Genomic DNA, 72,089 nt, shown 5'->3' with positions numbered 1-72,089 from the left:
TTGGCCAGCAGTTAGCCACACAAAGGTGGAGTGAAGCTGAGGAAAAGGTCTATATGCTTGGTGTCTTTTTCCTTTGGCATACTTTTGATTTCAGCTTTTCTTGTAGAGCTGACTAAGGAGCCAGGGTTGAAGTGAATGCAGAGGTACTCAAGCCCCAAAGGTTATCTCAACTCATTACACTGTCGGTGGTATAGTGGCTGTTGTCTGCCACAGGGCTTTAGCTGGGTCTAGTATCCTCATTAATGGGGAAGGCAATCCTAGCAGGAATAGAAGCAGACAGGATGTTGAACAACTTGTGGGACTTCTCTGAGATGACTGAAGTCTCGATATCCAGTGTTGGCAATCCACATAAAGAGCTCCTGGAATGCTTTAAAATCTTCTGGTGCCAACACCAGTGCCAAGGTTACTACTTTATGTTGCTCAGCTAGTCTCTACCTCCTCTTGATATTCTGGCATCAATGATCTGGACAAGAATGCCACTGATGAGGGAGACCTCTTCCTCAGTAGTGGAGACAGCTCTTCGATGCCTGTGAAGGTGGGCTCCAATAGTGCTATGAATACGGGTGATGTTGTTGGCTGGATTAGTCCGGTAAAAGGAGAAGCCCATAAGTAAACTAATTGGGAATTTTTTGGCAAACTATTTTCCCATTGAAAAATATCAATTTTTCAAAACCAAAACTGTTTGTAGGAAAGGGCCTGTTTTGAATAATTTTTCAACTCAAAAAAACGTGGAAGAAGTTTAGAAATTGTCAAAACGCCCTGACATTTTCAAAATCAAAACTTCCAGGCAGCTTTGGTGCCAATGCCAATGTTTATGCTGGTGTCCATGTTAATGCTGGGTCTTTCCTTGCTGCTCTCTTCTCTGTGTTTTCTGAGGCCTTGCCTGTCTACATGATGGGGTGGTATATGACACTAGTTTCTCTATTAGTATAATTCTAGAGCTAGTTTCCTCTGGCACTCATGAAACTTTCATGGACTGTTCTAGAGGGTGGCGTTTCAGTCTTGCATCTTGTGACTTGTGAGTCCTTGCAGAGAAGGATAAGCATACTGAGCATCTGTTTGGAATGTGAAATTTCCCCAGGCTGAAGAGGATATTGTGCCTATTCTTCCGGAGGATTAGTGCATCACAGGATGGACAGGGCTTGAATATGCCATCTGAGAAACCCCGTGCCGGGGAATCTATATGGGAAGTCATACAGGCGTGTCTGACCAATGATGTTTGGGCCAGGCAGTTGGTGATCAGCTCATGATGATCATACATGAGATCAAAAGTGTTTCTGAAGATTTGCAGAAGACTTGAAAAGAGTTTCACCTGAGAAAAGAAGCAGAGAGAACTGAGGGAGGGTCATGGCCCTCTGCCTTTTATGCCCATAGGTGGGAGCATAAGGAGACACAGGGTGCATGCATGGCCCTGACAGACGCTGCTAGTCAAAAAAAATAATCTGGTCTTCAATGGGATCCACACTGACACATACCTGAAGACCACCTAACTTCACTCCTGAGTTCCAGATATAGGCTATGCTCCCTCTGCTTGGTGATGCCAATGTAGTATTTGCCAATTGTTCAAGTCACTTTCTGCAAATCTCTAATCTGATTTTAGGGCTAGTCTACATGCTGCTTGAGTCTGCCCCCAGAGGGGTATACATTTTAGTATGCCCTACAGTGTTGCACGCTAACTGGCGCATGTGGACATTACCACACACTGAAAGTGTGCACATTAATATAGTCCCATTTCAATATAAGTAAAAGGGGCTGCTGACAGGGGATTCTCTGTCATACCAATCAGCCAAAAGTGCTATAATGTGCTATTCAGATAATGAACAGATCGGAGGAACGTTAGCCTGTCAGTCGTCTCTTGCTCTGGTCCCAGTTACAGAGGTTGTTCAGGGAATCAAACAGTTGCTGCTCTGGCTAATGTTTAAGATCATCCCTGCCTCATGGGAAGGCAAGCAACTTCCTTAGAGGCTTCAACTTCCCCTCAAAGTCTGACACTTTAGCTCTTTGGAATAGCATTGCCTACTGCTTCTCCTTCCAGGTTGAGATGTTGTCAGCCCCAGCTACCTACAAAAACAAAATTTCCAATGTCACTCCCAAATCTGATCTCCTGCAAGTAAGAGTCTGCATCTATCCATTGAGCCTTTGGGCTGACCTAGAAACTGTAACATCTTCATTTCTTTTCATTTTAGGTACAGGAACTTTTATTCTATTTTTAAACCCTATTGCAAATATATATAAAATATATAAATAGAAAACCACCACCACCACCACCTTTTCTAGCCGTCTTTTTCTCTGTGCACTGACCTTTTGTAATCTACCTTGACTCTCTGCCAATACATGACTTTTTTTTTTTCTACTTAGTGTCTTTTAATCACCTAAGCAATCTGACTGTCCATCCCCCAGGATCACATGTGACTCCTCCTTCATCAATTGCTCCAGGGAGAAGAGCATCAAACCTTTTTTTCCTGGTTTGGCTTCTGCCCCAACAATACAACTTCCTCCACTCCCAGTTCTCTTTGGTGCCTTATCTTTGTTCTTGTGCATAATTTTCAATAGGTTTCTCTTGGGCAGCCAGGCACACATATAGTTGAGATGCTGCTGTCTTCATTTATATTTTAAAACTGAGGTTTTGGACAATGTGCATGATAACAGCTATTCACCACACCTCATTTATTTGGTCACTGGCCTTGCTTCCTCAGTAAATGCAGTGTGTGTCATGTACATTTCTTCCCTGGATAACAGTCCTATCTTCCCCATTCTATTCTGTATCCCTTCTCTCTTTAAAAAAATAAAATAAAATAACCCAGAACTGCCGAAATTATTGGAAATTAAATTAACAAGAATTAAAATGAGTATTCGAAGATGCCTGCTGTTTACATGAGGAGTTTAAACTACTCAAACTGTGACGATAGCTGTGTTACTTGTGGATACTGTGTTTTATTTGTGTCTACCCGCAAAAAGCACTCTTAGGCTGCAGTTACTGTAGGCCTGATCAAGGGCTTTTGCCAGGGAGCATCAGTGATATGCAGACTTCAGAGTTTCTCTGGCTGTCTATTGATCACTGAACATGCTTTGAGATTGTGCTTTTGGTACATAAAGGTTTAAGTCAAGCAGGATATAGATGAGAGAAGGACTGACTGTTACCTTGTCTGTCACAGCATCTGGGGTTGATGGGACTGGATCTGCTGAATGCACAGAGATAGATATGCCTTGGTAAAGACCTCATGGCTGTGAAATTCTCTCCCGCTCCATATATACCATCATTGATCTTCACGGGAAGGCTCAAGCACTTTCCAGTGTTGTTAATCCCAAGTGTTCAGAAAACATGAGTTATGCCCCCAAAATCATTACATCTGTCTGAAAATGATGAGATTTTAAAAATAATAACTATCAGGTCTTTTAATTTTGCCTTCTGGCTTTTGAGCATTTATAGTTCATATTTTCCAACTTTTCTCCACAGTCACAATGACTAGAAACATTCAAACAAAAACATGAAACACACACCCTGAAATTATCACAAAATCACAGGACTCCAGGAGCTGGAACTTTAAGAAAAAACACCAAATACCACAAGACTCTTAATAAAAAACACAAGTTGGCAACCGAGTTTTTATATAGTGGTATGTATGTCTAAGTGTCTATCTTAGACATTTGTAAGGTGCCCATCATTGTGATATCTAGAAGGACCTTGTGTTTCTTATTGTCTTCAGAGGAGATCTGCAAAGGGCTTTTTGTTTTTAGTTTCCTTTTTGCTTTGTTCTCTAGAAGATTTGGCCCATGTTGGAAAATACATTGGTAGTGATAACATATTAAGGCATCCAGAAGCCAACTGAAGTTCAGTAATTCACCACAGCTTTCACCTTACAAGAAAGGATTGCCTTAGGGGTTAGATCACAGGACTGGGAGTCTTTCTTCTCTTCCAAACTCTGCCACAAGACTTGTGTGACCTTGATCAAGTGACATCCTTTCTGAAGGTAGATTTGATACATACAAGTGCATTTTCCCCCATCAGTAAAACAGGGAATAATGACATTCCGTACTTCAGACTTAGTTCATTCACATTTGTGCAGTGATGAATGCCACAGAGAACCCTATAAATAAAATGCCTGTGGTCATTAATTAAAAATGCCACTCTGTCCTCTGTTATGATTGTGAAGCTGCTGAACAAAGCCCTACTTCTGCTGGGGTGGTGTCCCTGACTGCATCCGCACTGTTCAGTCAGGGGCACTGGAGCAGCTGCTGTCATGTGGATCCTTCATTTTAAAGAACCATTCTGTTAAACTAACAGAATTGTTGAGTAAAGCTGGGATGAAAACGCCTTTATTTTACTCTGATTTTCTCTTATTTTTGAGTGTGGCGGTGCCTCTCATGCCCCAGTGTCACAACCACCACTCTGGCTAATTGGCACTCCCCAACAACCTCTTTTCAACCAAATGAAAGCAAAACTCTGTCCTATGCCTGAACATCACTGACATTTGTAACATCTTTGCCAACCAGAACCATAAGGGATGTGCTCCTGTCAGCATATTTCCTTTGAAGCTAAAGTAAATCCTAAATACTTCATTTAGTTAGTGAAAAACTCTGCTAAAATGGTCTCCCTTGGTTAACCCCATAGGGAGTATTATCATTTCAATTTAGTTTGGGACACCAAATGCTGACTGTATATGAAAGTACTTGTCAAATTTTGGATTGGGTACTAATAATCAGGATGAAAAGCAGCTATTTGATCCAAAAGGAATTTCCCCATATCGCTGTATAGCATCAAGGTACAAGATCATATCATATTACCGCATTAAGCGCCATATACTGCAAGCAGAACTCTCACAGATAACAATGGGGAAGATGGAGAGAGAGGATATCTAGTCTTCATTGTGCAAAAAATCATTAAGAAAAAGAAAGGAAAACAGAAAATCATCTGTAACTCCTTTTCCCCCTGGGACAACTTTATCACTTTTACCACAAGACAACAACAGGGATTTTTTTCCCCCTGTGGCTGCTGCAGTTGGTCAAGTGAAAACCTATGTCAGGCAGCACGCAGAAGGACAAGAAGGGAATGGGCACTTGCACAAAGAATGCTACCTGGAAGAGTTCCCCCACACGTACTACTCTGTCTGAAAAGAGTGAGAGTCAGCTGGGCATTCTCAAATGCCAGTACAAAGTAATAATCTTAAATTTATGAGGAGATGGTAGGATGAGACTGCCTACAGTGGCATGTAGCCAGTATGCAACTGCTAGTAGCAAATATCTCCAACAGCCAGAAATGGAACACTAGATGGGGAGGGCTCCGAGATACAACACAATTCTTTCCCAGATATCTGACTGGTGGGTATTGCCCATATGCTCAGGGTCTAACTGATCACCATATTTGGGGTTGGGAAGGAATTTTCCCCTGGATCAGATTGGTAGAGACCCTGGCGGGTGCAGGGAGGTTTCACTTTTCGCTGCAGCACAGGGCACAGGTCACTTGTAGGTTTAAATTAGTGTAAGTAGTGGATTCTCAATAACTTGAAGTCTTTAAATCATGATTTGAGGTTTTCAGTAAGTCAGCCAGAGGTCCTGGGTCTATAACAGGAGGTGGATGGATGAGGTTCTGTAGTCTGCAATGTGTGGGTCAGACTAGAATGATCATGATGGTTCTTCTGGCCTTAAAGTCAATGAGTTTATAAATTAACATGATGCTGACAGGAATATTGTGTAAATAACTGAGAAGCCAGGCCAAAGCTGAGAGTCAAAGTTAAAAATGAAATCACAGAGGGAAGCAAAGATGAAAGTCACAGGGAAAACATCTGCAAGCAGTACAAGTGCTGATGGGCTAGAGAATGCTCCATTTCTCACTTCTATAAAAGAGCTGGTCTATCTGCTAGTTACAAATATTGGTTCTGATTTTCCACTATTTTGTGCCTTTTGTTATCATTTACACGTGTGCAAAATGGAGTAAAATGCTACCACAGTGGCAGAGAATGGAGCCTAGGAGTAATTCTCATAAATTCCCAATGCACCATTTTCCGGTTTGGGGGTACACTGGAGAAGCATCCCCACAACTCCTTTCCCATTCAGAAGTAAATATGGTATAGTATAAAGAACCCCAGTCCCTCATCCAGACCTGCCTGGGGCAGATGGAGGAGGGAGGGAGGAGCCTGAATTTAACCCAAGCATTCAAAGGCCCCTTATCAGCATGACACAATAAGTGATTTTTTTTGCTGTAATTTGCCCATCCATTGGGATGAGCCTATCATTGGCTCCAGTTTGAGAGACCCTTACCTCTCCAAAACACTGAGAAGGGGATGGGGATGGGGGACAGTCTACCATACATGGGCCCTTCTGGAGTTGGTAATAAATTCTGTAAACCTTGACCTAGAACTATGCGAGCAATTTATTGAATAAACAAACATCCACTCACCAAGAGAATGACAGGAGAGAGAACTGAACCCTTCACTGTCCATGAACGTTCATGGACAATACAAGGAAGAGGATGCGGTTTGTAATGGAATGTATACTATGCAGTAGATGGCAAGGCTTCAGACTGACAAACCAGGTAGGACCAAAGGAGTTTCCTCCCTCCCCCACACTTGAGAGCTCTGCTCAGGAACCCCAACCGAACAGAAAATAATGTGAGGTCTAACTAATCCAAACCTCTGATCCTCCAGGGGGCCCTTTCACCAACTGGCCATCCTGCCCATCCCCAGGAAGGGAATAACTACTCCTGAGAGGGGCAGCCTCACATACCTTTTTCCAGACTCAAAGGAAGAGAAGACTGTCCAGCCTCCGCACATGGGGAGGAGTTCTTACAGCACAGCTTCTAAATAATGGTTGCCGGGATTTTACAGTGGGCATAAAAACTATGTAAATCAAAGGAAGCATTCCTAGTCTTAGTGGTATGTTAATCTGTGTCAACAATTTCATACTTTATCACATACAACACATCAGTTATTGATGTGAAGTGGATATAATGGTCTACTTATAGGTCCTGCCTAGGGGAAGTTTAATACTACCTCCAAGCTGCTGCAAATTCAATTGACGCAGTATAAATTAATGGTCAATACTAATAATGTGAAGTTTATGAGATTTGGCTTTAAGACAAAGGCTATTGCAAACAATATTTCAACTATTAGTACACATATTTGTATGGCTCCTGGTTGTCTTTAATAAACATACATAAGATTGTAATGAGCAATTCTACATGCTGATAATTCCTTGCTTGTGAATAAAAAAGGTTTCTTGTAGTGTCATTTAGAAAAGGGTGTGAAAAGAACTTTTATTACAAACTCATATTTAAATTTAACATCCTGGTTATTTCAAATCACGTTGAGGTGAAATTAGTTGAACAAACAAAAATATTTATACATGGGCAGAATGTGTATTTTATAGTGTCCAATTCAAGCTGCTTTTTTCTCCTCAAGCTCTAGGGGGAAAGAAAAACCTTTTATTTTTAAGAGAGCTACTGAATATGCTCACATATTTCTTTCTTCATTGGGTTAATCTCCAAGTCCCTTGAACAGGGGACTCAGCACGATGAAAATGAGCTCAAAACAATTTTTGAGCACTTTGCATAGACCTCGTGCTGATCAAATTAACATCGGGACTTGGTGTCTCTTAAAGAAAGAGCTACAATCAGCTAGTGGAGAAGACGGATACTGAGTTAGCAGGAATTTCAAGTTTTCCTAAGTTTGCCATAGCTATGGGAAAATGGGTGTAATATTTCAAATGAGTTCACTGCATCATGAGATTAACTGGTTGCAATTTTCTTCACAAGAGCAGGAGTGGCAGTGACTGTGATAGCTGAGGTTACATAATAACGTCCATTCTAACTCCTGTTGTCATTTGCTCTGAACATTCTGATAATTTCATCTATTGGACTTAAATCTAAAAAAAGAAATTGAAATAAACCAACAAAAATGCCATCAATAAAATTCACTTCATGTAAGAAAATCGTGGAGGGAAATCAGTTCCCCAACTATATATATATATATTTTAAAGAACTCTAGTGATTAAATGACTGGAGGTAGAAAGTTGGAATTTGGCAGGGAATTAGTCCTTATTGCAGAGAAGTGGCTCTGAGTGTCCCAATGGAAATATGTTTGGATTTTACTAAGATTAAGTCTCTGAGAGTCAGATACTGTACAAGCACGGGATATGTTATACAGATTTTTCTGTTGCCCTGGTCCAAAAGTGCACAGCTCAGGAACGCTGTGCTGCACATGCATCTGGGCTAACTTAGCAGTGCACTCAACACTGTAGCACAGGTGTGCAGAAATGAGACAAGAACTCCACAGGGCAAAACCTTCTTGTGGGCCTCCTAAGGTGCCTGGGCGGGGCTGGGGGGAGGGATAGATGCTCCTCTCCTGGAGATATTAGGAGGTCCACAGGATGGAAGCTCTGCTAGTGTGCACCTCAGGGATGTGAAGTAGGATGCTGCTCTCCAGCAGATCTTGTAATGTCTTGAGGAGCTGGGACAGACACTGTGGAGGCTGGGTGAAACAGCCAATGAAACTGCATGAAACATATTTGCCTAGAGAACCTATAGACTTTCTTGCTTTCTTTGATAATAGTATATCCCACTTGAGAGCAATTCCTCACTGCTGACATTGTGAACAGGTCTTGGAGGACCAGTGGACCCTGGACAAGTGAAGAAGGGCCAAGTGAAACCTATCAGCTACTGCTGGAAGTTCTTCAACCCATTCAGCCACCTATGTGACAGAATCACTGGCTCAGACACTGAGGTTTCAGCTGGAATGTACAGCAAGGCCTAGCATTAATTATTTCTTTTGAGTTATGCAAGTATAATAAGGGACATTTGTCCAAAGCCCTAGGTTCCCCTGGCACAAGTTACAGGAACAAAAAGTATTAATTAGCAGCTAACCACACAATAGCCAAGTAAACACAGCTCCCTAAAGAATTTCCCTCCCTCTCAGAGACCAGATCCACAACAAAAAGCTTCCTTCTGGCATTATGCCCTGCTCATTGTGCCCTCTCCCCAACTTGTGCACCAGTGCTGGTGCAAAGCACAAGCTGCCCCAAAATGTAGTGACTCAGACATGTTGGAAAGAAGACCACAGTAAGTGCCAAGTTTGGGTCACTGATAGTACGTACCTTACTATCTCCGGCTAAGCAAGTTCTAGAACAGCAGCTGTACCTGAGTTAAACAGGCATGATATCCCCTTTGAGGTTGCTGCTTTGTGCTGTGTTTAGAAGTAGTGAGACTTCAAAGGAAAAGATGCATCATGCTCATGAGTCCCACATATTTCTCACTGCTCTGTGACATTCCACACAACTTTCTCACAAACACCAGCTGCCTTGGGCGAGAGTCACCGTATATAGGGGAATTTTTGACCCAAAGATCCCCTTTCCCCCACCCAGGGATCAGCATGGTGCTAATGCATGCATAATATATTTTGCACCTGATTTAATAGCATCTGACTGCAGAGTCAGCATCTAAAGTGAGAGAATTTATTCAATCCTCGAAAGAGTATATATGCTGCATTTACAATAACAAAATTGTATCACAGGCAGCTAAATGCTACTCAACCTGGTAGTATGGTTCATCTTGAGCTGTTATATTTCTGAACACTACTCTCCCTTCCCCACTGGATGAGCTGTTAAGACAGCAAGCCGGGTGACCGCAGAACTAATGGGGGGCTGAAGGAGGAGAGAAGAGATCTGCAACAAGGACTACACATGGTATTCCAGCAATAACAGGAGTCCTGTGACACTCCAGGTCCTGACTTTTCAGATCCTCTCTAGGCACTGAATTGATGACTGGAGTCTTTTCTTTCTTCAGTTGCTCAATGTGAAATAAATAGGGGATAACTATAACCATCCGGGGGAAAATATAAAAATATATTAACAAGTCTACTGCTCAGCCCTCCGAATGACCACATACTCAATAGCCATTCTGCTGTTATAGGAATAAAGCATTACCCTATTGGATCACACCAGTGGTCTATCCAGTATCCTGTTTCTGACAGTGCTAGATGCTGCTGACGAAGCCCCACTGAGGACCAACATTAAGTAAATCGTCTGACGGGGTAAATCCTTCCTAAGCCTGATCACTAAGTGTTTGGTTTATTCAGGAGGGTTTATAGACCTTTAAATTTTTTATCCTATCTAATGTAACTGTGGGAGTCCCTATTATCAACATAATAGTAACTTTTTTTAAAAACACCCTATAAAACTCTTGGACTTAATTACCTTTTGCGGCAATGAGTTCCATGGGTTAACTGTGCATTGTGTAAAAGAAAAGTATACCCTTTTATAATTTTTTTAACTGGTTGCATTTTAATTTCAATGAATGTCCCCTTATTTTTGTGTTACAAGAAGGGGTAAATAGAAGCATCCAATTTACCTATTCTGCATCAGTCATGTCATTACTGCATAAACATCTATCATGTCTCCACTCTTTTACCTTTCCAACCTAATGCCCATCTTCTCAATTCCTCCCCATCTGGAGGTCTTTCCATGCCGTTAGTTATTTTAGTTGTTTGTCTCTGAACCATATCTATTTCTGTGCCTTTCTCATCTCCCCCAAAACTTGCAATCTTGGGTGCATAAAATTAGGCCCTTAGGTCTGTATTTCGGCACCTCACGAAGTGGCTTGATTATCAGAGGTGCTGAGCACTCACAGTTCCCACTGACTTCTAAGTCAATAATGAAATACTATAGTGTTGATCAAGCTCCCTCCACCCTCTGACTCCAGTCCCCTGAACGAGCAACTTCACTTCAGTCTTTGCCAGAGCCCTTTCACACTAAATGTCATAGAAGTGAGGATCTAGGAACTGGTTTACCGGAGCTCACTCACTTGCAAAAATTGTAGAGCAAAACGCTTTGGATATCTGCCATGCCATGGTTGGAAAACATTTCCAAACAGCAGAAGTTTCATTTCAAAATGAGCTGCAGGTGCTCATTGCCTCTGATAATTCAAATAATTAACTTTGGAGCCTAAACATGAACTCAGGAGCCTAATTTTAGATATCAAGTTTGAAAATTTTGACATAAGATTTGTTGTTGGCCTAAGATATATTGCACTTCTCGCTGATGCATCCCTTCTGTCCTTTTAACAATGAAATACAGCAGCTCAGTTCAGTAAATTCTTGTCTCCAGGGACCGAAACGTATACCAAAAGAAATATGTGCATTTGAATTGGCAGAAGTTAACAGAGAAGGTCAGGCATGGATAATGTTTAATTTTCAGGCTAAGACATACCATTCATTGGCAAGTCAATTCTAGTAAATAGTGGTGTGTTGAGGTTTATGGAGTTGGTTCCATTAATACTGAAGTGTGGAGTTTTCACCTCCACCTTTGGTCATTTAAATTCTACTTCCAAATTCATACTTGGAAATACAATTACTCACAGAAACTATTTAGAATCAAGTACTTTACCTGCATGTACAACAAGAAGTAAAAAAACTGGCTAACACCCACATAGGCATGTTTTGATGAGTAGAACTTATTTCCAAGATATGATTTCATGAGACTATTTACAAAAGCTAGAGAGCAGGTTGTTAGGGTTGTATTAATAGGTATTTTAGAAAGACATAGCTTTAGATAATATGGCTCAATTTCTTTAAATGACACTAAGATAGGACATTTTGTAGAAACTACTCATTTCTCTTTTAAACATGCCCATTTGATTTTCACAATCCCTTTTTCATATCATATTGATTTTTATATCATTGCTTATTATTTCTAACTGATACCAAAATCCATAATACTGCAATCTACCCACAAGGACTGTAGAAATAAAATAAGAAACTCTACAGATTTATTTCTGGGTACTTGGATTGCAAAACAAAAGAAAGTGAAGAACACACAGTGACCCAATGCTTCCTAATTAAAGCCAGATGAACTACTCAAAGTAAATGCCTTATCTGTGAACAATTTTTTAAAAACGTTACATATTGCTTCATGATTCCAAATGGTTCAATTACCACTTTATGCAAACATATTTCAGTTTGGGAGTTGTTTGTGAATCATTCTCCTTTATCTTCCCATATTTGCTATTCATTAGTGAGGGTGTGTGGTCACCAAAGTCATGTGATATTATTTCTGCTCCCTGATTGGATTACTGAAATTTTATAAACAGAAGGAGGGAAGTTAAAAGTTATTTCAAATACTTCAAGGGCAAACTTTCATGCAAACATATTTACATTAATATTTATGAGACATTCATTCTGCCAACACTTCTGTGAGCAAAAAAGAAAAATTTCCCATAAATGTTCTTAGAAAATAAATTAAAAAGGGCTGTAAATAATTGATCAGCAGCAAAAGTTAATGCTGATATTTAAACTGCCATCATGAGATCTTAAACTTAGAAAACCCCTTACAATAAATGAGGCAATTCTCACCTCTCTCTCAGGCTATTGTTTTAGGCTTTCCGCAGACTCAGGCATTCAAGCCTGTGCCAGTTTACACTCAGTTCATGTTGTAAAGTTTTGTTCACAACCATAAACACCAGAAATTTCATTTTTCTAAAAATTAAACTTAGATTCTGGAGCACAATCTCTGGAGACAGGGAATGATTCTGCATCAAATTCTCTGGTCATGAATTGAAGAACACATGAGGTCTTGCACATTATATTCTCTACTCATATAAATACACATACTATATTCTGTTTACTGAGTATATGTACAGCTTATACATATGTATATATGTGTGTGCATGCATATATAAGATGTATTTATACATATGTAAATACATTTTTACATATTAATTTACATTTTATAAATTAGATAAATTCAGTGCCTCTTTGAAATTCTAAATTGTTCTCAGGAGTAGTTTGGGTGACACCTAACCCCCATGTACTACAATTTGGAATAAACCCTAAAAATGAGCATGAACACTTCATAATCATTCAAGAAAGATAAAGGAAAATGGCTGAAAAAATGCTCTATTTTCTATGTATATACAATGAAAGTATACTTATTTTGTGAACCACATAATGATTCCACAATTTGCAGCTCCAGGTATTACTGTCAGGAAATGCCCCAGAAACCATGGCCCTAATATTCAGAAATGCAGCCACAAATGCAAGTTGAAATTAAGAGAATCTGCAGATGTCCAGCACTTTAAAAATATAGATCCTTATTTTTCTCTGTCTCATTTCTGTGCCATTTCCACACATCGGTGTATGACAATCTTACAAAAGGAGGCAAAACCTCTTGAAAAAAAGAAGAGGTACCTGTAAAATATGTGCTCTTTGCAGCACTTTCTTCCATGGGTTCCAGTACTTTCTAATGTGTATTACATATATTGTGCTATGCGAACTACAATTCAAAACTGTTAGGCTGTACAAGTCTGCAAAACAAAAAACAACTCACACTGATGATCGAGTTTACTTATATTTTAACTGTTCACAAGCCTAAGAAAAACCAGGAAAAGTTGTTTACTGTCACCTTCTACATAAATTCACAATGCTTTCGATGGCACTGCAACAAAACAAGACCCAGAATCACATGAACCAGCACTGTAGCGGGGTGGGGACTTGTGTACATGATGAGTGACTGTACCCTATTAAGAGAACATACAGTTCTTACTCAGGCAAAATTCCATTTGACTTCAATGGAAGTTTTTCCTGAGCAACGACTGCTGGAATGGCCCATTGTTCCTTTGTTGATTTCATCTTCAAAAGGCAGAATCCCAGTTAACAACTCTGATTAATAAGCCATATGCTTAGGAAAGCAAAGGCAATGAAACCTTTTTTTGTTTTTTTTTTTTCTGTCTAAATGTGCGGAATTCCACTCCTACCCCAATTTTTTGCCCAGTTTTGCAGATTACAGAAATATTTCAAAGGGCAGGAGAAGGGGGGAACATTTAGGGGAAAATACTCCTAATCCGTCCTCCAAGATAACTAGGCTCTGATGCACTTTCCTGCTGATTTCAACTGAGTGTGTCAGCATGGGAGTGCCAGGCCCACGCTAGAATGCTCAGTGATGAATGTCAGTGCAGTGGCAGCAGTCTTTCTGCCAGACAGAAACATAATGGGAGAGCTGCAGGAGCTCACAAATTTGGAGGGGCCTGTTAGAATTCAAAACTGTGGTGAATATGTCGTTGCAACGCTACTGAACAGCTGCACCCCAACCCTGGGAGCTAAGCACAGAGTCTTTTGAAAAAGCTTCCCCTCCACGTCACATTACAATATTAAATATCTTGAAAAGGTCTTCATTATTTTCCAGAAGTGGCTTTTGTTACAAGATGTGTTCGTAACAAAATCATCAGTTAAATAATCTGATCAGAATTAGTCCAGTCAGGAGCTCTGGGTGCCAGTCCTGATTGCCATTGACCCGCCGTGCGACTTTGTGCAATTATTTGTGACTAAGTAAAACTGTCAAATGGGGCTAAAACTGTTCGCCTTCTTCTGTAAAGGACTTTGCAATTTTCAGCCCCGGAATTCAAAGTATTAATTACACCCTGAGCTTCCTGCCTGCAGCCTCTCAAAGTATTTCTGCTTCCATTCTGGCCAGAACCAGGAAGTGTAAGCAAGCAGACACTTACAATAATTTGAACTGTTTTTTTCCCTTTGCCTCAGAAAAGGTTTAAATTCAAGTTTGGAGTAAATATTAGGTGTAAGTATTTTAGCTGGACCTGTTCACTCATTATTAATTTCATCTGTAAGGTAGTAATATCAAAACACAGATTACAGATTTTATTCTTAAGAATATATAGCCACTGAAATACAAGCTGAGTTATTCAATGTGAAAGTACAGTGCTTATGTGAACAGTCAAGATGGAAAAATAGTTGCTTTAACTCCCCCCTCTGCACATTTATTCCCGTAAACTAAAACAAAGTGAAAATGCCAAGTCAGGCCTCTCTTGGGGGAGATGCTGATAATGTTTATGCTTCCTTTGCTGGTATTAGTGCAGTGTGTTTCAGTAGTTTAGAATGTCCCTCACATATTCTATTTTACAGGTACTTATACCACCCTCATCACCATAGTCTGAGCATTTTCCAGTAGTGCATTAAGTGACATGACTGATATCTGTCAGGTGTGGTTCTTTCCCTCCCCAGACGGATAATTTGAGCAGTGTTTTGTTTCTACAGATGCAATGGGTTTATATTAGAGAAGACATTATATACATAATCAGACTGTTTTATTTATTCCCGTTTACCTTCTCTCCTTTAGCTCTTTCTTTTGCCCAGGAGCTCTGCTAATTTCTTTAAAAGCAAAATCTACAAGATCCAGCAGAAACTCTCTATCCTTTCTTCCCCTCCTCTACTATTATCCTCTTAAAAGCCTTCTGTCTTATACTCCAAGGTCTCCATGCTATTTTCCACCACAGATGCCTGAACATGTTAACTCAAACTAGTCTCTCTCAGCCCCTAACATGCACCTTTGCTGCCTTCCCCATCTCTACCCAGACTCATCTTCAGTATCTGTTTCTTCCCTATCCTCATTCACGCATCCTATTTCATCTATCTGAAAGAAATCTTCACTCAATCCTGTTTGTCTTTATCAACTTATATCCAAACTCAAGAGTGGGCTTGTCTCCTTCCAGTTCCTTTTCTCCTCTGCTTCAGCTCTTTTCTCTTTCACTCTTGTGTTCTCCACTCCACTCCAGTAAAACTACCATTACAAAATTCAATAGTGGCCCTAGTCTTCCAAGTCTCTTCTCCATACTCAGACCTCTCCATCTTTCTTCTACCTATGAGACTGTCTGTAAGACCTCCTTGGGCTTCCATGATACCCCTGGACTTTAACTTTCTGGTGGAGTGTAGTCCATACTAAAGAACGCTCACCTTTTATGGAAGGTGATGCTTGCCATGAGCAGCTGCAGGCTGAGGAGTTGGAGCACGGGGCCTAAAGCAGATTCCAGAGATCAGAATTTGCTTCTTATGCACAGTTTGCTTCTTATACACAGAGATTGTAAAACTACTGTGTCTCTTTTTGATACTAATTGGTTCAATTTTCAGATTAAAGAAACATTATCTTGCTGTGGTCACTTGACCATTGTGTGTATCAACTATTTCTTATCTAGTGATGCTGGTATTTGCATCAGCTCTGCTAGAGCCAGATTTGTGCTCCCGATATGAACTAGGAAGCAGTAATTTGCAACAGCTTTTATTTCTATCAAGTCTGAAAGGTTTTCAAATTAATATTATGGGGGTGTGATCATCCATCATCACAATCTTATTATCCATACATACTTTTCTTATCTCATCGTATAGTCTTTCTTCCTCCTTTCTCCTGCTTTCCTGTTGTGGATATCTTTAGCCTGGTCTTATTAAGTTCTTTAATCCTTCTGTCTACTAACTTGATTTTCATTAATTTATTGTTCTTAAAGAGCATTCATTTTATTTGTTATGAAGGGCCACAGCTTTTCTCTCATTTCGAGGCTACGTTTTTGGGGATTACTCTGAAGGTCTGTATTATGAATCTCATTCTCATACGCAACCTCTAATTTTTAAGATTACACACCCACACCAATAGAATCTTTACAGCTTCAACGTTTTGTTTCCCATATTCCTGGCATATAGCTGAGACACCTAAAATATTCTTTGTCTTCTACTATTACTGATTCACTTATTAGCACTTTTTGTACCATTTGTATAATAATGCAAATGCAAAGTACAGTGTGAATATCTCACCGACTTAGCATGCCTTTACAAGGAATGTTATTTCATTCTTTCAGACAAAAGATTTAAGGTAATACTTCAGAAAAGAGCATTATGTAGAGCAGTAAATAGCCCTGTCATAAATGATATTTAACTATTTTGCTAGATCGTTCAAATTTTAACTTCTACATTTCTTATTGCGCTGTTTGTGAGATAGTACTTCAGTAATTAGCTCAATAATGTAATACTACTAAGATTCTACAACGACTATTATCTTGTCTGTTAGCTACCAAAGATATGTGCTGCTCATCTAGCCCTTTTTAAAAAAATTATTATATCATGCATTGTAGCCTAGTAAAAAATATCAGTGTGCTGTTTATTTTCAGACAAAAGGAAAAAAGCTTTTATTCTTGAATCTTCCTTAAAATTTTAAATTATTTAAAGTATCTTCTCTGATTCAGGTTTGTGGTAGACACATTATCTGTCTGCACTGAAGGTGCTGGAAAACTAGAGGAATACTCTAGAGAGATTTAAGCAAGAGTGGAAAAGAAAAGCCTTCTGTGACATGAATATTGATTTTCGTTTTTAAATAAAGCACTGAGATGATGCAAGATTAGAAAAACACACATTTAATAATGAGGATGTGACTCAGTGCAGACATTGGCTGCACAAACTTAATAAATATCATTTATTGTTAAATAGTGGGTGTTCAGTTATGCTGTTGAGTTATTGAGAGTCCTCACTATGGGCTTCCAATAATCAGCTTTGTGTGACCGACAACTTCAGAGGGCTGAAGACTGATATCCTCAGTAAATATATTCTTTCAGTACATTTCTGGAAAGTAGTTCATTATAGAGCAGCTGTCCTCAAACTTTTCCATAGCGTAGACCACATTTTAATAAAGAGATGGACACCTCCCATCTCATCTGCATCAGAAGGACCATCTTCCTTCCTATTCACAAATCACATAATGTCTTTGTGGAAATTGCTTTAATGGAAAGTCTATATTATTTAATGTATCTTTAGTCTCTTTCAATGCAATTGAGCAGGTGCAAGCAAAGAGGAAGCATATCCCTCTCCATCTTTAAGGCTCATCCAAATACACAATACCATTACAATTGTTGCACACTGATGCTCCCTCCCATTCCCCAAAAGTCTGTGTTTTATCTCCGTACAATCCGTCTCTGAAAATTATAAAGCACTTGGTAAGGAATATTTCAATATATCCCAGAATTTGAACACTTCACTTCTCTGTACAGAGGAATAGTTGGGTAAAATGTTTCAGAATAAAAAAGATAAAGCACTTGGGTACATCTCACTTATGTGTCAGTGGTTTAATCTTCAACACTAATATATGACACTTCTCGGTGTAAAACCCTCGGTTATGTCTCACTTAAACGTCAGTGCTCAAAATGTAAAAACTAGGGTATGTTTCAGCATGTGGTATTAGTGCCTGAAAACCGCATGTGAAATCAATGGGAAGGGGTCAGACATTGATCTAATATTATACATCATCATAAAAGTACATTTTAAAGAAATCACTTGGCAATGTGCAGTATGAGAACACTCACATATTTGTGTCTCTGCTAACTGACACGTTGCTAGTGCTTGAGCATTGTTATATCTATTTATATGGCTCATATCTGGCTGTAATATCTGAGCCCCTCACAGTCATTAACATTTATCCTCACGTTGACCTTGTGAAGTAGGGAAGTGCTATTATTGGCATTTTATAATGGGGAACTAAGGCACAGAGAGAGTAAGCGATGGAAGGCAGCCTGTAGAGGGCTTGTCCAAGCTCTTGGGGTCAAAATCAACACAATATATCCCAGTGTTGTAAGCAGCACGAAATCTGATTTTAAATATCATTAATTGTAATGGGAATTATTCATATCCGGCACTGGCCCTACTGTAGGTCTACTGCTGCAGGCCACAGAAAGCCATAGAACTTGGCCCTCTGTAGTGAAGAATTAGAAACAATTTTGCATTGACTAAACTTACATTGTAACAGCAATGGCCTGTTTTCCTGCCAAACAGTGCAACCACTTATGAATTGGATTATTGTCTCATAAACAAAGGAGTTATGATTTTATTACTAAAATATATATTTTTTTCAAATCAAATTGACTCAAGGGATGATTTAAAAAAACAAAAACAAACATGCAACAATGTGCCCAGTTTCCTTGTGCAGTTACCATGATTGTGTTCACAGACCAGACATTTGATTGCCCAGACAATCAGTTAAACATATGCATACTTAAAACCCAGTTCACACTTGCAGTTATGGTCATCGCAAATACAAATTAAAGCCATGATCACGCAAAACATGCACGCATGCTTAACTTTTTGTTTGTCTTAGGGACTTCAGGTTTTGAGTTTAATTGAACAGTCAAAAAAAATCTATATACAATAGGAAATGCCTGTTGCCATTATGACACCTTTCTGTCAATTCACATCCCTTTTCTCCCATTGAATAGTGCCAATACTCCACATGTACTTCCACTGACTTCAGTGGAACTAGTCATGGGCTTAAAGTTACACACATCCATAAGTACCTTGCTGACTGTGAATATATTGTGTTGTTCTGGATCCAAAGGGGGTGGTCAAGTACAAGTAAGGGCTCAGGATATGGCCCTTAAATCTGTGATGTTTTCTGCAAAAACCATCTAGTTAGGGACACCGCTCACCTACTCACTTTCAGAACAATGGCTCCTTTTTTGTTTTGCCCTTTGGCTTACACAGCTGTGTCTATGGCATTATCACAACAACTGTCAGTACCTAGTACAATATTACCTCACACACCTTGTCACTCTAATAGCCTCGGACCAGGTTACACCACCACTGCAAAGTATCAACTGGATTATACCACCACTGCAAAGTAGTAGTGCAAGTCAGGACAAGAACTAAAAGTAGGGTGACCTGATGTCCCAATTTTATAGGGACAATCCCTATATTTGGGGCTCTGTCTTATATGGATATTACCCCCATCCCTTGTCCCAATTTTTCACACTTGCTATCTGGTCACCCTAACTAAAGGTAATTCCTACTCACAGAAGCCAAGCAATGATGCAGACCTTCAGTAAGCTGGAGCTAGAGTTTAATACAAATTACTATAATGGGTGATTGAAATGTCCTTTGTAATGCAGCCACATATGCTCAAGACTACTAAGGGAGAGAAATAGAGCTGATGCTGATGAATTGCAGAAGTGAAAATCTACTTGAGATGGAAGGATAAGATTCCGACAGCTTTTGTCCATGGGAGGAAGTGGTACAATTCCTCCTCCTGCTGCAGTTGCTTCTTTATTTCTATCTGCCCCCATTTTTACAGTAGATTGCAGATTCCTCACCTGTCATTGCAGTATTTGCCACAACATTTTGTTAAATCTTCCTTCAAGTGAAAGAAAGTCTGTCGGGTGAATTACATGTGCCCAAGTTTGAGCCTTCAATTTGTCTCACATTCTTCCAATCCAACAGACCTTTGTGCCTGTCCCTGAGGTGCAAATCTCATGGCAAAGTAAAAAAGTTCCCCAATTCAGTACATATAAGCCTCCCTTTTTATACCTAAATTCAACTCCTTGACCCTCAAATAACGCCCCCACCGTAAGTGTTATTACATTGCATGAACAGGAAGACAAGAATTGCCATACTGGATCAGACCATGGTCCATATAATCTGGTATCCTGCCTCAGATAGAAGCAATTACCAAATGCTTCAGAAGAAATTACAAGAAACCCCATAATGGAATAAATTGCACACAGAGGAAGTTTCTTCCTAATGCCAGGCAATTAGTAGCTGCTTTTAGTTCAGCTTTCAGATTAGAGACACAGAGCCAAATGCTGTCCTTTACATGAGGTGAGTGAGAGTCAAGGGAGAATTTGGCACTCTCCTTCAGGTTCTGGCTACTTATTCAATTCAGATTTTACACACTTTCTAATCATCTGTGCCATTAAATACTTCCTTTTCCCTCTGATGCCTTGGAACTCATACTGTTTGAAGACAACCACCAGGCCAGTAGAGACTGCCAGAATTACAGACGCCTGAGGCAGGATGAACAGTGAGCCAAATAATGGTTAGTAGCTGTCCTACAGCTAGTGTTAGACAGTGTATGCATACTATGACATCAACAATGCACAACCCATTGGTTGTAGTGCTGTGCAGAATAAAAAAAAACCTCTCAGCAAATACCTCGCTCATGTTTGTAGTTGAAAAACTGACCTGGGTGAACATCTGACATAAAAACTGTGCATTTTTAAACATTAAATATCAAGAAACTACTTCAAACTTCATGGACTTCACCCCAAAATCTGAGAAATAACAGAAAATTTTACACTGCTCCAAATCTAGCAGTTATTCATAAATGACAGCTCTTTCACTGCAAAATTTTCAAAACAAACACTAACAGTGTTTTGGACTCTGAATCCCAGAAAACAAGTACTAGTAATCTTACTGAACTATGTTAAAAGGGGGTTAAAAAAAGAACACAAAGTCATGTCATAGTAGTGTCTACTTTAGACTACCTATTCAGAAAGAAAAGGTGAATGAGGCTTTTTTTTTTAAGCCAACTAACAAAATCATCCAAAACACAAAACTTAATGGCAATGGGGTATTTCAGCTGCCCACACATCTGTTGGGAAAATAACACAGCAGGGCCCAGATTATCCAACTATTTCTTGGAATGCACTGGAGACAACTTTTATTTTAGAAGGTAAAGGAAGAGGCTGTTCTAGATTTGATTCTGACAAACCGGGAGGAACTGGTTGAGAATTTGAAAGTGGAAGGCAGCGTGGGTGAAATCGATCATGAAATGATGAGTTCGTGATTCTAAGGAATGGAGGTGGGGATGTGACAGAGTGCTGGGCAAGAAAAGCTAAGTCAGCACTCTGTTCACAGCAGCTCCAATCAAGGCTGAATGGAGCTGACAAAGCAGAGCTCTGCCTAATTTGTGGGTGGGGCAGGCAGAAAGGCTAATTAAACTATTAGCCAGAGCCCACAAATAGGCACAGGAAGGATGCAGAAAGAGAGAAGCAGGCAGCAAGGGAAGAGAGCATATCCGCCTCTCCCTCCTTGTTACAGGAGCTGTACATGAAGGTGGTGGGACTCCATTTGTATATAAACTGCACAAGGTGTTGGACCAGCACAAGGGTGTCGGAGTAGTTTGTAGACCGGAAGAGAAGCTGGAGCCAGGAGGGCTCCACTGGGAAAACACTGGGAAACCAGTGTTACACTGGGAAAACAGCAGAATAAAGACAATTGACTTCAAGAAGGCAGACTTTAGCACACAGAGAATTAGTAGGTAAGATCCCATGGGAAGCAAGTCTAAGTTCAGGAAAGTTCACAGTTTTTTCAGGAGACATTATTAAGGGCACAAGAGCAAGCTATCCCAATACATGGGAAATCTAGGAAGCATGCTAAGAGACCACCGTGGTTTAACCAGGAGATATTCAATTACCCAAAACTCAAAAAAGAGTCATACAAAAAGTGGAAACTAGGTCAAATTACAAAGGATGAGTATAAAAAAAAAAAACCCTCTAACCATGTAGGTACAAAATTAGAAAGGCCAAAGCAAAAAATGTTATTAAATTAGCTAGGGACATAAGGGGTGACAAGATAACACTTTAAGTCCATTACTTCCTTAAGGCAGCTGGTCCCATGACCAGGCAGCTATCCCCCATATTCCTGCTTAGGGCCCTCAATGGATGAGCACTGCCTCTGCTCCTGAGGACAGAATAAGAAGTGATGGTCTTAAAGTTCAGCAAGGGAGATTTAGGTTGGACATTGGGAAAAACTTTTTGGGAAAAACAAGGTAGTAAAGCACTGGAACAAATTATGAAGGGAGGCTATGGAATCCCCATCATTGGACGTTTTTAAGAACTGGGTAGACAAACACCTGTCTGGGATGGTCTAGATCAGCTGTGGGGTGGGCCTCCCATGGGAGGCATGGGAATGTGTCAAGGGAGGAATGAACTGTGTGCTTTAAAAAAATTTTAAGAGCTCTGGCTGCCAGCCTCAGGACAGCTGGGGCTCATGCAGAAGGGCCGTGCACATTCAGGAGCTGGGGACATGGGATACAGGGGACAGCTGGAATCCCACCACCCCGGAGATGACAGCTGGATCCCCAGAGCAGCAGGCTCCAGCTGTCAGCCCCAGGGTGGCAGCAGCAGCGCAGAAGTAAGGGTGACAATGGGGCACTAAATCTGCTGTAAGCCTTCAGAGCTGAGTGCCTGGCTCTGCTCTGCCTTCAGAGCTGGGCAGCAGTATATGTACTTGGGGGAGGAGAGGGAGCATAAGCGACTACAGACACAGAGCAGGGCGGGGGCATTATCAAATAAGTTTGAGAACCACTGGTCTAAATAATACTTAGTCCTGCCTCGGTGCAGGGGACTGAACTAGATGACCTATCGAGGTCCCTTCCAGTGCTCCATGTCTATGATTTACTAGCTTACCTTTTCTTCCTCCATAGAGTTTATTTTTTCCTAATAAAACCCAAGAGTAATTTTAGAGAAAGAGAGTGTGCATGTATTCACAGGCTGGCTGACCCTTTAAGGCAAGCTGGGCCCATGACCAGGCAGCTATCCCCCAGATTAATCTGATTGTGACTTAATTACAATGATTGACCTGAGCTGCAAGGGGATCAAATAGATGGCTACATAAACAAAGCTGGAACTTAGTCTGGGGAGAAACCCCAGGAATGGGGGGGTGGAGAAGACTGGGAAGAGGCCATGGAGAAAGGGCTCTACCCAAATGAAAATTGCAAACCCCTTCAGGAAGAAGAAAGGCCTGAGGAAGGAATTACATGTAAATTAACCTGAGCCCCAAGAGGTGGCAGGTAAGAAAAAGGCTGTATTTTAGGAAGGGACAAAGCCTGAAGAACCTGGTGATCAGCTGGGACTGAGAAAGGTAAATAAAACCCAACTGAAGAATTGTTTCAAATATAAATGTCTCTATGGTAATTGTTAAGGAACGTCAAGGGGTGTAGTCCTCGTGGGAGGTTGTGGGTCCAACTCTTGAATCCCTCCATTCATCCACAGCACGTAAATATATACATTTTGTACAGTACATCCTCTATTTCATAATTGTATTTATATTGATATGTTGTGTCTTGCATTTGTCTGATGTGTTGATTAAAGATAGTTTGAAAAAGAGAACTTGTAAGGAACTACTGGGCAGTGAACAATGACGTGTGCAGGAAGCAGCAGTAGGACTTCCTCATAGATCACTTTTACTGAACTGGAAAGAGAGTGAGAATCCCTGTTCCCGACTTCACTGAGCAGAGTGACTACAAGTGTGCCTAATCTTTACATGGACTGCAATAAGGAGGAACAGGGACACATTTCTTGTGCCCTGTCTGCCTCACTCTACCTGAATGAAGGCCAGGCACATTCTGGTCCTTAATTTAAAAGTTAAATTAAAAAGAAAAAAAAATGAATCTAGTAGGTAAAGATTTTTTTCTTGTTTTTTGTCTTTTCAATAAGTCCATAGCTGTTTTTCAAAAATATTGTTGAGAAAAAAAGTATGATAAAAAAAAAGCTTTATGAAAGTGGCACCAGAAGAATACTGAATTACAGGCATGATCCAACTGTTAGGGAAAATTATTAAAATGTATATTTTTTCATATAAATCAGGAAATGAAAGATCAAGAGCTGCAATTCAAAAGTGGGAAAAGATCAGATAAAAGACGGGTAGTTCAGCAAAACCCAAGTAAAAGATGAAACAGCTGATGAGTTGGTCACTGAATATCAATTGTTTTAATAAATGTGTACATCACTACATTTCTAGAAAAAGAAAATATTCATCAAAAGCTGCTGGAGATGCTTCCAAAGTATATAATTGCTATAGTCACACAAAATTCAGGGTGAACATATTTCAAAGGTGAAGAGGTACAGTAAACAATGGACAGTCTGTGAGCACAACTGTGCATACGGATGTGATTTTATATTGGATAGTGTCATAAAATGCTACTGTAATGTTATATAGAAACAAAATGTATCTTATTGTGGTTATAAGAAAGAACCAAAAGGGAAATCAAAACACTTTTACAGATATTTCAGAAAACAGCAAATGATTATCTATCAGGAAAAGATTTGTAACGGAATACAACGATTTAGATGATATTGCAGGGTTGTGAGATTTTGTCTATTTTTTATGATCTTTAGATGATAACTAGAATGGCCAACTTCATTCATTTATGCCAGGAAAATAGAACAGCAGTCCTCCAATACTCTTGAACAACAGACAATGTGACCCTGTGAATAGTAAACAGTGTAGTAAACTCATCAAGGTTAATTCTTCATAGCCTTGCCTTTCATAAAGTCATATACACCTGCGCAAGCTGCATGTAAAATACCAGTCTGATCTAGTCTCATTTTACCCTACTTTGTAAACATATAAGTGACCATGCAAGGGGCAGAGCAATGAAGAATCAGCCTCATCATGTTTAATGGCAAAAATATTCACAAATCATTTTGTTCTAATCAACCAGCTCAGCTCCTCACCCAATGCATTCATTGAGTAGAGGCTCATAATTCACCATGAATAGTTCATGTCACAGTCAATTCCTTAAAGGGTTTTTTAAAAAGAAAATATGACTCACTGGATAACAGAAGCAGTGACTGACCTACAGAAAACAATTGGTCCAAGCATCTATGGTCATTCTACCACCAATAAACATTTTGCGGTTCTTGAAGATGACGGGCACATAATTTTTTTTTTAATATTCAATTTAGCTTTGGGGCATTACTACTTTGAAAGCAATCCAAATATTGTGTTTATACTGGAAGATCTAAATAAGGCAGAGTCAGCTGTGAATATAATTCAAAACAATAACTCTGGAAAACCATTCATAGCCTCATAGGCTATTGTGTCAATGGAAATGTCAAATCAATCAAAGAAAAAAATTAGAGCAATTTCTGTCTGAAAGAATGGAGCTATCAAACTGGTCAACTAGATAGAGAGTACAAAACCAGAAATATTTTAGCTGATATGGACAACATTCAATTTAGCGGAGAGTAACATTAAACTTTTAAAGGACTTCCGATGGTGTCTTCATTGGTAAATCTTGAACAACTAAATTAATCCTGCATAAAATTGAAATAAGAGATCATTTGTCTAATGGCATTGTTCCATACTGTTTGGACCAGCCAAGGAGTGAATTAAGACTAAGTCCTAGAAATATTAAACAGCAGCATTATTGAACTAATGCATGGTGAGTAGGTTTTTCCTACTGTGACTGTGTTTAGAAAAGGATGATAAAAATTTTGTGTTGATTATTTAACAATTAATAGCACTAGGTAGAAGATAAGCCTATATATGATATTGGATCTGTGTGAGACTGGGGGAAAGTAATCCTGCTCATTTTTAAAAGGTGGTTGTTTAATCAAAACAGAGTTACAGTATTAAAGAAAATCTGCATTTACCACTTTATGGTGGTTTGCATCTCTGTGAGGAGTCCCTGGATTCTGAAACTAGCTTCCCTCTTTCATTTACCAAAGTCTAGATTATGTGCCTTTCAAACTAAACTTTAATTTCCACATGTTCTCCCAGGCTTTTCCTAGGGAAAGGGCTTATCTTGGAGTGGGTGTTAGGGTGGTTTTTGTTTTACAGCTGGGGTGGCATATTCCTGAAAAGTACTGCAGGGTACAGATTCTTGTCCACCTGCTGTATACTGCTCCTGCCATGAAAGTATCCAGAAAGATGGCACTATCAACTATCTGGGGGATTCCCCTGCTAATCCCTGCAAATAAATACAGCGTCTAGCACTGGGCACATGGGGGAAGCGGTGGAGGGAAGGAAAAGAGAGGAACAATGGTGTTGTGGACGGTGTACTGGGACTCAGGAGATCTGGGTTCACAGCTCTGACACAAACTTCCTAGCTGACCTTGGGCAAGTAACTTAATCTCTCTGTGCTTGACTTCCCATCTGTAAAATTCGTCCTTTCCCTTACCTATCTTTTACTGTACATATGTATGGTTCCAAAGTACAAGAGGGCCCCAACCTTAGTTGTGAGACCTTTAAGCACAGCTGTAAATAAACAACAACAATATGGTCATGACTGGCAAGCTGCTGCATTCTAGCAGTCCCCAGTTGCCAGAATTGCCCCTTAGCTACCATTGTAGCTGGGTGCAACTTAGAGCAGCAGCTGAGACATCAGGATCAGGCACATAACCAGCACAGCTGAGCTGCAAATGCAGATATAGATACAGATTTATATCCTGTGGGGCTAGCTGGGGTTGTGGGATGGTTGTTTTAATTTCATAAGCGTTTTTGACATTTTATATAGGGTCCAATCCTGCAAGACATTGAGTGCCTCTTGAGGAGTGTCAAGTGTCCTCAGTTCTCACTGAAGGCATTTAGTATCTCTCAGGAAGGGGTATGATAGTTGGTGAAGGTAGTCTTTCTTAGGATGTACCTAGCTTCAACAGCCTGTTAGATCAGTTAAGGTGTTGCAGCCTTGGGATTATTACCTGATCATTTGATTACTGCTCTCTCTCTTCTGAGATGTCATTTAGACATCTGTTAAACATTAGACATCTATTAAACTAAATTTGGGATCCTGAATTGTTCAGGATAATGACCTTAATATCTCACAGTATGCTTTTGTAGACCACTGTTCTTGTTACCATTTCTTGTTAATCATCCTATGAAAGTCTACTCTGCAAGGCCCACACTTCACTCGTTTCACTGAGAGAGCATCCATTGGCCAAGTATCCTGAAGCATGTTCTACCTATACATATTAGCTTCATCTTCATATAAACTGCCCTGTGGTCCCATCTGTGCCCCCACAGACATGATTAACAAATATATAAGTGTAAGAGAAACTTCTGAGTGCCTTGGATTGAAACCACAATACATCACAACCTAAAAGTTTAATCTAATACCAACAGGTATTCAAGTCTTAGCCCTGGTCTACACTAGGACTTTAGGTCGAATTTAGCGGCGTTAAATCGATGTAAACCTGCACCCGTCCACACAATGAAGCCCTTTATTTCGACTTAAAGGGCTCTTAAAATCGATTTCCTTACTCCACCCCTGACAAGTGGATTAGTGCTTAAATCGGCCTTGCTGGCTTGAATTTGGGGTACTGTGGACACAATTCGATGGTATTGGCCTCCGGGAGCTATCCCAGAGTGCTCCATTGTGACCGCTCTGGACAGCACTCTCAACTCAGATGCACTGGCCAGGTAGACAGGAAAAGAACTGCGAACTTTTGAATCTCATTTCCTGTTTGGCCAGCGTGGCAAGCTGCAGGTGACCATGCAGAGCTCATCAGCAGAGGTGACCATGATGGAGTCCCAGAATCGCAAAAGAGCTCCAGCATGGACTGAACGGGAGATACGGGATCTGATCGCTGTATGGGGAGAGGAATCCGTGCTATCAGGACTCCGTTCCAGTTTTCAAAATGCCAAAATCTTTGTCAAAATCTCCCAGGGCATGAAGGACAGAGGCCATAACAGGGACCCAAACCAGTGCCGCATGAAACTTAAGGAGCTGAGGCAAGCCTACCAGAAAACCAGAGAGGCGAATGGCCGCTCCGGGTCAGAGGCCCAAACATGCCGCTTCTATGATGAGCTGCATGCCATTTTAGGGGGTTCAGCCACCACTACCCCAGCCGTGTTGTTTGACTCCTTCAACGGAGATGGAGGCAACACGGAAGCAGGTTTTGGGGACGAAGAAGATGATGATGAGGTTGTAGATAGCTCACAGCAAGCAAGCGGAGAAACCGCTTTTCCCGACAGCCAGGAACTGTTTCTCACCCTGGACCTGGAGCCAGTACCCCCCGAACCCACCCAAGGCTGCCTCCTGGACCCGGCAGGCAGAGAAGGGACCTCCAGTGAGTGTACCTTTTAAAATACTATACATGGTTTAAAAGCAAGCATGTGAACGGATTACTTTGCCCTGGCATTCGCGGCTCTCCTGGATGTACTCCCAAAGCCTTTGCAAAAGGTTTCTGGGGAGGGCAGCCTTATTGCGTCCTTCATGGTAGGACACTTTACCACTCCAGGCCAGTAACACGTACTCGGGAATCATTGTACAACAAAGCATTGCAGTGTATGTTTGCTGGCGTTCAAACAACATCCGTTCTTTATCTCTCTGTGTTATCCTCAGGAGAGTGAGATATCATTCATGGTCACCTGGTTGAAATAGGGTGTTTTTCTTCAGGGGACACTCAGAGGAGCCCGTTCCTGCTGGGCTGTTTGCCTGTGGCTGAACAGAAATGTTCCCCGCTGTTAGCCACAGGGAGGGGGGAGGGTTGAGGGGGTAGCCACACGGTAGGGGGAGGCAAAATGCGACCTTGTAACGAAAGCACGTGCTATGTATGTAATGTTAACAGCAAGGTTTACCCTGAAAGAGTGTAGCCACTGTTTTATAAAATGTGTCTTTTTAAATACCGCTGTCCCTTTTTTTTTCTCCACCAGCTGCATGTGTTTCAATGATCACAGGATCTTCTCCTTCCGAGAGGCTAGTGAAGATTAGAAAGAAAAAAAAACGCACTCGTGATGAAATGTTCTCTGAGCTCATGCTGTCCTCCCACACTGACAGAGCACAGACGAATGCGTGGAGGCAAATAATGTCAAAGTGCAAGAAAGTACAAAATGACCGGGAGGAGAGGTGGCGGGCTGAAGACAGGGCTGAAGCTCAAATGTGGCGGCAGCGTGATGAGAGGAGGCAGGATTCAATGCTGAGGCTGCTGGAGGATCAAACCAGTATGCTCCAGTGTATGGTTGAGCTGCAGCACAGGCAGCTGGAGCACAGACTGCCACTACAGCCCCTGTGTAACCAACTGCCCTCCTCCCCAAGTTCCATAGCCTCCACACCCAGACGCCCAAGAACGCGGTGGGGGGCCACCAGCCAACCAGCCACTCCGCCACAGAGGATTGCCCAAAAAAAGGAAGGCTGGCATTCAATAAATTTTAAAGTTGTAAACTTTTAAAGTGCTGTGTGGCATTTTCCTTCCCTCCTCCACCACCCCTCCTAGGCTACCTTGGTAGTCATCCCCCTATTTGTGTGATGAATGAATAAAGAATGCATGAATGTGAAGCAACAATGACTTTATTGCCTCTGCAAGCAATGATCGAAGGGAGGAGGGGAGGGTGGTTAGCTTACAGGGAAGTAGAGTGAACCAAGGGGCGGGGGGTTTCATCAAGGAGAAACAAAGAGAAATTTCACACTGTAGCCTGGCCAGTCACAAAACTGGTTTTCAAAGCTTCTCTGATGCGTGCCGCTCCCTCCTGTGCTCTTCTAACCGCCCTGGTGTCTGGCTGCACGTAACCAGCAGCCAGGCGATTTGCCTCAACCTCCCACCCTGCCATAAACGTCTCCCCCTTACTCTCACAGATATTGTGGAGCACACAGCAAGCAGTAATAACAGTGGGAATATTGGTTTCGCTGAGGTCTAAGCGAGTCAGTAAACTGCACCATCGCGCCTTTAAACGTCCAAATGCATATTCTACCACCATTCTGCACTTGCTCAGCCTAGTTGAACAGCTCCTGACTACTGTCCAGGCTGCCTGTGTACGGCTTCATGAGCCATGGCATTAAGGAGTAGGCTGGGTCCCCAAGGATACATATAGGCATTTCAACATCCCCATCAGTTATTTTCTGGTCTGGGAATAAAGTCCCTTCCTGCAGCTTTTGAAACAGACCAGAGTTCCTGAAGATGTGAGCGTCATGTACCTTTCCCGGCCATTCCACGTTGATGTTGGTGAAACGTCCCTTGTGATCCACCAGAGCTTGCAGCACTATTGAAAAGTACCCCTTGCGGTTTATATACTCGCTGCCTTGGTGCTCCGGTGCCAAGATAGGGATATGGGTTCCGTCTATGGCCCCACCACAGTTAGGGAATCCCATTGCAGCAAAGCCATCCACTATGACCTGCACATTTCCCAGGGTCACTGCCCTTGATAGCAGCAGATCTTTGATTGCGTGGGCTACTTGCATCACAGCAGCCCCCACAGTAGATTTGCCCACTCCAAATTGATTCCCAACTGACCGGTAGCTGTCTGGCGTTGCAAGCTTCCACAGGGCTATCGCCACTCGCTTCTCAACTGTGAAGGCTGCTCTCATCTTGGTATTCATGCGCTTCAGGACAGGGGAAAGCAAGTCAAAGTTCCATGAAAGTGCCCTTACGCATGCGAAAGTTTCGCAGCCACTGGGAATCGTCCCAGACCTGCAACACTATGCGGTCCCACCAGTCTGTGCTTGTTTCCCGAACCCAGAATCGGCGTTCCACAGCATGAACCTGCCCCATTAGCACCATGATGCATGCATTGGCAGGGCCCATGCTTTCAGAGAAATCTGTGCCCATGTTCTGATCACTCACGTGACCGCGCTGACGTCGCCTCCTCGCCCGGTATCGCTCTGCCAGGTTCTGGTGCTGCATATGCTGCTGGATAATGCGTGTGGTTTTTAATGTGCTCCTAATTGCCAAAGTGAGCTGAGCGGCCTCCATGCTTGCCTTGGTATGGCGTCCGCACAGAAAAAAGGCGCGGAACGATTGTCTGCCGTTGCTCTGACGGAGGGAGGGGCGACTGACGACATGGCTTACAGAGTTGGCTTCAGGGAGCTAAAATCAACAAAGGGGGTGGCTTTCCATCAAGGAGTATTTCAGGCAGGACTTCACGGAGGGTTCCAATAAGAAATGGTGCACCTAAGTTATTGTTCTTATTGGAACAAGGAGGTTAGTCTGGCCTCTGATTGATACATGGCTAGATTTACCTTGCTGCACCTTCCCTGTGAGTGACTACAGTGTGACCTAGAGGAATGAGTCCCCTAGACAGGGGAGGGGGGGAAGCAAATGAGTACAAAACAAATCTGGTCTATTTCTTGTTTTGATCCACTCCATCTATCTTTTACATCTTTGGCTGGCAGCAGACGGTGCAGAAGGACTGCATGCCATCCACATCTCATGGCTGCCCGGCAGAAGATGATGCAATACGACTGCTAGCCATCCTCTTCTCTTGCCTGCCCGGCAGAAGATGGTACAGTATGACTGCTAGCAATCCGTATCGCCTGCTTGCTCACCATAAGATAGTTCAATAGGACTGACTGCAGGACTAAAGAGAATGACCTGGTCAAGTCACTCCAAATTTAGTCCCTGCGCCCATGTCTGTCCAGGCGCTCCCGGCCGATGTGGCCAGGAGCACCTCGGACATGATGATGATGGCTACCAGTCGTATTGCACCATCTGCTGCCACAAGGCAATGGGTTGCTGCTACTGTGTAGCAATGCAGTACCGCGTCTGCCAGCACCCAGGAGACATACGGTGACGGTTACCTGAGCGGGCTCCATGCTTGCCGTGGTATGGCATCTGCACAGGTAACTCAGGAAAAAAGGCGCGAAACAACTGTCTGCCCTTGCTTTCACGGAGGGAGGGAGGGAACGGGGGCCTGACGATATGTACCCAGAACCACCCGTGACAATGTTTTAGCCCCATCAGGCATTGGGATCTCAACCCAGAATTCCAATGGGCAGCGGAGACTGCGGGAACTGTGGGATAGCCACCCACAGTGCAACGCTCCGGAAGTCGACTCTAGCCTCGGTACTGTGGAAGCACTCCGCCGAGTTAATGCACTTAGAGCATTTTCTGTGGGGACACACACAATCGAATATATAAAACCGATTTCCAAAAAAACCGACTTCTATAAATTCGACCTAATTTCGTAGTGTAGACATACCCTTAGGGTAATGAGAGTTGAAGAACATGTTGAACACAACCACTGAGACTAGGCCCAGGCTCTTGTTGTAAATCTCAGTGGCTGGCTCTGGTGTATGTGAATGTAAAAAGGTGGTATACTTGTCACTTTGAATATTTCCTCAATTGATTCCCCAGGGCTGCATTCACAGACTCTGTGAGCAGTGCCAGGTCTAACAGGCGGACTGGAAATGCGACCACTCCCTCATGGCGTTAGGTGTACATATGGCACCTTTTCAAGGTGATGGGTATAATTGAAGGTGGCACCATCAATGAACCACCACTTCCCTGGGCTCTGCCAGTGCTCAAAACCAGGCTCCACTACTGTCTATGAGTATCACAGTCCCCTAATGAAGACTTCATAACATTCTTTTGAACTGATTTCTGCCAATATCAAAGTAGCACAGTGGAAACAAGAATGCTACTGTGATGTTAGAAATCACAATTTTTAACTTTGAAATGAATGAAACAAATGAAATGGCCTTTAGAGAATACAACTCTTTAGTCTCTAGGCTTATTTATACAGGTGAGCATGGTTTTATATGCAAGAATGTTGTATTCATGATTTAAAACCATTTTTTCCATGCAGAGATCAGGTCTAAGAAATGCCTAAGGTGAAGATGAGAAGGTTAAAAAAGTAGCCTATGATGGAGGCTGTTATTTCACCAAATGAATTTTGGAGGGCAGAGTGACTGCTTTATATCTGTGCTATATAAAAAAATATAAGATTCTCATGAAGGAAGGAATATTTTACCATCATCTAGATCAGAGGAGACTCACAGCATAATGCAGTAAAATATAAAGCTTACCTATGGTTGTTTTAGTACTTTCAAATATTGTTTGCATTTACAATGTTTTGATTACATTTAGAAAGCTCACTATTAAAACTGAAAGACTAAACTGAGACTAAAAAAAGGTCAAGCAGACAGGAAACATAATTCAAATATTGTTTCATCTAAGTTTTAAGATGCAAAATTCTGATCCAAATCCAGATGTCAACGCCCCAAAATTTGAGGGTGTTTGAAAGAGAGTTTTAGATTTAGCACAATGCAGAGATGTACAATTTGGATCTGAACATGTTCACATTGCAGTTATGTTCCTTACACAAAGTTTGAGAGCATTCAGATCCTGGGTTTTGCTTCAGGCCCATCTCAAGTGTATTAGGCTAAAATAACTTTGCTTATTAAAGTTCGCAGTTGTCCTGATTATTCTAATACAAACCAAATGGCATTTAATTTAGGAGAAATTGCTTTGGACATGCAATCTAAAGAGGCGAGAAATGGAAGAGACTTTCTTTACGAAGTGTTTGGGATGTGGTTAAATTATTTTAGGATGTTTAACAGGGTAGTGCAAAATCAAATCCTATGGGCAGAGCTAAACAAGCAATGCTAGGTAGCTTAGTCACTTAATCATTTGCTATTCAGTCTGTTGGGTCTGGGCTGTGAAATGGCTTCTGTGGCTTTCATGTGGAAAATTAGAATGTTCTTTAACGGTTGATATGGGAATAAAGAAGTAAATACAAGGAAACTCTTACAAGCTCTTAATATTAACTGCCCTAAGTAAGTGTAACTAACTGCATTAAGTTATTGATTTATCAGGGCTTGACCAAATAGTATTGCCTTTTGTCCTTTTTCAGAACAAGGACAAAAAAGTACAAAAAAGTTAAATGAGCCAGCTGCTAACTGGGTTACGAATAAATTATCTTGACTATGCCTCCAATTGTCTTACTGAAATATCCAAGGGGTAATTAATAATGATCTAAAATTGACTAGGGCTCATTGACCCTCATGATTTAATTATTAAATTTGAAATAAAATATCCTTTCTTGGAAAGTTCTATCATTCTAGAACAGGCCATCCACTTTAAAAATATAAATATAAAATGCAACATTTTAATGGACTTCATTGCTATGGGAAATCTGATTCATGATTAAAAATAAGATATTTACATTTGACAATTTATCACCATATGTTATAAAGACTGAGGAAAATTGTTAATGCTTTTCATTTATTTGTAACTGCATAAACAATTTTGGGATTATATGCATTTGGAAACTAAGTCAGTATCTTTAAGACAGACACAAATTACAGACTTTCACTTCAATCACATATGGCTATTTTCCACTCTCTGTTAACGCTTATAGCTGATGTGGCCTTGTTCACCAAGAGATATGAGAGTAAGTTCTACACATGTGTCGGTCCCACTGGTGCCACAGCATCAATTCTAGTTGGTGATTAAACTTGTGAACCATTTTAAAGGCAGAACAGTAGGTTTGTATGGAACTTTTAATGCTTTTAAATGTAAATCCCAATTGAGAGCTTTGGCAAATTTGAATTCGGATTACCTTTCTCGTCCCCGATTAACACAGAATCAGGTTATGTGCACTTACTGTAAAATCACTGAACGCATTTCATTTCCCAACATGGCAGAATCAGTTAACTTGTTGTATGTGATCTCCCCAGACACTGTGTACAATTTGTCCCATTTGAAAAAGTTCACAAAGAAGCCAAACTATCATCCAGCTTTCCCTCTCTACCTCACCTACACAGAAGTGGATGCAAGAGCACCAACCACCATGGGAATTTTGGCTTTCTGGCCAATGACTATATCTGCACAAAGCATTCACCTGGTTTCAGGTTGCAGTGCCAGCCCCAAACATGAAGTGAGTTAGCCAAAGATTTTCTGTTTTTTGTTAATACTTCAGAGGACTGGAGGCTGAATTTTAGGTTCACACTAAGATATGTAGGTGGGCACAATGCCATGCAACAGGCATCACAATTTTCATGACATTGCACCTGATATTACATCTTCTTATCAACCTGAAATTTAATTTAGGTCCTCTGAAAGGTTAATAAATCAATGCAAACTGTTCGTCAAACCCAGCCTAAGTTTTGGGCTCACTTAGATCGGCAAATATGGGCATTGTGTCCATCTTTTTCCATGCACAACAGATAAACATTTTCTGACACTTTATTACAACCAAGGGGGAAAAACAGTAGCAAGCAACATGAGTAAAACTGGATGGGTTTACCGGCATAGGATTCTAAAGCCCAAGACATGAGAAAATCCTCTTCCTGCAAACACAGATATCATGGCTTGAATTCAGTCTACACTGAGCTCTGAGTGAAGGAAACATGCTGCTGGTGCACCGCATGGTAGCCAGTTCTCTTAGATTTACCTTTTCAACAGAGAATGTCTGTTACCTAGTGATTGCTGTTGAAGCTAAAAAAACTAAAAGAAAACAGATTTAGCTGTATAGCTATAGCAGCACCAATGAGGTGGTTACACATATTCACAACCTGACTACTCGTTGACTGAATTAAGGAGTAATATGGTCTCATCAAAAAAAGATTCTTTCTATATTAAAAATTTAATCTTTTTTTAAATTGAAATAGGTGGTCTCGAAAGGCACCACATCAAAATGATTTTAGGAGAGAGGAATCAATAAGCCATAGGATGTGGGATTCAGGAGGGACAGAACCTTCCTAGCTGGGTGTCTGGTAAGGGAATATCTTTATGTCAATAAAACTGGGCAGTTTTTGTAGCTGCTCCCTCCTCCCTCAGTCACCATGTCGGCAGCCAGGCACACAAGAGGGAGAGGGAGAAATTCAGTCTATGCTGAGCCCATGAACAAAGCCTGGGAATATTCTGCCCTGGAAAACTGAAATCTCAGGGGCCATTTCCTGCATCTTAGATTATTTTAAAATATTTAACGTAAAACGGTCACCCAGCATAGTATTGTATATGCAGTACTGTATTATAATGACTTACAAATAGCAATGTCTCCAGTCTCTGGTGCTCACCACAATAATATAACAAATTAACAGAGCCAATCTCAACAATAAGTTTAATAAAGAATCCCAAACAAAGCATGTTATCCCTTCCCCCATATGACAGAACACCAGGCAACTCCCATTCCTTCCTCCCAGCCACAGGTCCTCCAAAGACCCTTCATAACACCGATCATGCCCCATAATACATTTATAATCAAATGTGAATAATATTTTAAGAAATATTTTGGCATGAATTATTCTATAAAACAATATTTTAAAATGTGCTGTTTTTCTCTTAAATTTAGTCTTCATCTTTCCTCTAATCTCTCTCTTTTATTCTATATACCACTTTCCCCCCTCAGGGTATTTTTATCTTTTTAGGTTTTCTTTTCCACCCTTACTATTCCTAAATCTCTCAAATCCACCCATCCCTCTACTCCTTATCTCTCATTAAGATTCTGTCTCATTCTGTCTCCTCATTCTACTTCACCTAATCCCTCTCTTGGTTTCTCGTGACACCAGCCACGCTCACCACTGGATACCTCAGCTCGACCTATCTGAGCTACCCCAATTACCACAGAATCTGAGCATCTCATTCTTTTAATGCGTTTATCCTCCCAACATCCCAATAAGGTAGGGGAGTGTTATCTCAGTTTTACAGATCGGGAATGGAAGCACAAATGCCTAAGTGACCTGCCAAAGGTCACACAGGAAGTGGTAGAACAGAGTATCCTCTGTCCCAGACTAGCACCATAACCTTCCTCAGCTCTCTTTTCCTCCTGAATGTCTCTCCCTAACTCTGCCTGGCACACTTGAGTGTCTGTAACCCTCCCTTTATTGCTCTTGGCCAGCCTTAATATTTTCCAATGAGAAGGTTCTTTCCACCTCACCCCCTAAATGGGGCCAACTCCTTTGAAATGAAAATGGAAAGAGGGGGTGGGGACAGGTAAGTTTGTTCTTCTTCTGCCCCTTATATTTTCTTTTATCTCCCTCACTCTGGAGTGAAATACCTTATTCCTCTATTTCCCAAAAGGTAGGCAAGAGACCAGGGCCTCCCATTCCTTTGTTCTGTTTCATCTTCTCCTCCTTCTGAGTTAGATCCCTCTCGTGTCTAGAGGCTATACTGGTAGCTTATTGGAAGAGGCAGCTCATCTGCAAGAAGCCAGACAATGGCCTGGAGGGCACTTGTGGCAGTTTTAATACTGGAGGGGCATGTTCTGTGCATTGGTGCTGTGTGCATGTACAACAGGAGTTATCCCCCAAAAGAGACTAGCTGTGGGTGGAAATGGCTGCCCTTCTTCAGGACTCATAGCCGCTGTAGGGGGGAAAGACTGTGGAACTCTTCAACTTGAAGGCTCCTAACTGTGAGTCAGGACTATAACTCAGATTGCTTAATCCTCAATCCACTGCTTTTACTACATGACAGCCTTTCATAGTCCTGTTCTATGTCCAAAACACTCATATGATTTAGATAAAGGCATAGGCCTTACTCTTATAAAGTTTGTGTATGATACCAAGCTGGGAAGGGTTGCAAGTGCTTTGGAGGATAAGATTAAAATTCAAATTGATCTGGACAAATGGTCTGAAGTAAATAGGATGAAATTCAGTAAGGACAAATGCAAAGTACTCCACTTAGGAAGGAACAATCAGTTGCACACATACAAATTGGGAAATGCCTGCCTAGGAAGGAGTACTGTGGAAAGTCATCTAGGGGTTCTAGTGGATCACAAGCTAAATAAGAGCCAACAGTGTAACTGTTGCAAAAAAGCAAACATCATTCTGGGATGTATTAGCAGGAGTGTTGTAAAAAAGAGAAACAAGTCATTCTTCCGCTCTACTTCGCGCTGATTAGGCCTCAACTGGATTACTGTGTCCAGTTGTGGGCACCACATTTCAGGAAAGATGTGGACACATTGGGAAAGTCCAAAGAAGAGCAACAAGAATGCTTAAAGGTCTAGAAAACATGACCTATGAGGGAAGATTGAAAAAATTGGTTTTGTTTAGTCTGGAGAAGAGAAGATTGAGGGGGGGCATGATAACACTTTTCATGTACATAAAAGTTTGTTACAAGGAGCAGGGAGAAAAATTGTCCTCAACCTCTGAGGATAGGACAAGATGCAATGGGCTTAAATTGAAGAAAGGGCTGTTTAAGTTGGACATTAAACAAAACTTCCTAACTATCAGGGTGGTTAAGCACTGGAATAAATTGCCTCAGGAGGTTGTAGAATCTCCATTATTGGAGATTTTTAAGAGCACATAGACAAACACCTGTCAGGGATGGTCTAAATAATACTTAGTCCTGCCTTGAGTGCTGGGGATTGGACTAGATGACCTCTCAAGGTTCCTTTCTATCCTACAATTCTAAGATTCTACATGGTACCATTCTGACCTTTACAGGTGCTCTAATGAGTCTTAGAAAAAAATTCTGCATGAAAGGGTAGGTTAGACATTTCATCATGGCTTTACAATTATCTCTATCTGTGAGTAGTACAGCTGTGTGAGCTTATCTTAACCAGCTGTAACTAACAGCCAGGACCCATTTGAGTTGGATACATTAAGACGTGGCTCTAGTTCTATATCTTTGCTTATGTTACATTTCTATCTGCCAGGCCAATTTAGGATAAAACTAATGCGTGAAACTATAACAAATATTTATCTTTGCCATATCGTATTTTACCCTGGCAAAAATGTAACTAAAAGAAATGCATATTCTAAACTAGTTTCTTCATCCCATGGAAAATACAAAATGATGTATGTCCACACGGAACAAACGTGACCTCAGTTTGTAAGGTCTTAAAGACTTACCCACAGTAAACTACATGGAACTTGATTAATCACCTTCAGAAAGATGAAGGGCTGAGTTGACCCTGCTGGGTAGCGGACCTCTGGTTGCAGGGACAGAGAAGGAGGAAGCACATCACCAAGAGCTGTTTCTCAGAAAGAACAAGAATATCTAAGTCCACTGGTACTACTCATTATAATTCCATGCAAAAAATCTACATTAAAGGGACATTTAGTTTGCATGCTTAAGCATTCAAGTGTCAGGAAACAACAAAGTTACGGTAGCATGCATATCCTTAACTTTGCAAGCTTCCTAGTAATTTTTACTAGTATTAGTCAAATACTACTGCTTTATTCACAACACTATCGCTGGCTGAATGCTATTCATCAAATCAAGTATTCTGAAACAATGATATTTGTTAGTGTCTTTGATTTCTTAAAATATAGTCAGCTATCTCCGATTAAAATGTAGACCTTCAATTACATGGTCACATGCTATTTTTCAAAACAAAGTATGCATTATTTTTGACCACTTCGGACACAGAGGCTGAACCTTTTCTCATTTTGTTTTAATATATACACTCATTTCACAAAAAGAAAAGGAGTACTTGTGGCACCTTAGAGACTAACCAATTTATTTGAGCATAAGCTTTCGTGAGCTACAGCTCACTTCATCGGATGCATACTGTGGAAAATACAGAAGATGTTTTTATACACACAAATCATGAAAAAATGGGTGTTTTCCTCTCCCCCCATCCCACTCTCCTGCTGGTAATAGCTATGTAAAGTGATCACTCTGCTTACAATGTGTATGATAATCAAGGTGGGCCATTTCCAGCACAAATCCAGGTTTTCTCCCCCCACCCCGGGTTTGTGGGGGGGGGAGGGGAGAAAACCTGGATTTGTGCTGGAAATGGCCCACCTTGATTATCATACACATTGTAAGCAGAGTGATCACTTTACATAGCTATTACCAGCAGGAGAGTGGGATGGGGGGAGAGGAAAACACCCATTTTTTCATGATTTGTGTGTATAAAAACATCTTCTGTATTTTCCACAGTATGCATCCGATGAAGTGAGCTGTAGCTCACGAAAGCTTATGCTCAAATAAATTGGTTAGTCTCTAAGGTGCCACAAGTACTCCTTTTCTTTTTGCGAATACAGACTAACACGGCTGTTACTCTGAAACACTCATTTCAGTGTCCTAACTCACCACTATCTTTTTCTTGACAGACTTGTGAATGATTTTCTTCTAAATTATGTATTTTAATCATTTGGGCCCAAATGCTACAAAGATATACATATGTGCTTAAAGTGACACTTTATGAGTCATACTACTGAAGTCAATGGGGCTGCTGACAGTACATTAAATTAAGCACATGCCTAAGACTTTGACGGATCAGGGCCGTACTCAGAACCCATCTATTATACATTTTTTTTTCCAATCAGTAGTGGAGTCCTCTTTGGTGGCATGGAGAGAATGAAACAGTTAATGAAGTTAACATAGCCAGCTACACGTGGAATCACCTGAACAGCCTTCCTTAAATTCTGGGATTGAGCAGCAAGCTAACTCTTCTGCCCATATACAGAGTTTTGAGGCCAGATTCTTAGCTGGTGTAAATCTACATAGTGCCACTATAGCTAATGAAGCTATGTCAATTTAAAACCACTGAAGATCTGGCCTCCTTATTATACGCAATTCTGGAGGATGAAGAAGTTAACTAAAAAGCTAACTTAGATGTAAAATGTAGGTGATACATCACAGAGTAATATGTGACAAACTTAAAAAACAATAACAAACAAGACAAACAAAAACAATTGGGCAGAGATCAATCCTGGAAAGTTTCAGATCAAAAGGTAAAAGTTTCAGATTTTTTGAACACCTGAAGACATGGGATTAAATTTGGAACTCTCATGAAACCTTAATTATAGCAGTTGCTTCCTCCCCTGATGTAATAATCCCTTTCTTCTCTCTTTGACTTTCCTCCTTCAACTATCAACTCCAAACTTTTCTACAGCTGTGTAGCAGAGGGGCTTTGCTAGGATAAGATGAGGTACATAGGTGGTATCACCTGCTGCAAAACTTTTAATAATTTTTGGTCTAGGTCCTTTAACATTTTAGGCTGTTAAAAGAGAAGGAAGGAAAAGCACTCCAGTGGAGTTTCAGTAATAAAACTGTTATCTTGGGCTGGCAAAAAGCACTGACACTGTGCTGTTTATCTGGAGGTTTGCTTTTGATGGATGTCACCTAAACGACACTGGTAGCTGCATGACTCTCCTAGTTCAGGTTTGGTTGCTGTACAAGAACCTGCAGAGCATGTGAGACTAAGCCCCATCGGAACACCTATAGTCAACTTTCTCTCTTTTGATTTTTCCTTTTTCATTATGTTTGACATTTCTGAGCATGAGCTCTGTTCCAGACCATTAGCCTATGGCAGTGGGCTGGTGATGTGAGATTTCACTGAGAGAACAGAAGAGATTTTTTTAAAAAATATGAAATTACAGACTTATTTTGGTAACTGGTAACCAAGTGTTTTTCTGTGAAGCTGGGAAATGAATTTAGTGACAATCCTGCCTAGATCCAGCACAGCACACCTAAACCAAAAATGTTTCTCGGTCATCAACTTATTTCACATTAACCACTTTGAGGATAAAAGTTAATTTCCTATCATTGCAATATGATTAAATGAGACAGACAGTGGCAAGTGTACCAATGCCTGGACATTATTAAATCTGTAAGCAATAAAGTAAAAATACTAGAATACTTAATTTAAGAAAACAATATATAAACTAAAAGCTCATAAAATGCTAATTTGCACCGAAATATATTTTGAAAATGTGATGATTTTCTCAAGGAGGAAGGAAAAGGTATTATTTATCAGAAAAAGTCATGCTTTCCTCTCCTCTGTTATGCTGGTAGCTTTCTCCCGGTTTGAATTTGGAACAACATAAATCTATAAAAAGACACTCGATACTCTTCAAGGCATAATGTTTAAAAATTGCTTGTGATTTTGTGACAAAATACTATGCTCTGCCTTTTGTTGGCAGTGAAATCAGTAACAAATATACAGCCCACACTGCAGTACTCCAAAAAACAGAAGTACGTAGACGATACTTAGAATAAGATGATGAGATGTAGTGGTTCTGAACATTGCCTGATCGTTTCCTCCCACATGCTTGCAGCAGTTCCAGAGCCCAGGTGGCTTGAAGCCATTCTTCAGAAATGAGACAGGAAGGGTTGATTTTTTTTTTTAATTGCAAGTCTGATGCAAACCATAACCCCCTATAGATATAGGCCTGGATCTGTTTAGGTGAACAAAACAGGGCCTTGTTCACCGGAGTTTAGATCTCTGTTAAATAGCTTTTTGCAGCTCCAGCATTTACATATAGACTAGTAATACCTATTGCTTTGAGTAACTTAACTACATTGATTGAAGTAGAAAAACACATGATGCAGGATAATCAAAGACATAATTAACTCAGAAGGAAGGTAAAGTCATGAAATGATTTATATTGATTCTAAGCAACAGAAGTATTTCCCAAGATGACAAGTATAGTCTTGTTCTGTGCAATAGAGACAGATAATTTAATCCACCATTAGCTATTCATTTTAGAATATCTGTGCATAGTAGCATCCAAAAGCTCTTGTGACCATAACTATTTCTAAGTAGAGTTTGCAAAGTGAATTATCTGTATGAAAGAGAAAAATAGCACTATGCTGAGATTTAGTGTTACTTGCTTCTGCAGAAGTATGGAGGTTCTTTTATCTGCAGTTAAACTATGATAAAAACTAAAAAAGTACTGTGTTTTCCCCACACACAAAGAACAATGAAATACTTAAACTCTGGCATTTTAGATTTAGGGAAAAAACAAAACAACTCTGAACAAAGAGAAAAGTGCACGGTTCAGGCTGCATTTGAACTCCGAACTGAATGCAAAATCCAAAGAGCAGACCGATTTAAATGTGCAGTTCATAAAAACAAATTCAAAACACTTGCATGTCTATACACACCAAGAAAGTAAATGGAGTGTCAGATAGAGATATTGAGCCCTTTGCCATCTTAAAATACAGCTTAGGGTGACCATAATCTAGTGGCTATTCCATAGTTTATGTCAAAGTCATTTCACAATCTCTGTCCAGTTCCAAATAGACAGGAGTTAAACAAAACCACCAATCTCAACAGGCAGTAGCTGGAGCTCTTGTTGGCAGTCTCAGCAGACAGGCAAAGGACTGATTGGGTCTGGAAACTGAACTATCCTGATACCCCTGAAGCTAGTCCCTCCAGTTCAGGGCTGAGCCACGGTGGATGAGCATCTAGGGAAACCTGTATTACAGCTGCCTGGTCTGTATCTGCTTTGTGGATATATAGAGAGCCTTCTGTCCCAACCTAGAACCTTTAACTACAAGGAAAATCATTAATGTGTCTCTATATTTTCAAAGACAGGATGAGAAGCCCGTTGAAGGAGTAATTCTAACAACTGCTGAATTTCACTACATAGAGATACTGTGAAACACTGTGCACCCCAAAGAGCTTACAACATAAGGCTCCAGTTCCACAAGAATTTATGGGCATGAAACAAAAGACAGGAAACAAAGAATGGGGCAGGGAAAGAGATAAAGCAGATAAGCAAAGTTAGCAGGGTGATGACTGGCATTGACTAGTTCCACCATCTAAGAAAGATGTAAACTAATATATACCTTCACCAGCCCCTCTGCTTAGCTTGTGCTAATTCCCTTACAACTTTTTTTTTTTTTTTTAAACTTCCACTGCTGTCCCCTTTATCACATCATTCTTGCCATGTTTCTCTGGTCCAGCCCTCCCTTCCCAAACAGGGCCCTCTTTCCCCACCTCTCATCTCCCTGTCTCCTATTCCCATCATAGTCTTTGATCTGGCTGGGACAAGGTTACCACCTGGAGGAAGAAAAGCAAAATGTAACAAGCACCCTAAGGTACTGCCATGGGGTCTGTAGCAGGGACCACGTTACTATATTGCTCCGTCCCCAAAGCCTCTGGCTAGTTCTAGCTGCTTCTCCTGTATGGAAAGGAGTCCCTCTGACCCGGCATAGGGTTTGCCAGGGGATAGGGCTTTCACAGTCTTCCATGCCTCCTCCTGGACTTGAGTGGATCCAGGCGTGGAAATGGTCCCTCCGATTCGGCACTCCTACTCCTTTTGTTATTATTGGACACATTCATTTGGTTGGCAGGGGTCTGACATGACCTTGCACTAACTGACAGAGTGAGAGTCCTTCCTACCCCAGAGACAGCAGCTGAATTCTGAGGACCTTATTGATCAGAAAATCATTAGCTCTCAGGAGACCATCACAACTATCAGCAGGTTTGCCTACCAGCAATGTGCCTTCATAATATATAATTTTTAGGCACAAGAGGGGCTGCCTAATAATGAGGAAAGTTGATGGGGAGTTGAGGAGAGTAGCTTCTATTAAAAAAAAGTGCAAGTCTAATAATAAAAGTTGACTTAACCTGGAGCTGCCTAACTAGAGTGACAGCAATTAAAGGGCACCTGGCACAATTATCCAGCAGTATCTGACCTATACAGCAAATCCTAATAGAGCACACATGACCTAAGAAGTTTGTTAATTTTACTTTTGGATTGATGTTTGGATGGTGAAGGAAGGTTAATTAGGCAGTCAGACACATTAGTTTGAGTATAGCTATGTCTGTGCTACAGCTGGCCTATTAGCAATGTGCAAGCACACTGTTTAGTGTGTCTGCTCCTCAGATTTCTGAGCCAATACATGGCAAATAAAAGCTGATAATTTGTCTGCTGTCATAGTGCACTGATAGGGGGGATATACAATTCATGCTGTACAAAGAATCTTCAGAAAAATCCTAATCTTCAGAGGTGGTAGGCACCCACAACTCCCTGGGGATCCAGAACCAATGCCAATTCTGTGGGCTCAGTATGTTCTGATTTAAAGAAAGCATGGCAGGCTAAGAGAAACGCTTGCAAATACTGTACGTCTTCTTTGGTATCAGGTATGCACCCCAATGAGCCATGGAATGCCATGCTATGCGATAGGTGGAGAGGATGCACTTTATCAGTTTTGGAAAACCTCATCAGTAAGGTTTTGTTTTACAAAATCAAAAGCACTGTTGGTTCAGATCCATGATTGTTTCTTTCTCAAATTTACCTAACCACAGTGAAGTCTGCATTTGGCCATTCTGTATGTCCGGTTCAGTACATACACATAGGTTAACAGCAAAATCCAGTGTATCCCAATGGTTACATTAATATGATCTGTGGGGACATGTTGCCAAGTCTGACACCAAACACAACTTATCACAGTGAAAATGACAAAACTCCATCTCCTCTGGGCAAAAACATCTCAAAATAATTAATTAATTGATTTGCCTCAGACAGAAATTCGTTATTTGAGCAGAGAAGTTCACCTCCTCTCAGGCCATAATGATAATTTTGCATCTTCACAAATAGTTTTTAAGTTTCACACAAAAAAGTTGAAAAAATGCTTTGCTTTTTCATAAAACCTGCATAAACCTGATTTGTGGGGAATCACACCAGTCTCTTCTGTTACCTTGTCTTCCAAATTCCTTCCCTCACAGTTTTGTTATTCACTTGTTGTAGATTGACTAATCCTCTCTGGGGCAAAGATTGTCTTTATGTTGCTTGCAAATGCTTAGTAAGTGCTAAGTATAATGCAGGCCTTTTTGGAGTCCTTAAATGCTATCACCACAGAAATAATAAATAAGAGGGCTGAGATTTTTTGGGTGGTATTAGGATTTTTTACACTTGTATAAAAAGGTATTAAAAAGATGTCTAAAACACGGGCTCTCCAGAGTAATGTAATTCCGGATGTCACTACAAGGCATAACAGCTCTTTGGAGCTTCTCACACAATGCTGAAGAATGCTGTTCCTTCTTCATTATCAGATTGCCTCATCATCCATCTTGTCCTTTTCAGGATTTTCATTCCCATTAGCAAGACATTGTTGAAGATGAAATGCCTGGAACAGATCATACTCTGGCTGTTTCTACATTGCTGCCTCAAGCTTCCTCAGGCTTTGTTTCATCTTAAGCAACATCCCCACCCATCACTAAATTAGAAATGTTCTGCATCTTATAAACATCTTGTAAATTTGAATTAAACTGCCAATGTGGGCCACATTTTGAAAAGCGGAGTTGGAAAACAATGTTTGTAACCTTTTGTGAAAGCAATCCTTCAAATACTTCAATTTGTGTATGTAATGTGTGTACAAAATGGTAAGTCATATGCCTGACTTCCTGATCTATGCATGATGAAGTTTGCATGCACAAATTGGCTTGCACATAAAAACAGTGGCTACAATTTTCAAGGCTAGACTGAGGTCCATTTGAATATTTGGCTCTCGGTATCATAAAGAATAGCTTGGTTCCTTTAACATTTTGCAGAAAATAGATATTTTGATTGTTTCAATTGTATCATGGTTTGGTTTCCCTTGATAGATTTTCCAGGGTCAGTTTTCAAGTTAGTCTGACTAAAATGTTACCTAGATCTACAAATATACAAAAGATACTTTATTTCTTTTTTTCCCCCTTTAGACACTTATCCAGGATTCAGGAAGAAGGGTAACAACAATTTACCGTCTGTTTCCAATATTATAGCCTGTGCATTCTCTCAATTTTTTCCTTCATTTTAAGAAGAGCTTAACCGCCATTCCCTGTCGGTAATGATATACAGTTAGTTCTTTGACAAGGATGTTGTGGGGATGCAGTTCAAGTTGTCAGTCAGTTCTTCAGGGACCATGACTTTGCGGTTACATTTGTTTTAGATACATGTGAAATTAAACATTACGCAGTGTTTCACATCTTCATCCTACTCCCTCAAAGTTAATGTACCAACATTGCTCTTTTGTACTGCAAAGTGTGCGAGAGACAAGATCTATCATTAACTTTACATGCTATTCATAGTCCATTTGCTAGATGTTTTGCCCTGCAGTTTTTTGTGTTTAATATTTTAGCACCGGGATACAAAACATTGCATTAATCGTTATTGAACAGAATTTGCATTTTTTGTTGTTTAATTCTGCAGGGACAGCAATAGCATCTATAGCACAGATTTCAGAGTGGTAGCCGTGTTAGTCTGTATGAGCAAAAACAACAAGGAGTCCTTGTGGCACCTTAGAGACTAACAAATTTATTTGGGCATAAGCTTCCGTGGGCTAAAACCCACTTCATCAGATGCATGGGGCGAAAAATGCAGTTGGCAGGTATAAGTATACAGCACATGAAAAGATGGGAGTTGCCTTACCAAATGTGGGGGGGGGGGGGTCAGTGCTAACGAGGCCAATTAAAGTTTGCTATACCATTTTTAAAATAAGATCAGGACTGGCATAACACTTAACTCACATCTTCTGAAAACCAGTTTGATTTCAGAACACACTCATGAGTCCTTTCTACTTTTAAAGAATTAAAATAAAAGTAAAGAGGAAGAATAAAGCAGCATGAATATCAGAGAAAATTTTCAGTGCTGTGTACAATAGATGAGATTAGATTGAATCAGACTTCATAGACCCATTAATAATACTGGGAGTTGCAAATTTAACCCAGTGCTCAGTAAATTAAAAGTCCACCCCACCTTCCTTTGATTTTATAATTCCAACATTCTCAAACTGTAACTCTCCTAAAACACACTAGTTTACACTTTCAGTATTCCTTTAGTGGTGATATTAAACCCACTGCCAAAGTTTCCAGCACTGAAAAGTACTTACTTTGTTTAGAAGACTATAAAAGAAATTTGATTGCACTGAAGAGGTCATAAATTCATTAGGTCGCTATTATTGGAGTTAAATGAGCAACTTTTAAATAATCACTAGGTCCTGGGGATGTATATTTCCTTGTGGTACAAATACTTACTTTTAATTTAATAGGATAGAATGAGGAAACGGTACTTAAAGTAAAGACCAGAGGTGAGTTCAAGTCTATAGAGCTAGATTTTGAACACCCCAGAGTTCAGGGATGTTTGGATCAGCAGTTTGTTTCAGGTCCATCTCTGCTAAAAACTGTCCATAAGGTAACAAATACTGCATGATGGCAAGTTGAACATGTGCATTTCTTAAAATGTATTGTTACTTTTTGCTACCTAAGTCCTTTGTGGTAAATAATAAGAAATAGTGTGCATACAAATGACATTAAGGGCATGGATTTTAAATAGGCTGACCATATTTTCCCAAATGGAACCCGGAACACCCCCTGGGCTGGCCTGAGCCTGCCTCACCCAGCCCATGTGGGGCCGGCCCAAGCCATCCCTGCCTCCTGCGGGGGGCCAGCCCGAGGTCCCCTTCCCCACTGGCACCCAGGGTGGCCTGAGGCCCCCCACAGCACTCACCAGCAACCCCCTTTCCCCCAACACACGCAGAGCTGGTTGAGGCCTACCTCTGCTTGCCCACACATGGGGCTGATCCTCTGAGCCCCCCTGCTGTGCACCCGCAACCTGCCCCTCCACTGTGGTCCCCTTCCCCTACACCGTGCATGGGGCTGGTCCGTGTCCTGCCTCCTGCCTGCGTGGGGCCAGCCTGATGTCCCCTTCCCCACTAGTGCTAGGGGGCTGGCCTGAGCCCCCCTTCTGCCCCCACCCCCACACATGGGGCTGGTCCAAGCCCCCTCTGCCCCCCCCCCCCCCAGTGCGCTGTGCTGGTCTTCCAAGCCCCCTGCTGCCCACCCATGGGTGGGGCTGGTCCTCTGATGCCCCCCGGTCACCCGCTCGTGGTTCCCCTTCCCCCCACAGTCCTCTTTCCCCCCTCATCCAAGCCCCCCCCCCCCATGCTTGGGGCTGGTCCTCCAAGCCCGCCGCCACCTACCTGCGTGCAGGGCTGGTGGTTCGAGGAGCCCTCACACCAATCATTCAGGCACAGGGCTGCCTGAAGCGACCCTCTCACCCCTGCACGTGGGGCTGCCCAAGGCCCCCTTCTCCCCACTGTATGTGGGGCAGGCAGGCCGGCCCAAGCTGCTCTCCCTAGCCCTCCCTCCAGTGCAGGGCTGGCGTTGCCTTTCCCCCGACCCCCAGCATGTTCCTCTGCATCCTGCTAGGAGTCCCACTGCACTTTTTTGACAAAATTGAGTATTGTCCAGTTGGGACAGGGCCTAAAAAAGGGACTGTCCCGGTCAAAACGGGACGTATGGTCACCCTAATTTTAAACCAATAGCAGCAAAGAAATTCAGAGGACAAAATTGCTAGCTCACCTTACAGCAAAGCACGTGGTCCTTAGACAAGTGGATCCAGAGAAGTACGTGAATTTAGGAACTACGAGTCTAATTCTGCAGTTGAGGGGTTTCAAGACTGGACCCCATATAATCTACAATAGCAAGACACAACGTAATGACAAAGATTTACTAGAAGTGGCTTTGGAGACTGAGGTCAGTTATAGTGTTCACACTTTCAGTTTAATTTCCTCTTTTATAAAGTACACCAGTGCTCACAGCATTACATAAGACACCTCAATGACAACCAACCCCACCCTCCCAAAAAACCCTACACACATAACCCATACCCCACGACAAACATTTTTCTTCCTATTACAATACTGAAATTCTCCATATAGGGAGTTTCATGGAGATGGACGTATTAATTTTCTGATTTCTCAAATTTCTCCCAAATGGTTGTCATCTCTTCATTTTAATTATTTGCCAGCCACACCTCAGGACACATCAGAGCTCTGTCATTTATTTCACCCACTCCTAATTCTTAGTGTTCACATGACATGCCTAATACTCTTATTACTCAAAGCACCTTTCAAATCAGTGTTGTAAGTATCTCATGTCAAAGAATTTTCTTTTTATTAAAGACATTAAAGAAAAAGAAATATTCTGCTTCATAAACCTGGCAACAAGGTTTCCATACAGTCCTGATATAATGAGGGTGTTGCGGGGTATTTTTTAAAATGACTTAATGAATTAAGAACATTCCCCAGACTAGAACCAGTCCTTATGCAAGACCCAGGAAACCAGATGAAGTCATGAATTTGCAGCTGGCTGAGTTATTCATCTGGAAGCTGAGTCCAGCTGCAGTTGCTATTTTTTCCCAGTTATGTAGGATTGGCCATGGGGTGCAACAAAGGCGCTTTGATATTGGAAGGCACGCCACAAAACCGTGGTGGGTTGTTTGTTTGTTTTTTAACATATGGAGTTTCTATAGCAAATCTCTGAAGTAACTCTCACTCCTATGGAAAACCACTGTAGTTTGTGCACGTACATTCTAAATACAAAATACTGTCTTAATGAAAAGTTACATTTGCCAGTTAAAATCCACAAAAAGTTAAACAATGCAAAAGCTAAGTTTATTGTTATTATTATTAACTTGGCTCCATTTCACATAGTATATGTTTTATGGCATATAATTAAAGACATGAACAGGAGAATAGAAAAATTATAACCAATTCATTTTAGAAACCTCTAAAATTATCTTAAAAAGCTTTCCCACAGGTTATAAAATGATGTTTTTAAAGTCCAGTAATGCATGTTCTGGTGGGGCTTGAAATAAATAGTTTAGATAATAATAATATACATAAAAAGACTTGCAGAGCTTTCCAGAGGTAAAAAGAAAGCATCCCTACACCTTGTGAGCATGAGATACTGGATTTTCAACCTGTCTCTTTCACCAGATTGAATTCCGTCCATTCTGAACCTCAAAAGAATTTAATCTAGGGAGGAAATTCTATGCTTAGGGCAATGGGGTGGCGGGTGAGGAGAGAAAGATTGTTGTGGCAGGTTGAATTTAACAGCAGAAGCCTGAAAGTCTGAAAGCCTGAAAGTAGACTTAGGGTACTAGAAATAGTTTTTATGGCAGTGGTCCCCAAACTGTGGGGTGCACCCCCCCCCCCGCAGAGGAGAAGCAGAGGAACATTTGGGGGGCACAGTGGGGCCCAAGCCAGCCACCACAGGGGGTGGGGAGGGAGTGCCATCCAGCCTCTCTTTGCCTCCAGCCTCAGCCCCCACTCAGTCCCAGCCCCCGCTCCTAGCTGCGACTCTGCTTCTAGACACGGCCCCAGCCACAGCTCTGGGCTGTGGCCTTGACCGCAGCCTCGCTCCTGGCCATGGCAACTTCCCTCATCTAATTCCTAAAGCATACTTTTTAGAAAAATACCCAATCTGGATCTAAAAATGGTTGGTGATAGAGAATCCACCACAACCCTGGGTAAATTGTTCCTATGGTTAATTACCCTCACTGTTTAAAATGTACACCTTATTTCCAGTCTGAATTTGTCTCGCTTCAACTACCAGCCATTGAATAGTGTTATACCTTTCCCCATGAGACGGAAGAGCCCATTATTAAATGTTTGTTCCCAGTAGGCACTTATGCACTGTAATCAAGTCACCCCTTAACCTTCTCTTTGTTCAGCTAAACAGATTGAACTCCTTGAGTCTACCACTATAAGGCAGGTTTTCTAATTCTTTAATCCGTGATACTCAGACTGAGGTTTGAGAGCCGCACTTGGCTCTTTCATGTGCCTCCAGTGGCACTTTGCAGCACATGATATCAAAACACAGATTGATTAATAATTAAATCACACAAAGTTATTCACCAATCAGGATGCTTTTACTATGTTATTAACCAATTGTAGTTGATAAAAAAAATACTTGGTCAGTCACTTTGCTGTGAAAATTTTTATAAAATTTATATATAAATATTTAGTGTGTGTGTATATACACAAATATTTCCCCTGTGGCTCTTTTGGGTAATGTTGATTGCTAATTTGGTTCTTGAACCACTGAGGTCTGAGTATCACTGCTTTTAATCATTCTTCTGGCTCTTTGCAAAACCCTCTCCAATTTTTCAACATTCATCTTGAATTCTTGAAACCAGAACAGGACACAGTATTCCAGCAGCAGTTGTACTAGTGCCAAATAGAGGTAACATAAACCCCTCTACTCCTACTTGAGAGTCCCCTCAGTAGGCAACCAAGGATCACATTAGCCCTTTTGGCCAAAGAACTGCACTAACAGGTCATTTTCAACTGATTATTCACCACGACTCCTAAGGTGTTTTTTATTTTCAGAGTCAGGATAGAGTCCTCCCATCCCATAAGTATGGCTTACATTCTTTGTTCCCAGATGTATACATTTACATTTAGCTGCATTAAAAGGCATATTGTTTATTTGCACTCAGTTTACCAAACAATCCAGATCACCCTGTATTAGTGACCTGCCCTCTTCAGTATTTACCACTCCCCCAAATTTTCTGTCCTCTGCAAACGGTGATTTTATGATTTTTTTTCAGGTCATTGATAAAAAATATTAAATGGCATAGAGCCAGGAACCAATGCCTGCAGGACTCCACTGGAAACACAATCACTTGATGAAAATTCCCCATTTACAATTACATTTTGAGACCCAGCAGTTCGTCATCTTTTAATCTATTTAATGTGTGCCATATTAATTTTATATCATTCTAGTTTTTTTAATCAAAATGTCATGCGGTACACGTCAAATGCCATACAGAAGTGTAAGCATATTACATTAACACTAGCTACCAAAAACTTGCAATCTTGTTAAAAGTAAAGATATCAAGTTAGCTTGTCAGAATCTGTTTTCCATAAAACCATGTTGTTGACATTAATTATACTACCCTACTTTAATTCTGGATTAATCAAGTCCTGTATCAGCTGTTCCATTATCTTGCTTAAAGAAAGATAATGCCTGATGTCAGACTGACAGTCCTATAATTATCCAGGTCATCCCGCTTACCCTTTTCAAACATTGGCACAACATTAGCTTTCTTCCAGTCTTCTGGAGCTTCCCAATATTCCAAACCTTACTGAAAATCACACTAACAGTCCACTGATGATCTCAGATGGGTCTTTTAAAACTCTTGGATGCAAGTTATCTGGATCTGCTGATTTTAAAATGTCTAACTTTAGTAGCTGTTATTTAACATCCCCTGAGATACAAATGAAATGGAAAAAGTGTTATCATCATCATGATGTGACTGCATCATCTGTTTTCCCCCAAATACTGAACAGAAACATTTATTGAATACACCTGCCTTTTCTGCATTATAATTGATAATTTTACCATTTCCATCTAGTAATGGACCATTCTCAGGATTCTTCCCCCCCCCCCACCAATATACTCAAAAAGCTCCTTCTTTTTGTTCTTAATGCTGCTGGCCATCAATTTTTCCTTGTGTCCCATTGCTTCCCTTATCAATTTTCTACAATTCCTAGCTTCTGATTTATATTCATTACAATCAACTTCCTCTTTCTTTCATATAGATAGATAATTTTATAGTGCCTTTACTACCCCTCTAAATCAGGTTGGTTTAATAACCAATACGGCCTCCTTCCTTAATTATATGATTGTGACATTTTGGACATCTAATAAAAAGTGTCCTTTTAAACAATTGCTATTCATGGACTTCAATGATGCCAGGAATTCACTATAAATATTAAAGCCAGATGGGACCATGTGACATGTTTAAGGTGGGCCCCGTCCGGTGCAGGGTGAGTGCACCTGCCTTCCTTGGGGAATAGGGGCAGACTCACGAGCCTTACGTGCCTATTTCCCCCCAACTCAAGTCTGCACATCTGGGCTTAGCTGTGGGGTAGAGTCGCCCAATGGCCAGAGTTCATAGGATCACCCCTCTTGGTTGAGGTAGCACGGCCTACTGGCCAGAGCTCAAACAATGTACTCCTACTGTCAGGGCAGTATGGCCCAACAGTCAGAGTCCATAGAAATATCCCTCCCACTCGGGATAATGTGGCCTAGTGACCTGAGTCCATGAAACATGCTCCTACTGTCAAGGCAGTGTGGCCCAATGGCCAGAGTCTATGCAGACGCCCCACTCATTCGGGGTGGTACAGCCTAGCGGCCAGAGTCTCTAAAACACGCCCCTAATGTCAAGGCAGTGTGGCCCAATGGCCAGAGTTCACGGGGGCCAGCAGCAGGCCCAGGGGGGTAGGGGGGCCTGGGCCCACCCAACTCCACCGGGCCGCAACCCAGGGCCCTAGTAGCGGTGGAACAACCAGCTGCCAGCTCAGCAGGGAGGCCTACCAAAACACGCTGAGCTTACCTCGGTGGGAGATACCACTCCGACACCACCCCTGGATCACTTCCTACCACAGTCTCAGGCGTTGTAGTCCAGGAGGCATTGGGATCTCTTAGTTCCCCAGCACTGGCTGCTCCCTGGGGTCCGTGGGCTGCTGGGGTCAGAGGTTGTGGTCCACGTGTCCACTCCCCTCTGGCACAGGCTGAAAGCCGTCCACAGCAGGAGCTCCTTACACACGTCCTTCCCCGCCAGCATCTTCCCCTGACTGAGCTGGGCTGCTCTCTTTTATACTGGTACACCTGGAGCACACCCAGTAGAGAGAAGGGGGTGTGGCTTTCTCAGCCCACTAGGTGGCATTAACCCCTTCCCGTCCAGTGCGGGGCAAGTGCGTCCTGTCATAGACCATTATTATCCCCTCCCCCCAGTCTGACCTCCTACATAAACACAAGCCATATAATTTCATCCAGTAATTTCTGCATCTAGCACTTAATATGGCTCAGCACAATCAGAATAATTGAATAACCCTAACCCATACAATCATGTTTATATTACATTATTTATTACAGAGGACACATGATTGGTTTGCCGTGACATAAACATTTTATCCATTGGAGATGACTGCACTACTCAATAGTGGCAAAGTGACAGGTCATCCCACATTGCCCATAAAACCCTTAAACAGCAGTATCATCCATCCTGTACACGGCACTTATACTATAGAAAAATTCTTTCAAACATCTATACAAATTTTCAAAAAAAAAAAAAGTGTTTGGATTATATTCTCCATCCCTTTGCCTGTAAAGCCAGGTAATTTACCAGGAGTCCAACTGTACAGCACTTCAAGGAATCCATAAAACCCTTTAAAATGACCTAAAATACCATTTTTATATGTAAGTATATCATGATTTAGAAGTTTACTGTCGTAGTAGCTTCCCACGTTAGAAGTAGGTTACTGTATCCATTGGAAAGCTGGGAATCTCCCCTTCCCACTTATAGAGTCTCCATTTGTACTCCTACAAAGCTATTATCAGCATTAAAGTCAGGATATTTTTATACCTTGAAAAGCTGTTCCTGGACTGATTTTCCCCCAACCCTGCTCTGAGCAGATGTAATTTGGGACGAAATTCTACATTCAGTAGGAGGAGGAAGCACTTCCCTGGAAGGTTAATTTCTTTTTTATTTTTTAATGGCAGCTGTGTGAATGTGCTCATAGGTTTGGAATGCTGGAGTATGTCTTGGGGGAGAAGGATTAATGGGCAGAGGGCAGATGAAAGAGTCAAAAGTGCATAATAAATTAATTTATCATATGGTTGCACAATTTATTACATGGCTCTGCATTTCATCACATTTATCATCACCACAGATGTGCTGTGTATATACATAATGGTCACAGTCACGCCCACTGGGCCCAATCCTGCTCTCATTGAAATCAATGATCAAACTCTCAGTGCACCCACAACTGTATGCATATGACACACAGCGCATACCATTGGCAATGGCAAGGCGGAGCAGCGCGGGCTGCCCCTCTGCCCACGCGGGTTTGGTCCTGCTGGTCCTCTGTCATGACAGTCAGGATGAAAAAGACTGATCTAGCCCACTGTACCATTTCTTTAATCCAGTTCTTCATGAAATGGTATCACTGTGTGAATTATAGCCTCTTATCTTATCTTATCATCATGAAAGGTGGGAGAGGGAGGGCAGCGGGGTCAAATCTGAGTGAATGGCACTGCAACCTGATGCACAGGGGTCTCAATGCTGCTCACATTTGGCCCCCTGGCCTCCATGCAACAGGTTTCAATGTCATTCATTCAGTTTTGGCCTTGCTGCCCTCCCTCTCCCACCTTTCATGATGAAGGGCCAACGCGGCCAAGCCCCAATAAACAGTGGAGTGGCCACCACTTCTCCTCCTTGCTGCTGCTGTGGGCTTAGCCCCTCCACGAGGACTCCCCTCAGAGGCCTGCCCACCCTGACCCCATTTCCAGCAACTTGTGTCCCCTCTCAGGTATGGGGAGTGACATTGCACCTGGGCGGCTAGGCTGGAAGGTGGGGGCTGAGCGTGGTGCAGACTTGGTGGGTGGAGGGCTAGGGATTGCCACAGGGATGGCTTCACAGTGATTGACCGTGTGTACCTTGTCAAAAATTTCTGGGGGGAGCCCCTGTAAACTCCCATGAATCAGGCCCACTGTGTCCAATTTTAAACATGCTGAATGGATTTCAATGATTTTTGAAATTAAACTTGTTTTGGGGATGACACATTGGGTGATAATGTGCAGATATGAAACCTTCAAAAATAGAGGCAGCCAACTGGCTATTAATGAGTACTAGTAGGTATGCTATAATAGTACACACAGCATATAACAAAGTTACACTATGCTTTGATTAAAAGAGAGGCAGGAGAATTCAAATTCAGATTTTAACTTCTTTCAGGGTTTCATTATACCAATCTTACAGTTTTATTGAACCTCAAATTAGAATCTGTCTGTATTTTGTATGCCATAAAATACCAAAGCCAGTGGTTTAATATTTCTGAATCTCTTTTCATAAATCTGTTACCACTGTCTTACTATGGAAATCCATATCAATATAGAACAATCAGTTCTCATTTTTCTTTTAAAATCATTGTCTCTAACACTGAATGAGGAAGACAACATGATTTCCATGTGGCGGGAAGTCTGGATTGCTGTAACACACACTAGAAGTCTGATCACATAATGTAACTGCCTGATACTTTAAATACACAAAGATTTACTATATGGCATGGCAAGGAGACGATGTAGCATGGTGCAAGCCTGGAGATATCTTTGCTTGCTGCTAGCTCTGTAAAATCAAATCTTGCCAGCCCTGCCATGCTTGAAAATTTCAGCCTCCATGATCCTCAAGGGTAATAACTGTGGTCTTCAGATTGGCAGAATTCTTGCATTTAAAAAAAACAAAAAGCAAAAAAAAAAAACCCCAATTCTGAATCCTAGCATAAATCAAGAAGCCTGGATAAATTGATTGGAGTGAAACTGCAGCCAGATGGTGACAGTAAGAAGAGGAGAAGGGATTTCAGTTGGCAGTTAATGTCATCAAAACACTGCAGAATGACAATAGGGGAAATTGTTGGATGGGAGATTATTTTTCAATGGTGTCAAAAGCTAAATATGGCCAATGTAAGTCTCTTGAAGTGCAAGTGAACTTCTTTCACTGCTCTTACTATATATCTCTTCCCATAGCAAACTCTTGCTAGGACTAATTTAGGAGTTTGCATTTATTCAGAAATTAGCTTCCCCTTTGTATAAGGGCACCACTAAAATCCAACATATACTGTTCACGTATTACAATATTTGTTGTATTTCCCACTCTAGATATAAGAAATACTGAGGTAAAATCAAGTAACACACTGTGGTAAATGCTGATCTTTCTAATGGCCTCTGCTGTACAACAAATGTTTTCTTCAAATAAATACTATTACAAAATAGTTTTCTTTCCAGGAGCACTGTCCCTCTTGGCTCTCCCTGATAATGAAGAAGCCATTGGGAGGTGTCAAATGGCCAGGTCTCTTTATCAAGTATGATTTAAAATTACCTATTTCTCCATCTCCTCATTAGCTCTCTGAGATTTTTAACTCTGTCTTGGTTCCTCCTTATAAGCTGCTGGCACATGGCATCAGCAATTAGCGAGAAAAATTCTGTGACACACTGTCTCTCTCCTTCAGTCCTTATTAGTTTAACAGTGCGTTTCTCTTATTCTCTAACTAGAGTGGCTATAAGATGATGGCCAACCATAGAACTCCTGCTTGTCTTTGTCTGCTTCAGATGAAGACAGCAACAGATAGTAGAAGTTAGGCAGGCTAATTAACTCATAGGCTGTTGTAGTTATACCTCCAAGTTTATTTTCTTCCTATGGGGTTTTATTTATTTATTTTGAGGAGTGCAAATTCGGGCGAGGGTGGAGGAGACGGGCCGGGATGTAAGTTTCCACTTATGTGGTACAGTGGCTCAAAATCCTATAAGGATGCTGCAGCACTATTTATATGGTAGGGTTGGGGGAGCTGCATTCCAGATATTCCAGATATATTATGTTAAGCTGTTAAATTACAGAGGGAGGGTGTGAGCTGTATTTCAGTTGCCCAAGCAAGGCACAGAATTGTATCCAAATTGAACAACAACGTGAATGAGCAGAAAATGTTTCTATACAAAGCAGCACTGGGTCCTGCAAACTATTCTGTAAGACTGTGGCTGCTTTCTGATATGTTACCTTGTAATGTTAATAGCCTGAAGTGATTTTCAGTTTCTGTTGTATGTTACCAAAAAAAAAAAAAAAAGTACTTAAATTTATTTTGGGCACGAATATATTCTAACCAGATCCCGCCTAAGGTAAAATTTACAAAGTAGATGAGACCTTATTTCACCTAAGTTCCCTCAGTAAAAATGAGTCTTTCAAAGTTAAGAGATAACTCAAGTTTACTCCATTGGATAAAATGTTCCCATCTAAGTTTAACTATCTGCTTGAGGTAACAAAGAACGCAAAATGTCAATGCACAAGCAGGTAACTTCTTTACAATCAAGGCAAAAACAAGGCTCTAAAAAACTCACGTGTAGACATATTGTCATCTACTGGAGTGCAATTTTTCAAGGGAGGCCATCTTTTACTCCTTTGCCTTTCACTACAGGCAACTTTGCCTGCACCATTACCGTTGTCTGGCCTTTTAGAGATTTGACTATTAATAGCATAAGCAGAAGATTCAGGTTTAGAAGAAGAAACAGTTTCTTTACATTCCAGCTTGTTTTACAATTAGCCATAATGGCAAGAGCACCATTGTTAATCTGTTGTGAATGCATCCTTGTTAGGAGACTGTTGAGATATGAAATGACTGTGAATATCGAAGCAAGGCCATATTTTGTATTCCAATAATCACTTCGCCTCTAACAGAAAGCCATAAGGTCACTAACTTCCTCTGCAGGAATCTTAAAAGCAAGTGAGTTATTGCAGTAAGAGCACAGCTGCTTCAAGTAGTTTAGTGTCCTCTCTGTTTGGGGAGGACTGGATAAACTGAGTCTCTTAGGGTTTTTTAATACACTCAAACAACAAAAGATTTGCAAACTGTAAACTAATAAAATGTCACAATTCTGAGTGAGTTATCAGCAGTTAGGCTTGAACACGGGACTTCAGGGTCTTAAAGCATGAACTTCTGACTGACCTAAAGGATGTGGCCCTATTAGCCAAGGCTCAGCACTTTCACCAGCTTCAATCTGTAACCCCATGTCCACTAGAGAGGGCCAGACCACCACATTGAGAAGCTTTATAGGTATAAAGAAAAGGAGTACTTGTGGCACCTTAGAGACTAACCAATTTATATGAGCATAAGCTTTCGTGAGCTACAGCTCACTTCATCGGATGCATCCGATGAAGTGAGCTGTAGCTCACGAAAGCTTATACTCAAATAAATTGGTTAGTCTCTAAGGTGCCACAAGTACTCCTTTTCTTTTTGCGAATACAGACTAACACGGCTGTTACTCTGAAACCTGTCTTTATAGGTATAGTTACATGGCCAATATGCCACAGGTTTTAGGTTCAACACTGGAGTATGATTTTTCCTCCCAAAATAAAAAATACAGCTACATATCCCAAAATTTTGTAACAGATGTATGTTTGCTAGTGAAGGTTACATTTATATTATTGCATGATTCTTATATAAGCATACAACCACGTCTATTTCCTTTTAGGAATATATAGGTGGTTTATAAAAGCAATGCAAGTAGGGAAAAGAATACATTTTCCTAAATATTTCATGCCTTACAGCACATATGACCAATACCCACAGATCACTCAAACTATCATGATGAACATGAAATCTTGGATTATATTCTACCCATATGGAATCATAAAACTGGGAGGAACCTAAAGAGATCTTCTAGTCCAGTCTCATGCACTCAAGGCAGGACTAAGTATTATATAGATCATCTCTGACAAGTGTTTGTCTAACCTGCTCCTAAAAATTTCCAATGTTGGAGATTTAATGACCTCCCTAGGCAATTTATTACAATGCTTAACCACCCTGACAGTTAGGAAGTTCTTCCTAACATCCAACCTAAACAGCCTTTGCTGCAATTTAAGCCCTTTGCATCTTGTCCTATCCTCAGAGGCTAAGCAGAACAATTTTTCTCCCTCCTCCTTGTAACAACCTTTTATGTAATTGAAAACTGTTATGTCCCCCGCCCCCCAGTCTTTTCTTCTCCAGACTAAACAAAACCAATTTTTCAATCTTCTTTCATAGTTCATGTTTTCTAGACCTTTAATTATTTTTGTTGCTCTTCTTTGGACTTTCTCCAATTTGTCCACATCTTTCCTGAAATGTGGCACCCACAACTAGACACAATAATACAGTTGAGGCCTAATCAGTGCAGAGTAGAGCAGAAGAATTACTTCTGTGTCTTGCTTACAGCACTCTTGCTACTACATCCCAGAATGATGTTTGCTTTTTTTGCAACAGTGTTATACTGTTGATGCATATTTAGCTTGTGATGCACTATGACTCCGAGATACCTTTCTGTAGTACTCATTCTTAGGCATTTTGTGTGTGTGCAACTGATTATTTCTTCAAAAGTGTCTTTATTGAATTTCATCCTATTTACTTCAGGCCGTTTGTCCAGATTGTTTTGAATTTTAATCCTATCCTCCAAAGTGCTTGCAACCCTTCCCAGCTTGGTATCATCCACAAACTTTATAAGTGTACTCTCTATGCCATTATCTAAATCATTGATTAAGATATTGAACAGAACCAGACCCAAAACTGATCCCTGCGGGACCCCACTTGATATATATTTTCTTACCATCTAGTAGACATCAAGTTATCACTGAATGTACCTAGCACATATGCTTATACTAATGTTCTTGGGATTTTTTTTTCCATGGCTGAATTTTGTCACAAGTAATCTGATAAATTTTTAAACTTTTATTAGCTTTCATAGCTTGTGTTAAGGTGCAGTGCTACTGATAGGGATAATGTTGTCTCCTTCCCACATTTATCCTATCTATATTTTTAAATTTTGGACTAGGAATTGAGGAAATAAATCATCTACAACCACTGACTTTTTGGCATTTTAGTAATTAGTGATAGACAAAACAGCCTGGGGGGGGGGGGGGGAAGATGGAGGAGCCAGGATGGAATTTTAATATTTAGCCAACTTCTATTAAAGACTAAGTTGACTCGATACATGTCTATTACAGTGCAACGTGATGAACTAACTGCCTTTGGCTGTGGTTCTAAACAATCATTTCCTTAAATAGAAATTTCTGGTTAGAATTTTGTATGTTGATCATATTAATCTTGCTACTATGATTTCCCCAAAAACCAAAAGCACAATAATTAACATGATAAATCCCATTAGCAAGGGCTTAGTATAAAACTACAAGAGGGTTAACATCACCTCAAGAGGTGGGAACAATGAGTCACTGCCATGACTAAAAGAAACAGAATTATTGTAGTCAACTACTCAATTTCTCAAACTTCAGGGCAATGACTCACTCATTCACAAATCAGACATAAAACCCCATAGGTGAAGGGTAGACTGCATATGCTGTTATGTGAAGGTCACCAATGATCAGTGTTTAAAATGAACAAAAGGCAGAGGGAGTGGGAGACACAGTTCTTCTGATGGATTCAGACAGAAAAAGAAAAAATAAAATGCATACCATTGAGACATTAAAAAAAGCAGGAAGTTTGTTTCTGCAGCAGTGTTTTCAAGCCTAGTATTATTTTGTTTAATAGACTCCTTTTTTAAAAAAAATGAAGAGTTGGGAAAAAAAAAAACTTGAGGATATTTCAGTAAATTGAATTTTGTATATGAAAGTTCCCAAATACGAAGGCAGGCAGATTTTTATCCAAATCATTTCTAACCAAATAGACTAACATGAGAGTCTCATGCCTGAAATCCAACAATATTTCATGGATAGATGGAATCTCTTCCATCCCAGGTTCAGAAATTCTGATAAACAGTAACTCTGATACGCTGACTGCCCAACCTAGACCTAACAGGGATACCAGTTGTGCAGATAATCATCTCATAGGACATGAAACATTATTAATTTCACTGAAAAAATTCAATAGAAAGTCAATATCCCCAAACTCCTGGTACTTAGGAGTGACAGGTCTGTTCAAATTAGCTACTCTGAAACATAATGAGCATTCAGAACCCGATTTTCATCTCAGGAAAAATAGAACTCAATAAAAATGTACACATTTTTAAGCCGAAATAGAAGATTTAAATCTATACAGAAAATTTAAAACAGTGCTGGATCCATTTGCATAGCAACCTGCATATTCATAGTGAATCTAACTGGTAAATATAAATTTTGTTTTATGAAGAATTTATGGACATTTTCCTGAATTTGCATAAGAATCTAATATTGTCTTTTTAAAATTCTATCACTGAGGTGTTTGCATATCTTGTCTCAAGAAAAAAACCAATCAGAACTGAAGAAGCCACCGAAAAGATTCAGTCACTAGATTATAAATGTTATTACCCAAGAAATTTTCCAATGCACTAGAAAATCTATCTACTTGGCAATGTGGCTCGAAATCTGGGTTCAATTCCTTGCTCTGTCACAGACTTCCAGTGTGATCTTAGGAGAGTCTCCCTCTATGCTTCAGTTCCCCATCTGCAAAATGGAGATAACACTTTCTTTGTCCCACCTTGTCTGTCTTCTCTATTTCCACTGTAAGACATTCAGGAACAGGACTATCCCTTGCTGTGTGTTTGTACAGTGCCTAACACATGGGGCCCTGATCTCAGGCAGGCCTCTAGGTGCTACCATCATACACATAATCAGACACCAAACTGTCAGTATCAGATCACCTCAGAATGCATGGACCTATTAATAAATTACATATTATAACATGCAGTTGTGTACAAAACAAGTCTCTGTTATTTCCTATGTTGGTTGTACATACAAACAACCATTCCTGTGTTTCTTTTTCACATCAGTAAATATCTTAGAGCCTGACCCTGTAAACAGTTACTCAGGTGAGCAGTTCTGATCACAAAGGGCCTAGTCCAAAGTCAGTTGAAATCACTATGACTCAATGGAATGGTTCTGATTTAGGTCCAACAGATCTATAAGTAGAACCATTAAAGTCAATGGGACTAGTCACACAAGGGAGGGGTACTTGCATGTACTCCACTGTACCAGGTCCTTAGTGCACTATCCCATTTCCCAACTGTAAACTACTACATACAATCCACCAAAACCTTGGTGACAGGGTGTGGATATCTGTCTGTATTGCCCTTCCTCCCACTGTTGTTCTATGTCCCATAAGCCAGTTGGTTCTCTCCACACAGAAGAGGCTGAATTTCTGCAGTACTCTGTCTATGGTTTGTAAGAAAAAACACTATATAAATACAAAATATTATCAGTGCTCAACTATCTTAAGTAAAATCCAAGATTCTACGTTGGGAGCAGCACAGAGAAAAACTAGTTATTAACCTGTTCTGTAATTGATGTTCTTTGAGATGTTTTGCACATGTCCATTCCACTTTAGGTGTCTGTGCACACCCAGTGCACCAGAGTCCGAGATATTTCCCTTAGTGGTACCTATTGGGGAGGTGTTTGTAGCCTCATGCTGCTACACAAAGGCAGAATTAATTTTCAGTTTTGCCATCTTGTACATTTGTCCATTCATTTGTCTGAGAGTAGTCCAAGATAATATCAGTTCCTCCACAAAAGGTACTCTGACAGTTGTCCTTTGTATGGAGTTAACTATTGAACCTAAAGGCTGAAGACAGTTTTACTAGCTCAGAATTTATTAAACAAAGACCAGAATTGATTTCTCTCCATTTTGCCTTAATTCCTTGTTATCAGAATGTTGAATGTACATATACCTTAGTGTCTATCAGGATCTTTATTTTGCAGGTAACCTAACACAGTTACTTGATAGAACTGCTACATTTTCTTAATTCTAGAAAACCAAAGTGCTTATTCTAATACAGCATTGGTCATTTTGATTATCTGTATGTACACTGAGCTATTATTAAGATGCCCAGTGGAAATATCATTATTCACTTTCTTTAAATATTTCATTTGTTCTCTGATGAAAATCTCTTCTGTTTTCCCCAGTGACTACAAAACATATTGACAGTCATTTATATTACAGTATAATACCAGTATGAGAACATTACTGTAGACAATATATATGTGCACACACATACACTATATGTATGTTTGCATATGTATTTGTGTATAAACACACAGAGTGTGTGCACGCATGCCCACAACTAATGTAGTACCTTCTATCACTCCAGGACTGATCTAAACACTAATTAAAATGAACCATTTTTCAATAAGAAAAATCAGCCTCTTCAGGTTCAATTATGCCTTTTCCCGTTCTATGTTACGGAGACACCAATATTACCGATGACATCCAGGTGTTCTAATCAGGTTTAAAGTTTCAAGATAATTGACAGAGAAGCTTGTAACTATGCTATTGCTTCTTACAACTACTTCACTAAGTAGAGAACTTTGAAAGGTTTCAGACTGAATTTATAAATGTAGAGAGGGAAGATAACCATATACTGCAAGGTCAAAGTTTACTCTCCGACATACATACACCTGAGCTCCCACTGGTTCCAATTGAAGGTGACTGCCCATATCTGGGAGCGGGTTTTTATGCAGAGTTTGTAAGTAAAAACCTAGAAAGAAACCAAAAGCAACACACACTGACAATTTCAAAGCATATCTTTCTCTTACTGTAAGCTCACATATTTTCATTTCTCATTCATTTTTTTAAGTGCACATTTTATGGAAGTAAAGAGCTTTGTGCCATAGACAGTATATCCACATTCAACATAATATATTGTGTAGTATTAACACAGGGTAAAGAGCTTAAACTATGGCACAAAAGAGAAGGTGAACAAATATCTGGACCCGGGACTCAATCACACCCCAGGCTTTCCCACTGCTCTTCCAAACTATATATTTTTTCATTGCCACTACAAAACCAAGTGCAAAGCTTCCATTGCTTTCCTTCTTGAATTAAAGTAACTTGCCCTGGACTCAGGACTGCATGATGTTAAGTCTGTTTCATCCTAGAACTGAGGTAAATTAAATGTTTTAGTTAATTTGTTTATGAAAAAAATGGTTTCTACTTATTAGTTTAAATGCATGTTTCTATATTGTGTCTTTCAAGAGCCTTTAGTTTGGGTGGAGAAAAGCAGGATGTACAAGTAGGATTTATCAGTGACCCAAGGAAATGTGACTAGAGCAGGGGTTCTCAAACTGCATTGCATCATGAACCCTTTCTGACAAGAAAAGTTACTACATGATCCCAGGAGGGGGGACTGAAGCCTGATCCTTCCCGAGCCTCACCAGTCTGCATGCAGGCCAAAGCCAAAGCCGCACTACCCAGGGTGGGGAGCCAAAGCAGAAACTCAAGGGCTTCAGCCCTAGGCAGGGGGCCTGTAATCTTAGCCCCACCACCCAGGGCTGAAGCCCTCGGGCTTCGGCTTTGTCCCCAAAGTGGTGGGGCTCAGACTTCAGCTTCGGCCCCGGGCCCCAGCAAGTCTAACGCCAACCCTAGCGTCCCCATTAAAATTGGGCCATGACCCACTTTGGGATCCAGACCCACAGTTTGAGAACCACTGGATTAGAGGATAGAGTAAATGGAAGATAATAATGTGGGCTTCTACTGAAAAAATATAAAGTGGCATGATAATAAGTATATATGTTTGAGTGTACGGTATCAATTTTCACAAGTAATGGAGACTATTTTTCTTTCAGTTCCATGTATAATTCACATTAGTTGTATCTGAAGACGGCTGGCTGTGCCATTAAATCTAGACAGATTATTAGATTACAGATGAGAGTATTGAGTCCAGACAAGTTTGGGAACCATACATAACCAGTTTTATTATTTCACTATCCAACCTACCACCAGCTGTAAAATGATATTAACACAGGACATGCCAGTACTCCCATACTTACTGCAATGAGTGAGTTCATTCTATCAGATAATATTAAATTAACTGATGTGGTGATTTCACTTTCAGAAAGATTTTCAGGAGCAGAGCTTCTTATAGTGAAATTAATCAATATGTTATCTTGGGATAGTCTTTTGTAGGGCACTTGCAGTTTGTCAGGCAAGCTACTGCTTCTCCATGCTTAAAGCCTCTGACAAACAGAGGAATTCTTCTAGCAGCACTCTGCAAAAGTGAGTTTGCATAACGTAAGAGTACTTGTGGTCAGGGTTTTGTATTCATTCATGTCCCAGAAGAAGAATCCATGTATGATAGCAGCTTTGTCCAGGTCTCCTTGTTTGATTCAGACTCTTTTTCTGGGATGCTTACTCCTACTCACCCCTTAAGTCACTGACAAGAGGTTTGAGATGCATGATATTTTTGATAAAAGGCAAAATGCCATTTTTGTGTAACTTTCACAAGAAACTGCAGCGTTGACATAACTCATATAAACTACCTGAAAATGCTAGTTATGCACTTTGTAAGTGACAACCATTTAGAGCCTGTCAGTCACTGAGGAAATTGTTACATTTTATGTGTAGAACTGCAATTAAATTGTGCTTTTTGTGTTACCAGATGACAAGCTGAACATCCCTAGACCACAACTTTAGGGGCAAGAGAAGAGAGAGCTGCAGGGACAAATTCTGCTCTCAGATACATCACTGTAAATCCAAAGTAGTTGCACTGACATGAATGGAGTTACTCTGAATCTTAACGGCTGACAGTGAGAATGGAATTTGCTTCCCAGATGCTAAATTCCATCAGAATTCCCCCTTCTCTGTCCTTCTAGAACTTTTAGTAACAGATTTTTTTCATGAAACAAAAGGAAAACTGCATCTAGAAGAAATGCTCTTTTTAATGGATTTCTTAATAGCATGTAATACTTAACAAACTGTACATTATACTTTGCCATACATTCCCCCCAACCCACACAGCAGCCAACATGTTGATGCTGTGTCTCTCTTATTTATAGGTCCTCCAGTAAATTTATTTTCTTGCATGAAATCAAGTCCAACTGCATTATAGGTAAGTTTGCTAAAATTCCAGTTCATTCCCTGCTGACATTAAAGACAATGTTTTTCACAAAGCAAGCAACTGGAGAAATTACATTTCCTAGGTTTCAGGTCTTCAATACTATTACCAAGTGCTACAGTATGAATAACAAGCAAGTGGTTTGGTTTTATAACAATATGTTTAAAGAAATATTAAGGGTTGAACTTTCAGCATGGATAATGGAAAATGAGATGGGCATCTTTTGCTAATGAAAGCAGATACTGCACACCTACAAGCAGTCCCCTAGATAACACAATAAAAATACCCCCAGACATATTTTTATACCTTAAAATTACCAGTAAATTGTAGTTTAATCATTCTGAATTGTATCTAAAATATCTTTGACACACTAATTAGATATTGTATCTCAACCCCATACTCTAAAAGTGACATTAGCAATCAGTTTTACACCTGTCATGCTGTAATCTGAAAGACCCAACAAGAAAAAAGCAAAAACCAATTACAGCAATACACACATAAACTGTCTATGGGCCAAAGTTTCCCTTCAAATGCATGCACAGTTCCTGTGTCATTTATTTATTCTTTTAACAATTGATATTCCCTTTAAAGTTTTCTTTGAAAAAGCTGCTGTCTCTTGGACCTTGTTTTGACTTGCACTATTCTTAACCCCTATTTGGATGCGTTAGTAGAAGCATTGCCAGCAGATCGAGGAAAGTGATTATTTCCCTCTATTTGGCACTGGTGAGACCACATCTGGAGTATTGTGTCCAGTTTTGGACCCCTCCACTACAGAAAAGATGTGGACAAATTGGAGAGAGTCCAGAACAGGACAACAAAAATGATGAGGGAGAACAAGCAGGGAGAACTGGAAGTCCTGGCACAGTCAAGGAATTATGATGTGATTGGAATAACAGAGACTTGGTGGCATAACTCACATGACTGGAGTACTGTCATAGATGGATATAAACTGTTCAGGAAGGACAGGCAGGGCAGAAAAGGTCGGGGAGTTGCATTGTATGTAAGGGAGCAGTATGACTGCTCAGAGCTCCGGTATGAAACTGCAGAAAAACCTGAGTGTCCCTGAATTAAGTTTAGAAGCGTGAGCAACAAGGGTGATGTTGTGGTGGGAGTCTGCTATAGACCACCGGATCAGGGGGATGAGGTGGACGAGGCTTTCTGCTGGCAACTCATGGAAGTTACTAGATCGCAGGCCCTGGTTCTCATGGGAGACTTCAATCACCCTGATATCTGCTGGGAGAGCAATACAGCGGTGCACAGACAATCCAGGAAGTTTTTGGAAAGTGTAGGGGACAATTTCCTGGTGCAAGTGCTGGAGGAACCAACTAGGGGCAGAGCCCTTCTTGACCTGCCACTCACAAACCAGGGAGAATTAGTAGGGGAAGCAAAAGTGGATGGGAACCTGGGAGGCAGTGACCATGAGATGGTCAAGTTCAGGATCCTGACACAGGGAGGAAAGGAGAGCAGCAGAATACAGACCCTGGACTTCAGAAAAGCAGATTCTGACAACCTCAGGGAACTGATGGGCAAGATCCCCTGGGAGAATAACATGAGGGGGAAAGGAGTCCAGGGGAGCTGGCTGTATTTTAAAGAGTCCTTATTGAGGTTACAGGGACAAACCATCCTGATGTGTAGAAAGAATAGTACATATGGCAGGTGACCAGCTTGGCTTAACAGTGAAATCCTTGCTGATCTTGAACACAAAAAAGAAGCTTTCAAGAAGTTGAAGATTGGACAAATGACCAGGGAAGAGTATAAAAATATTGCTCAGGCATGCAGGAGTGAAATCAGGAAGGCCAAATCACATCTGGAGTTGCAGCTAGCAAGCGATGTTAAGAGTAACAAGAAGGGTTTCTTCAGGTATGTTAGCAACAAAAAGAAAGTCAAGGAAAGTGTGGGCCCCTTACTGAATGAGGGAGGCAACCTAGTGACAGAGGATGTGGAAAAAGCTAATGTGCTCAATGCTTTTTTTGCCTCTGTCTTCACGAACAAGGTCAGCTCCCAGACTGCTGCACTGGGCAGCACAGCATGGGGAGGAAGTGACCTGCCCTCTGTGAAGAAAGAAGTGGTTCAGGACTATTTAGAAAAGCTGGACGAGCACAAGTCCATAGGGCCGGATGCGCTGCATCCGAGAGTGCTAAAGGAGTTGGCAGATGTGATTGCAGAGCCATTGGCCATTATCTTTGAAAACTCATGGCAATCGGGGGAGGTCCCGGATGACTGGAGAAAGACTAATGTAGTGCCCATCTTTAAAAAAGGGAAGAAGGGGGATCCTGGGAACTACAGGCCAGTCAGCCTCACCTCAGTTCCTGGAAAAATCATGGAGCAGGTCCTCAAGGAATCAATTCTGAAGCACTTAGAGGAGAGGAAAGTGATCAGGAACAGCCAGCATGGATTCACCAAGGACAAGTCATGCCTGATTAATCTAATTGCCTTCTATGGCAAGATAACTGGCTCTGTGGATGAGGGGAAAGCAGTGGACGTGTTGTTCCTTGACTTTAGCAAAGCTTTTGACACAGTCTCCCACAGTATTCTTGCCAGTAAGTTAAAGAAGTATGAGCTGGATGAATGGATGATAAGGTGGATAGAAAGCTGGCTAGATTGTCGGGCTCAACGGGTAGTGATCAATGGCTCCAAGTCTAGTTGGCAGCTGGTATCAAGTGGAGTGCCCCAAGGATCGGTCCCCGGGCCAGTTTTGTTCAATATCTTCATTAATGATCTGGAGGATGGCGTGGATTGCACCCTCAGCAAGTTTGTAGATGACACTAAACAGGAAGGAGAGGTAGATACGCTGGAGGGTAGGGTTAGGATACAGAGGGCCCTAGACAAATTAGAGGACTGGGCCAAAAGAAATCTGATGAGGTTCAATAAGGACATGTGCAGAGTCCTGCACTTAGGACGGAAGAATCCCATGCACCGCTACAGACTAGGGACTGAATGGTTAGGCAGCAGTTCTGCAGAAAAGGACCTAGGGGTTACAGTAGACGAGAAGCTGGATATGAGTCAGCAGTGTGCCCTTGTTGCCAAGAAGGCCAATGACATTTTGGGATGTATAAGTAGGGGCACTGCCAGCAGATGAGGGACGTGATCGTTCCCCTCTATTTGACATTGGTGAGGCCTCATCTGGAGTACTGTGTCCAGTTTTGGGCCCCACACGACAAGAAGGATGTAGAAAAATTGGAAAACGTCCAGCGGAGGGCAACAAAAATGATTAGGGGACTGGAACACAAGACTTATGAGGAGAGGCTAAAGGAACTGGTATTGTTTAGTCTGCAGAAGAGAAGAATGAGGGGGGATTTGATAGCTGCTTTCAACTACCTGAAAGGGGTTCCAAAGAGGATGGATCTAGACTGTTCTCAGTGGCAGCAGATGACAGAACAAGGAGTAATGGGCTCAAGTTGCAGTGGGGGAGGTTTAGGTTGGATATTAGGAAAAACTTTTTCACTAGGAGGGTGGTGAAACACTGGAATGCGTTACCTAGTGAGGTGGTGGAATCTCCTTCCTTAGATATTTTTAAGGTCAGGCTTGACAAAGCCCTGGCTGGGATGATTTAGTTGGGGATTGGTCCTGCTTTGAGCAGGGGGTTGGACTAGGTGACCTGCTGAGGTCCCTTCCAACCCTGATATTCTATGATTCTATGATTAGGGGGCTGGGGCACATGACTTATGAGGAGAGACTGAGGGAACTGGGGTTATTGCAGAAGAGAAGAGTGAAGGGGGATTTGATAGTAGCCTTCAACTACCTGAAGGGGAGTTCCAAAGAGGATGGAGCTCGACTGTTCTCAGTCGTGGCAGACAACAGAACAAGAAGCAATGGTCTCAAGTTGCAGTGAGGGAGGTCTAGGTTGAATATTAGGAAACAGTATTTCACTAGGAGGGTGGTGAAGCACTGGAATGGGTTACCTAGGGAGGTGGTGGAATCTCCATCCTTAGAGGTTTTTACAGGCTGGCTTGATAAAGCCCTGGCTGTGATGATTTAGTTGGGGCTGGTCCTGCTTTGAGCAGGGGGTTGAACTAGATGACCAGAGAAAGATGATTAGTGAAGTGCCATAAGGATCAGTGCTGGAACAGCTTTTGTTCATTTTATTTACCACTCACCTGGAAGACTGAACATTAAATTTGCTTATGATGCAAAAGTGAAGTAGGGCAATATAATCCAAATATAGTTGGGTATATCAGTAGCATAGGCAGATGAGAGACATTCAGCACAGGAAAATAAACAAAGAAAGGTACTTTAAGCCACCAGACTTTGATGTGAATATACCCCGCAAAACTGTACACTAGAAATATAATTGTAGATGCAACTCTAAACCTACAGTAAAAACTCAGGGACATGTAAAGAGATACTGAGTCACAAGAGATTATTTTTTGCATTTTAAAAGAGACTAGTTTGAGGCCATAATTTTGGCTTCTTTGTATTGTTCTATTATGAACTATGGGTACTTTGTACAGCACCTGTCTACACCAGGACTGGAGCAATGTTGTGCTTGGCACTGTACAGAGTTCATGGAAGATGTGGATGTGGGGGGTTATGTTCTGTGCAGATCACATTAGTCACCTTATTATATTAAAAAGATGTAATATAAATAGAAAAGATATAATATGAGGACAACCAACTGGCACTCACAGATCTTAGTTATTCAAAGGGATAGAACAAATAGGCCTGTATTCTATATTAAAAAGAGGAAGGAATTTGGATGCATACAAATAGCATATCTGTGGAGAACAGAGAGCATAGAGCAGGGGTCGGCAACCTTTCAGAAGTGGTGTGCTGAGTCTTCATTTAGTCACTCTAATTTAAGGTTTCGCGTGCCAGTAATACATTTTAACATTTTTAGAAGGTCTCTTTCTATAAATCTATAATATATAACTAAACTATTGTTGTATGTAAAGTAAATAAGGTTTTTAAAATGTTTAAGAAGCTTCATTTAAAATTAAATTAAAATGCAGAGCCCCCCTGACTAGTGGCCAGGACCTGGGCAGTGTGAGTGCCACTGAAGATCAGCTCGTGTGCCGCCTTTGGCATGTATGCCATAGGTTGCCTACCCCTGGGATAGTGGCTACAAGGCTATTTAGTCTACAAAGATTATCTGAATTAGAGAATATAGGTACAAGTAAATACAAGATTGGGCAATAAAGGAGTGAATAGCAGGAAAAATTTTAGTTAATGCAAGGTATAATAGAAAGTTTTAAGTGCTATTTAAAAAACCCCTCAAATGTTTTAAACACTTTTGAATATTCCCAAATCAAGGTGGGAATAGTGATCAGTAATCTTTCT

General features: G+C 41.0%; 1 long non-coding RNA gene across 1 annotated transcript; it reads right to left on the bottom strand.

The window, feature by feature from the left end:
- Positions 1–38,810: 38,810 nt before the first annotated feature.
- Positions 38,811–54,048, bottom strand: LOC122461505. Its single transcript, XR_006283441.1, has 3 exons — positions 53,812–54,048; positions 48,987–49,099; positions 38,811–38,933 (listed from the first exon to the last, which is right to left on the bottom strand). It is a non-coding gene; the product is annotated as an uncharacterized LOC122461505 (long non-coding RNA).
- Between the last annotated feature and the right edge of the window lie 18,041 nt (positions 54,049–72,089).

The sequence above is a fragment of the Chelonia mydas genome, chromosome 8, assembly GCF_015237465.2.
Source record: "Chelonia mydas isolate rCheMyd1 chromosome 8, rCheMyd1.pri.v2, whole genome shotgun sequence".
NCBI classification, from domain to species: domain Eukaryota; kingdom Metazoa; phylum Chordata; order Testudines; family Cheloniidae; genus Chelonia; species Chelonia mydas.
This window is presented reverse-complemented; position numbering and strand designations above follow the sequence as displayed.